Source organism: Macrobrachium nipponense, chromosome 5 (assembly GCF_015104395.2).
Source record: "Macrobrachium nipponense isolate FS-2020 chromosome 5, ASM1510439v2, whole genome shotgun sequence".
NCBI classification, from domain to species: Eukaryota; Metazoa; Arthropoda; class Malacostraca; order Decapoda; family Palaemonidae; genus Macrobrachium; species Macrobrachium nipponense.
In genome coordinates, this window is record NC_061107.1 from 129,793,326 (window position 1) to 129,865,414 (window position 72,089).

Consider the following 72,089-nt stretch of genomic DNA (forward strand, 5'->3'; position numbering starts at 1 on the left):
TGAAGTCGGCTTCACTCAGGAACTTGACTAAGAAGGCACTCTTTCTTATTGCACTAGCTTCTGCTAAGCGTGTCAGCGAATTGCACGCTATAGACAAAAGAGTCGGTTTCTCTCAAGGCAATGCTGTATTTTCGGTATCTTTGACCCTTTCTAGCCAAAAATGAGAATCCTTCTAATCCTTGGCCGAGGAGTTTTGTGGTAAGGAACTTATCTGATTTGGTTGGACATGAGGAGGAGAAAGGCTCTTATGTCCAGTCAGGGCTATTAAGCAGTATCTGTTTGCCACTAAGGGTATCAGAGGACAATCTTCTAAGCTCTGGACCTCGGTTCAAAATCCCTCTCGTCCTCTTTCTAAGAATGCTATATCGTTCTTTATTAGAGAGCTTATCAGGGAAGCTCACTCGCAGTCCGAGAACGACAATCTTTCCGTTCTGAGAGTTAAAGCTCACGAGGTTAGAGCAGTGGCAACTTCTTTAGCATTCAGAAGAATTTATCTTTAGCTTCGATTCTTCAGAGGACGTTCTGGAGATCGAATTCGGTTTTTTGCGAGTCATTATCTCAAAGAGATAAGAAACGGTTTCGAGAATTGTAAACGTTTAGGTCCGGTGGCGGTTTCTGGCATGGTGTTGGAGAAACGGCACAGGGGTCGTCACCTCTATGCTAACTTTTCACCTTGAATAGGTTGTCGAGTTCAAGGGAAGCTGGGGGTACTGAGTACCTGGATACTCACCAGTCTGTTAGGTCAGATTTTACAATGGTTGGGTATATATGTTTTTAAATCTGGTGTTGTGACAAATGTTTTGTATGATTGAATTTCTGGTCTTAGCCCAGCCCAGGGTCAGGGCAATCTTTGTTGTTTACTATCCTCCGTCAGTCAGCCTTGACTCGCTTGAACTACGGAAGGATTCCACTCCTGTAGAGGCTAACTTTGGGCAAATTCCAATTCCTCTACAATAGTAAGAAGAGCACCGACCAGAGGCAGTAACAGTCTGCTGTAGCTCTCTTACAAGGTAAGGTACAACAGACACCTTGAGTGTTTACTGGTATTGCAATAAATGTAACCATTTAAAAATACTAGTGGTCCACTGAATCCCACCTTCCCATAAATGTGTAATCAGCTCTATAATTGTTCGGTAAGACACTACAATAAAAATGAAATTTTCATTATTAAAATGAAGTTTTATTGTATACTTACCGAACAATTATGATTATACCCACCCTCCTCCCCTTAGGTGGACGGACCGGGCAGAAAGAATTGGATTCACCTGGGCAGTTGTACCTGGTTCTCCCGCGAGTGGAGGGAGATGACGTCATCACCACCAGTGTTGGCGACGCCGACGCGCTAAATTTGAATTTAGTATCCTGCCGCTCGTGGAAATCACGGCTCTATAATTGTTCGGTAAGTATACAATAAAACTTCATTTTAATAATGAAAATTTCATATTTCTGTACCTTCTTGCTGTTCCTTCCTGAATCTGTTCTGCTCATGTATTGGATACTGTTTGTGTCATTTATACTTCTAGTTTTTATTGTAGTGTCTTACCGAACAATTATACAGCCGTGATTTCCACGAGCGGCAGGATACTAAATTCAAATTTAGCGCGTAGGCGTCGCCAACACTGGTGGTGATGACGTCATCTCCCATCCACCGCGGGAGAACCAGGTACAACTGCCCAGGTGAATCCAATTCTTTTCCTGCCGGCGTCCGGTGAACATCGGTGGTCGGTGCGGTTGGATGACTTTGCTTCGCTTTTTTCTTGTGGATTTGATCTTCGGAATTGGTGAAGTACTCTTTTTTGGCGTTGTTGTTATTTTGCTTATTATTTAGGCGTTGCCATGTCGGATTCTAGTCTGTCGGGAGTTAGGTTTTGCATCTCAGGATGTAAAACTAGATTATCCAAGTTAGAGTATGATTCTCACACTAAATGTGTTAAGTGTAGGGGACAGGTTTGTTCAGCAGATCGAACATGTAACGAGTGTATTGGTTGGACTGATTCTCAATGGAAGTTTTTTAGTTCATACTCGGAGAAATTAAACAACTAAAGACAGAATTAGAAAAGCAGCGCTTAGGGAAAGTAGACTTAGCTCTGCTTCGTCTTGCGATGTATCTGTTCCTTCTGTTTCTCCTCAATTGTTATGTCTCCTTTAACACCTCCTATTCCTCTCCTAATCCCACTTCTCCGGCTTCCCGTGTAGTTCTTCCGACACCATTGCCAGTCCTGGAATCGAGGTTAGATCAGAAATTTTCGGTACTAGCGAATACGGTTTTGCAACTTGGTAATTCAGTTAAGACGTTTTGGAGAAAGCGGGCTTCAGGTAAGAGTGTAGTTGAGGGTGCGTCTTTCTGTCCTGACACGTCTCCTAGACAAAGGTCACTGTCCAGCTCCCCCGCACCGGGAGAAGACATACCGGAAGTCCAAGGGAGTCGATCGGGATTTGCCCACGACAGGCGCCTCTCTTGTTGAGCCTGTTGCGCCTCAACAGGGCTCGGTTAAGTGTTGGAAAGGTGTTGCGGTCAGACGCCTTTCGAATGATTCAAGCGATTTCGTCTCCGGTCGCGCGGCGCTCTTGCGAGATTCGCCCGTTTCGCGTCCCTTAAAGAGGCGTTCAGGCGCTGATTCTTCACCCCCTCCAGTCAAGCGGTATAAGGAGCCTGAGAGTAGGGTTGCGCCTCGGCCGTTAGCGGCTCGTTCGTCGCCTCAATCTGTGCCTTTTTCGGCTCCATCTACTAGTAGAGATTGTGGTTTTAGCGCTGTTGCTAGCAGTTCTAAGGGTGTTTCTTTAGGCGCTTTCTCGTCTGTTTCGCCTCGAATTTCGGCGGTTCGAGTCGAGGCGCAAGTAGTTTTTTCCGCCTCCTGCTGAACATTTAGGCTCTTCCAAGCCTACGTTAACTGTTTTTGATTCGTCTCTGGCGCCTTTGCGCAGCAGTTAGAGATGTTAACCAACTGGATGAATGAGTCCAAGGGTGGTTCGAAACCTTCAGATCCGGTTGTAGTTCCGTCTACTTCTTCGGCGGTATCGGAGAATGAAGAAGAAGTAGAGGAGGAGGATTCACATCACCTCTCGTGTTATTCACGTCTCCTTAGATTTCTTCTGGTGTCTTATCCAGATTATTTTGAGAAAGCGGCTCCGCGCTCGCCAACTTCGACTTTTTTGATGAGGAGGAAAACTTCAGACCCTCTCCTCCCAAAACTTGTTCTATCTAAAGCGGTTAGACATTCGTTGAAAGAGACGGAGAAATGGATGTCTAGGAAAAGAGACTTAGGGAAGGCTCTTTTTGCTTACCCTCCCTCTAAGTTGCTTCGTAAGAGGTATAGGTTTTATGTAACTGGGGAAGCTCCTTCTCTGGGAGTTTCTGCCTCCTCCCAGGGAGACTTCTCCAGTTTAATCGACTCCTCTAGAAGATCTGCTTTCGCCGCAGCGAAAGTTTTCTTTACAGCGCCTGAGTTGGACCACATTGTAAAGAATCAATTTAAACTTTTGGAAGTCTTTAGCTTCCTTGATTGGACTATTGGCGCTTTAGCGGCCAAGATCGAAGACTGTCCTTCTCTTTCTCAGGAGTTAGCGGAGGATTGGATTGGTGTTCTGTCCTGTGCGGACAAATCCATTAGGGATGGGTGTGATGAGTTAGCTTCGCTCATCGCCTTTGGTATCCTTAAGAAAAGGCAACTTTGGTGCTCTTTTGCTTCTAAAAGGGTTACTTCCCAACAGAAGTCTGCTCTCTTGTTTGCTCCTTTTGTGAAAGATAACCTCTTTCCAGACGATGTAGTGTTGTCAATTTCGTCTGCACTAGATAAGAAATCTACTTCGGATTTACTGGCACAGTCTACTAAGAGACCTAAAGCTCCTTTGGAGACTGTTCCTTCGGTTTCTCCTCTGGCCCAAGCGCCTTTTCGAGGGAGAAAACCCAAGCGCTTCTTTCGGCCGAAGTCGAATTTGCGACCTCAGTCTAAGGCCTCGGCCAAGGTTAACAAACCTTCCAAATGAAAGCTCGGTTCTTTATGCACCAGTGGGAGCCAGGCTGGCTCTGTTTTGGGAGGAATGGGAAAACAGAGGAGCAGAAGCCTGGGTAGTGCAAGTACTCAAGTTCGGCTATCGTATTCCTCTCGTTTCACTCACCTCCCTCTGCTCACCTGCTGCCAATTCCATTCCAGGCATACTCTCCGGGCTCAGACAAATTTCTGGCGCTAGCCGCAGAAGTGGAAGCGCTTGTTCTCAAAGAAGCGATAGAACAGATAGAGGGGGATTTTCCTCCAGGCTTTTACAATCGCCTTTTTGTAGTTCCCAAGTCATCAGGGGGCTGGAGGCCGGTTTTGGATGTGAGCGCCCTGAACTTGCATGTCCAGAAAACAAATTTCAATGGAGACCACTCGGTCGGTTTCTGGAGTCCATCAGACAGGGGGATTGGATGATCTCTCTGGACATGCAAGACGCTTATTTTCACATTCCGATACATCGCGAATCTCGGAAGTACCTGAGGTTCATGTTCGAAGGCAAGGTGTTTCAGTTTCGGGCGCTTTGCTTCAGACTAGCGACCGCTCCTCAAGTTTTCACCAGGGTTCTATCCCCGATAGGAAGCTGGCTGCACATATTAGGAGTAAGAATCTCCCTCTATCTGGACGATTGGCTTCTCCGGTCGGAATCAGAGAGTCGGTGCATGAAGGACCTTGGAACAACTCTGGATCTTGCCAGAAAGTTAGGAATTCTGGTCAACAAACAGAAGTCCCAGTTGGTTCCATCTCAGAGCATCCTTTATTTGGGGATGATTCTGAATGCTCAAGTTTTTCGGGCTTTTCTGTCCCCGAAGAGGGTTCAAGGCGTCTGGAGACAGTTCAGGAGTTCTTGGACAAAAAGGTAAGTTTCTGCAATCAGTGGATGAGGCTCCTGGGCAATGACGTCAGTGGAGAAATTTGTGACGTTGGGAAGACTGCACATGAGACCTCTGCAGTTTTTCCTGAGAGCCTCTTGGTGCAGGGGAAGACACAACCAGACTCGATACCTTTCCTGTCACAGATCAATAAAAGAGGATCTAAGGTGGTGGCTCTCTCGAGCAAGGTTGGAAGAAGGGTTAGATTTACGACCCATCCTCCCGAACCTACAGTTCTTTTACCCGACGCATCGGACACAGGTTGGGGAGCCCTGCTGGGGAAATCAACGGACTTCAGGAGCTTGGTCGGAGAAGGAGAAGAAGTTCCACATAAATGTAAAGGAACTTTTAGCATTTCCTGGGGCTCAGACAGTTTCGGAGCTTAGTAGAAGGTCGGGTAGTGGCAGTGCATTCCGACAACTCCACGGCTCTCTCGTACGTGCGGAAACACAGATCAGTCTTTCTCTCTATACGAAGTAGCCAAGGATCTCCTCCTGTGGTCAAACGAAGCGAAGGTTCAGCTAGTCCCCGAGATTTGTTCCGGGAAAGATGAACGTCTTGGCGACGAGTTAGTCGTCAACAGCAAGTGTTACCTCTGGAGTGGACTTTGGACAACAAGATTTGTCAGAAACTTTGGCGCCTTTGGGGACGACCGTCCATAGACCTGTTCGCGACATCAAGGAACAACCGTCCTCCTCTCTTTTGTTCTCCAGTTCCAGATCCTCTAGCTTGGTCGGTGGACGCAATGCTGTTGGATTGGTCGGGTCTGGAAGCTTATGCATTCCCTCCGTTCGTCTAATAGAGAGGTGCTGAACAAGTTCATGTCGCACAAGCCAATGTAACACTAACGTTAATCGCTCCCTTTTGGCCCAGGAAAGAGTGGTTCCCGGACCTTCTCCAGTTGTGAGTAGACTTCCCCAGACTTCTTCCTCCAGAGAAGTGGCTTCTCAAACAACCTCACTTCAAGAGGTTCCACCAAAACTTGTCCCGCTCTAGCTCTGACAGGATTCGACTGTCCGAATCTTGTCAGAGCGAAAGGGTTTTCAAGAAGAGATGCAGAGCTATCGCTCGTTGTAGGAGAGAGTCTTCTAACAAACTCTATCAAGGGAAGTGGAGAATCTCAGAGAGTGGTGTAGAAATGCTAAAGTCTCTACTTCTGCGACCTCTTTAACAGAAATAGCAGATTTTCTTCTATTTCTTAGGAACTCTAAGAAACTGGCTCCTTCGACGATCAGAGGATATAGAGCCATGCTCTCTTCAGTTTTTCGACATCGAGGTTTGGATATTTCCTCCAATTCAGATCTGTCGGACCTCATTAGGTCTTTCGAAACCACTAAGCTCCCGCAGGATACAGTGGCTTGGAACTTAGATGTGGTGCTTAAGTTCCTCATGGGGCCACCGTTTGAGCCTTTGAAGTCGGCTTCACTCAGGAACTTGACTAAGAAGGCACTTTTTTCTTATTGCACTAGCTTCTGCTAAGCGTTGTTAGCGAATTGCACGCTATAGACAAAAGAGTCGGTTTCTCTCAAGGCAATGCTATATTTTCAGTATCTTTGACCTTTCTAGCCAAAAATGAGAATCCTTCTAATCCTTGGCCGAGGAGTTTTGTGGTAAGGAACTTATCCGATTTGGTTGGACATGAGGAGGAGAAAAGGCTCTTATGTCCAGTCAGGGCTATTAAGCAGTATCTGTTTGCCACTAAGGGTATTAGAGGACAATCTTCTAAGCTCTGGACCTCGGTTCAAAATCCCTCTCGTCCTCTTTCTAAGAACGCTATATCGTTCTTTATTAGAGAGCTTATCAGGGAAGCTCACTCGCAGTCCGAGAACGACAATCTTCCGTTCTGAGAGTTAAAGCTCACGATGTTAGAGCAGTGGCAACTTCTTTAGCATTCAGAAAGAATTTATCTTTAGCTTCGATTCTTCAGAGCACGTTCTGGAGATCGAATTCGGTTTTTGCGAGTCATTATCTCAAGGAGATAGAAACGGTTTTCGAGAATTGTAAAACGTTAGGTCCGGTGGCGGTTTCTGGCATGGTGTTGGGAGAAACGGCACAGGGGTCGCACCTCTATGCTAACTTTTCACCTTGAATAGGTTGTCGAGTTCAAGGGAAGCTGGGGGTACTGAGTACCTGGGATACTCACCAGTCTGTTAGGTCAGATTTTACAATGGTTGGGTATATATGTTTTTAAATGTGGTGTTGTTGACAAATGTTTTGTATGATTGAATTTCTGGTCTTAGCCCAGGGCAAGGGCAATCTTTGTTGTTACTATCCTCCGTCAGTCAGCCTTGACTCGCTTGAACTACGGAAGGATTCCACTCCTGTAGAGGCTAACTTTGGTCAAATTCCAATTCCTCTACAATAGTAAGAAGAGCACCGACCAGAGGCAGTAACAGTCTGCTGTAGCTCTCTTACAAGGTAAGGTACAACAGACACCTGAGTGTTTATGGTATTGTAATAAATGTAACCATTTAGAAATACTAGTGGTCCACTGAATCCCACCTTCCCATAAATGTGTAATCAGCTGTATAATTGTTCGGTAAGACACTACAATAAAAATGAAATTTTCATTATTAAAATGAAGTTTTATTGTATACTTACCGAACAATTATGATTATACCCACCCTCCTCCCCTTAGGTGGATGGACGGGCAGAAAGAATTGGATTCACCTGGGCAGTTGTACCTGGTTCTCCCGCGAGTGGAGGGAGATGACGTCATCACCACCAGTGTTGGCGACGCCTACGCGCTAAATTTGAATTTAGTATCCTGCCGCTCGTGGAAATCACGGCTGTATAATTGTTCGGTAAGTATACAATAAAACTTCATTTTAATAATGAAAATTTCATTTTAATTATGTTATTTTCCTATGTTCACGGACACAGTTTAACTAATGTAGCACATACAGTGGGGCCCCCATATTCGTGTTCTCCGGATTCGTGGTTTTTTTTTTCTTTTTAGACCATATCTACCCATTATTCACGGGAAATTCGCCTATTCAAAGTATTTTTCAGTGAGAAATATCCAGAAATTCCTGTGTTTTTTTTATCAGTTTCATCATAAAATGCACTATTTTTGATAAAACTACAGGTACACAATCCTTGATCCGAAATCCCTAGGGCCAGATGTGTTTTGGTTTTTGAAATTTTTTGAACATTACTACTGTAATGAAAGCATTTTTGCCTTGTTTTTTTCCTGTTTTTTCATTATACTAGTTATTTTTTCATTACATATAGTTTATTTTTTATATAATATTAATATAGTACATACTGTTAAATGAATGTGAGATAATTAACATCATTAATAATAAACTAGTGGGACAAATATGACCATATGTTCACTAACATATTTTCAACAAAAGCATATTCGATAAAGCCCAAAAATACACACACTACATAGTAATTGAATGTTACTGGGATCGTGATTATTTGACTGATAATGGCACAAGTTACTCAATAATTTGCTTTATATAATTATTTGTTCCTACACAAAAAACAAACCCTCGGTCCTTTACATGAGGGAATTACTTTCGGCACAGTTGGAATTATGGCCGTTAAATTGTTGAACAAGGTGGTTAGGCAGTAACTACCTTGTGGCAGGCAGGTAGGCCTGCCTGTTAACACTTCACTTTTCTTTCAGCCGTCTTCCGATGAAGACATGTTTTTGTGAGCTCTTGCTGACTGGCCGTTGATCATTTTCCCAGTGGGATCTTTCATTTTTCATTTTTTTTAATAAATATGGGTATACTACGTACTGTGTCTGATATTAATAATTGATTGGATTTATTCATTAATATGCAAACCCACTTTCAAAGCACCTTTGAAACAGTGCCGTGGTGTAGATTTTTTTGGAGTTTGAAATGATCTGTTGGTCCATGGGCTGAATGAGAGGAATGGTATTAAGGGGCAAGAACTTGACCATAGTGAATTTAAATTCATCCAGTAACTGGTCTTCCAGGCCAGTAGGATGTGCAGGAGCATTGTCCATTACCAGGATGCACTTGAGGCCAATTGATTTTTGCAGGTATTTTTTCACACTTTGGCCAAACATTTCATTGATCCACTCAACAAAGGTTTGCCTTGTGACCCATGCCTTTCTATTAGTCTTCCACATCACAGGCAGTTTATTCTTGATCACATTGTTTTTCTTTAACACTTGGGGTTTCACAGTGATACACAGGTAGGGGCTTCACTTTAAAGTCCCCATTGGCGTTCCCCACAGACTAAGAGTGTTAGGCTATCCTTCATAGGCTTGTGCCCTGGCAATGAACTTTCCTCCTGCATGATGTAGGTCCGCTTTGGCATTTTTTTTTCCAAAACAGGCCTCTGTCTCATCACAATTGAAGACCTGTTGGGGAGGAATCCTTCAGCCTCAAGATACTCTTTGAATTCAACAAATTCTTCGGCACCGTGTTTATTGGAACTTGCAGCCTCCCCATGCCGTACGACGCTATGTATGCCTGTATGCTTTTTAAATTTTTCAAACCCAGCCTCTGCTGGCCTTGAAATCACTAAGAGCAGCACTTGTTGTTGACATTTTCTTACTAAAATCAGCATGTAACATCCTAGCTTTCTCACAAATTATTGCTTCAGACACACTATTCCCTCACTAATTGTTTTTCATTGATCCACACCAACAGCTTTTCAACATATTCCACTAGTTGCGATCTCTGTTTCAATAATGATGTGACCCTTTTCGCAACATCAACTGCCTTGATTTCATGTTTCTTTGCTAGGATAGAGCTGATTGTTGACATGTGTAGATCAGCTACACGTGCACCACTTTCATACTTCATTACAAGTACTTTTTTACTTCTATCATATTTCTGGTCTTTTTTACCAAAGGGCTGTCACTTGCAACTTTCTTTGGCCCCATGATGACTTTGTTGCAATGAATTTTAACAGCAAAATAGAACAAAACAAAACAAACACATGCTCTGATGCAGACTGCAAGTACAGTGATGCTTGTTCAGTGAGAAACAAGCCAGAATGGATCACGAGAGAATACGAGACACTGTGTGGGCGCTCGATATGGGGCCCGGTCACACCCCTGGCCTTGGATGGAACATTTCTGAGTGTATGAAAACTGAAGAAACGTACGATAACTGAGACAAAATTTAATGGAAAAAGTCTACGAAAACCAAAACGTACGAAAAGAGAGGCGTACAAACACCGAGGTTTGACTGTATGGTTAAATAATGTAATGTGAGACTTTGGATTGCAGTGCTATTTTTTCTACTTAATGAAACTTATATCAACAGCTAGTCAGGCTGCTGCACAGAGAGCTGGAGGAGGAGCTGCAGGAGCTAAACATTCAGCAACTAATCAGAAATTGGGTATGAGTCTAGAAGAAGCCAAACAGATAATTAATGTGGAAGAACTTCATCCAGAAAAGATACAAAAGAATTTTGACTATTTATTTTCTGTAAATGATCGAAAACAAGGCGGATCATTTTATATACAAAGTAAGGTGAGTGCTGAATAGAAAATTTTGTGGATTTGAATATAGTTTATTTTTTTCTCAGTGAGAGCCTTACAAAGACAAAAGAGCTAGTGCAATTATCAGTAAGTTGGATGTTGGTGTGAGTTCATAAACTTTAGGGATGGTTCAATTTCTGCCACTTTTCAATTCTGTGTTTGACATGTGCACCTCACATTTACTAAGTATCATGTTTTGTTAGTGATAATGTACTGAATCGTTATTTTAAGGGTATTTCTCATGATAGAATTTGCTATTAGCAATTAAAAACTGATGTGTTCATGAAACTTACCTGTCAGATATACGTATATATATAGCTGTATTTTCTGAAGTCCGACAGAATTTCAAAAACTTCCAGCACACGCAGTGGTCGGCCAGGTGGTTAGTACCCATTCCCGCCGCTGGGAGGCGGGTATCAGGAACCATTCCCATATTCTATTCATCATTTTTCTGTCGCCGGTGCTGGAAACACCTGTTTTTAGTACCTCCATCTTAGGATTTTGGAAACTTCATTGCCGCTAAGTATCTTAATTGTCTTTTGATTTATTTACTTGGATTTGTGGCTAGGCATACGCTATCTTAAATTGATTTGAATTTGCATAAGATATCTGAATCTAGTTAGGCTAGTTTCAGAGGGTGTTGTCTGCAAAGATAGGGTGTGGCTACCGAAAGCTTCGGTAGATCGCTCTGGTATGCACGAGGGGTATGGGTCTGCTTCTTTGTTGAGATTTGTCATGTAAGGAGTGTTGAGACTTTGTCTATTACCGTAAGGAAGACGTTATGATTCGGATGTATGCAATTAATCAGTAACAAAAGTCAGGGTAGTGGGAACCTGCTAACCTTCCTGTAGGAAAAAAAACTTTCATTTTGCCTAACCCTGTAGTATGGCCTACGGGCTATGAATATGTCTGCGAGAGGTGCTCGCTCTCCTTCATTGTTGTGAAGAGTGCTACTTCTGTAATTGTACCTCCTAACCCTGTAGTGTTGCCTTCGGGCCCTAAAACAGTGTCTGTAGAGGGTATTGCCCTTTCTCTAATACTCTTTCGATTCGTAACTTAGAATCGAAAGTGCTTGCTTTAGAGCAAAAGTGAAGTGGCTAAGTGCAGTACAGTGCCCCTTGTGTAGTGGAGGGTGCGTCAGATCGGCCTTATTTCGCCTCTAGGCCGGGATCTCTGCTTGACTCCCAGGAACAGGGAGAGAGCATGTCGAAAGCCGAAGGAGGGTTACGAGGAACCCCCACCGATCTGACGTGCCTTCGGCAGACCTGAAGATACTCCCAGGCTGCCAAAGTGCGTGCACGTGCACGAATCCTGAAGGATTGCTTCTCGTCCTCCGAAGCGTCCTCCCCGTGCAGGGGTTGGAGCTTTCGGAAGGACTCGCGCCCTCTAAATAGAAGCTTTATAGAAGAGGACGCTTCACGACCTCTCTCTCGTTATGAGTTTCAGTGAGAAGTAAGAAGGCGAACATCGCCTGATCACGTGTACGTCTTTCCACCGAGAAATACGAAAAAGATGTCATAGTAGCAGGACGCTTTTGAGAGCGGACGTCCGAGCTTTGTTACTGTGAGAATAAGAAGGCGTTCCCTCGCCCCTCGTGAGAGCGGACGTCCGAGCTTTGTTACTGTGAGAATAAGAAGGCGTTCCCTCGCCCCTCGTATTCTCACATGATCAACCCTTCTCCTGAGACTGCTTCGTGTAGTCGGATTTCTCTCCAAGATGTATCTTGCTCTTCCCTGAAGGCAGTTTCTCTCGCTTGTTTTGACGCCTGTCAGGAGCGTGACGCTTTTCTGCACGCTTCTTTTGACGCTCGGCTTGGGCGGAACGCTCGGATGGATGCCAGGCGCACGCGAGTGCACGCCAAGCGCGCACCAGTGGACGCCGAGCGTGCACGCCAGTGGACGCCGAGCGCACGCCAGGTGTGTCGCCTGGCTGAACGTTTCTGTTGAACTCTTCATGCTCTTGTTTATGATTTGGGCCTAAAGAATTTTTACCTCTACCTTCGGTGATACCTTCTACCTCACCTGCAAAGAATGTGAAGTAAGCAGTGCTTCGGAGGAAGCTTAAAGTGAACAGACAACTTCGTCTTCGAAACCCAGCAAGACCTCGGGTTTCGTGAATTCAAGAGGTCTCTCAATTTATATTGCTTTTCGCAAAGGTGGATGGAGTTAAGGAAAGCTCAAGGGAAGATCTCGTTTGCTCTACCGCAGTCAAGACTTTGCGATAAGGCAGTTACCGGTTATGTAAAAGCTCGACGTCCTCCACGTCATGATGCTCGAAAACGTTCAGTAGGATTCTTGCAAAGGCACTCATCAAGAGGACGCTCTTCAGGAAAGCGCAAAGACAGGACTTCCTTTGCCATACTGCCAATAAATTTAGTTTGCAAGCTTTTTAGTACATCTGAAGGGGCTTTTCAGATGATAGATTTTGTTAGTTCCTAGTTCGGGACTACGCTGCCGAAGTTGAACATCGGGGTCCTACCTGCCGTAAGCCCAGTCTCTTAACAGGGTTCTTGCCCCTTCCTCGATTGATACGTGAATCGGAAAATTAATATGCTCGACTTCCTGGATTACGTTTTGTCAATTCAGTGACTTTCCCCCATTGACAATATACTATCGTTTTGTCAAGTAAGTGGGTATCCCCTCATTGACAAATATCTCTTTGTCCCTTAAATGGGTTAGTTCTCATTGACAAACATCTCAATAACTTTATATTGCGTAAGCGGATGAGCTCTTATTGACAAGATTCGGAAGAGCTCTCATTCATCAATAGCAGACTCGTACAAGAAATAGACTTGTAGACTACGTCAATGAACGCTTTATGTCCAATAATATAAGAAGCTTGAACTGTCCGCTTCGATTCTCTAAGATTTGTTCATGAAACTTGCCAGTCAGATATATATGTAGCTGTATTTCCGAATTCAGCTATAGATATGTCTGCCAGGTAAGTATGAACAAACTTTATTGTATCATAACAATATCATATTTTGCCGTGCGTTATTTTACTACTGGTTGGTTCAAGTCATATACGCTTGCTGTAGTTACCTCTTCGGATGGCAACCAAGAGGTCTATTGTCTATTATTTTATGGACATTTAATCGTTACTCCCTGCAGCCTTCCAGAAGTTTCCGATTTATCTTTTACCGTTGTATGGTAGTGTTTTGACGACACAAACGCACCTATATATTTAGCGTTTTCTGTTTCGCTTAAATATACCAGCTTGAGAGTCTCTTTCTGCTCAAAAAATAACGGACCTATTTCTTCGTAGAATAGGTTAGCTGGCAACCCAGGCATAACGGTAAGAGACGACGAAAGTAAGCTGCTGTCACTGTCCTCCAGCTCCAGTCCAACCGAGCCAGTAGCAGCTCGTTCGCTGTCATGCGCGGAAGGTAACGTCTCTCTCTCCTGCAGGATTGACTGACTAACCGTATCTCTGTGCTGGCGGTTACGTCTCTCTCTCCTGCGGGATTGACTGACTAACTGTATCTCTGCCCTACAATCACGGACTTTAGCCTAAGATTGAGGGGATTTCTTACATGAATGAATAAACATTGCATTCGTTTTGCCTTACTATGTTCAACAGAGATATCTCTTACTTCTTTCGGTGCTCGTTACCGCACGGTATAGGACTACGAGTCTACCACAATATTGCACTATTATATGCTCTCCTGCTTAGGCAAAGCGCAGCCTTATTAGGGAAGTAAGCATACTCGGTGAGGGAATGGAAGAGTATGCTGGGGACCATTTCCTTCCTGAAGAAATTTGTTTCCCTGAATAGACTGCAATTCAGACCTCTACAGTTTTTTCCTACCGGAAAACTGAAATTGTATGCAAGATCTAGGAATGATTCGTGAAACCATCTCTCAGTGCGGTCAATGTATCACCTGAGGCGATAGAGGAGAAGGTGCCGGGAACAATCTGGAGAGGGTTTCAGATGTCCTGGAACATGATCTGAAAGAAGTGGAAGCAATTCGGTTGTCCCTCCAGTCCTCGAAACGAGTTTTTGGAACCAGTGGTCCAGATCAACTCGGATTTCCACAGCTCTCTCATATCTTAAGAAGTATCTTCTCTCGGTCCCTGTTCGAGTTTACGAGAAAGAGCGTATTATAACAACAGGCATAGAACGTAACGATTCTCTAGAGGTTCGTTACAGGATTGCAAAAGTCCGTACGAATCTTCTCGATCGACGGCAGCAACTACTGACTTCCGAGTGGAATCTTTGTTTAGAAGTATGTTGAGAGTTGTGGAGACTTTAAGGACGTCCTTTCATTCATCTCTTCGCTATGTTGAGGACGAAGAGGCTTCTTCTTCTCTGCTCCCTTATTCTCGATCTGGGAGCGGTAGCATTACACGCCATCCTATGGTATTGAACGGGGATGGATGTTTAGTCTCTTTTTCCCCTTTTTTCAAACGCTTAGGAAATGTGATAAGATGATTTATGACGTCACAGGGAGCGACAATGATGCTGATCGCCCCATGTTGGCCTTCAAGATCCTGGATTCACAGAGGTCACATCCTTCCTAGTTCACTTTCCAAGGACCTTTTCCGAGAGAGTCGGTCTACTCTAACACGAAAGGTACCTTTAACCTCTCCGCTCTGAGTACGTTCAGACTATCGAGATGTTGACGGGAATAAGATTACCGTCTTCCCTTTCCGTCTGAAGAATGGGATAAGCTGGCAGTCACAACTATTAAAGAATACGCAAATATGTTGTTGACGGCCTTTGGGCTCACGATCTTCGAGTTCTGTGGAATCTTGAAACTCGCTCACCATCTACTTTTTGTCTCACCTGTTTTCTCGGAGTCAGACACTCGTGCGAGATCAGGTGACATTTAGTAGCCCTGAGTTTCTTGTTGATGAAGTCGGTTGCGTTGATACACCCCCGATGATCGTGTAACATGAGACCAGGTTGGACTGTCAGGCATTCGTCCTTCGGGACTGAATCGCCTTTTTGCTCTGCGCTCCTTTCTTCTGGCACCAGAAGCTCGAGTCAGGAGTTGCTCATGAGTTGATTCGCTGACGACGTTGGGTTGAGTTGATACACCCCCAAGGTTTGCTTAGCTTGAATCGCCCATGCAGTCCAGACACTCATCCTTCAGCGAAGAATAGTGCATTATAGTCTTCAGGGTACAGCCTTGCTGTCCTTGATTCGTCTGACTGGTCACCTGGTCGGTCACCTGACTTTAGTACAGACGGACTGACTGTGCATGTCCAGATCGAAGCTTTCTATATGGAACTTAGACGCAGTCTGAAGTTCTTGATGTCAAAGCATTTCGAACCTCTCCTTTCGGTTAACTTATTGCACGTGACCAGAAAGACCTATTTTCTAACCACTCTAGATACGACAAAGAGAGTTAGTGAGGTATTAAGCCATCGTCAGAAGTTTTGGCTTTAGGGAACACAATGCGGTGTGTTCGCTAAACCTTCCGTTGTGGCCTAAGAATGGAAACCCGTCTAGTTCTTGGGCCAAGAGCTTGGAATCAAGGGATGGCACAAGTTATTGGGCAAGAGCCAGAGAGAGTCCTGTGCCCTGTCGGGTCTCTCAAGTTTTATCTACATAAAACTAAAGAAAGTTGAAGTCCTTCGGACAATCTGCAGTGTTCCGAAAAAGACCAGACTTGCCCATATCAAAGAACACCCTGGCTTTAGTGTTAAGGAGTTCTTTCAAAAAGGCTCCTTCATTGTGTTTGCACAAAGATTTGAAATCTGATCTGAATGCTCACGAGGTGAGGGCGCGGCCTCGGAAGCATTTCAACAGAGCATGGCACTCAGTAACATACTGAGTACCACGTTTTAGAGAAGCAACTCTGTGTTCGCTTCACACTTCCTGCGGGATGTGAAGACGGCATATGAGATCTGCTGCTCGCTAGGGCCATACGTGTCTGCAGACAGAATCTTGGGGGCAAGAAGTACCACTCATCCTATCCTGTAGAAAATGGTTAGGAAGAGCTCTTAATTTAGTTATTGAGTCGCCGCCAATGGCGACTTCTTAACTCTTAAGCCTTAGTTAAAACACCTTAACTTTGGCTAGGTTGGTCAGCTGGTGATATATATATATTTATTTATTTTACTTCTTAGCCCTCATGGTATGGTCAGTATGGTCTAGTCACATTGTGGTCACGCCCCCGTTGACAGATCATCTGGAGTGCACCAGCTATATAGTTCTCTACCTCGCTGGCAACTCTAGTAAAGCAGAAGCAGACTTGGGTGACAGTAATCACGAAGTCAGCTATGCTAACAGGTGGAACCAAGATGTAAATCATCTGCATGCATTTGTTTTCCAAAATCCTTCTATTCTGTCCCTTCCCACCTCCAACGGTGGGATTCAGCTATATATATATCTGACAGGTAAGTTTCATGAACAAAATGATATTGTTATGATACAATAAAGTTTGTTCATACTTACCTGGCAGATATATATAATCAAGTACCCACCCACCTCCCCTCAGGGGACAGTGGAAATAAAATTATGAATAGAAAATGGGAATGGTTCCTAATACCCGCCTCCCAGCGGCGGGAATGGGTACTAACCACCTGGCCGACCACTGCGTGTGCCGGAAGTTTTTGAAATTCTGTCGGACTTCAGAAAATACAGCTATATATATATCTGCCAAGTAAGTATGAACAAACTTTATTGTATCATAACAATATCATATTGTTGCATGGTAGTTTGGTATGTGTGAGAAAGCATAGCAAATAAAATAAAAGCTATAATAATTACAGGGAGCCAGTAGCTAAATTTCAACATATTCATGAACCATTAAAACTACAGTAATAAATTTGTTTTTACCATAAAGAGCTGAGTTAAATCCATATATGTAGTGACAAATTTTTACTTTTAGATAAATTAATGTAAAATGTACTTAAATTATTTTTTTAAGTGGCTTACCAAGTACGTAATTAGATAGCTATGGTTGCTATCTCATGCAGAAGCTTAAATTAAAAATTTGCGCCAGTGCTTCAATTGTTTAGTGAAGATGACTAGTCCTGCCCACTAATGGGAATACTAATAGGAATGACTTAGCAGACAACCCCATTATGTTTCTGACGTGCCCAGTGTAAACGTCGTGTGTTTGCAGCTGCTTTGTTCATTATTTGCCAGTTATTTAACCAGATTTTGGTGAAGTATTGTCTCTTATTTCAAGTAGCTTTCAGGGGCACTATTTTATTATTATTAAGATCTGATTCGAGTTCATAATTTTTTCGATACTTTAGCAAATTTTGTAATTTGCATAATGTGGGTGGTTGTGGTCCTTATCCCCTGCAATTACCAAAGACCCAAAAAGTGGACCTCCTGGATTCTTGGGGGAATGCATACCAGCCCTCTCTGTGAAAAAAAATTTGCAAATACTTAAAACCCCTATTTTGATAGTTCAAACACTAAAAACAAAACCTCTAAAAATGCTTATTCTTGAGTATTTTAATAGTTTTGTGACAAAAAGTGCATTTAGTTACGAAAATTATATGAAAATACAATAATTAGTTAATAGTTCTCAGTGAAACATACAGCAAATAGGTGAATTTTCTGTGAATAATGTGTATATGTATGTTCCATAGAGAAATTAACATCCTGGGTGTTTATTGTTTACCTTTTTGTACTGATGCACTTTTTAGTTATCCATCATTGGCTCTGCAGGGTTTTGCCACAGTAACCCTACCCTTCCCTCTGCTGAAAGGGGCATCACAGGTTAAAACACACACTTACTAAAGAGTCTTTAATGAGTGGGCTTATTTCCACTTTACCCACCTCATTTTTGAAATGTGGAAATCAGCTATGTAATGGAGAGGTAAAGTTCATTTTTGTACATGCAACTTCCCCGGCAGATATATACTTAGCTTATGTCTCTGACGTCCGACAGAAATTCGAATTTCGCGGCACACGCTGCAGGTAGGTCAGGTGATCTACCCCCTGGCCCGCTGGGTTGCAGGAATAGGAACCGTTCCCGTTCTAGAACCAGATTTTCTCTGTCGCGGTAGTGTCAACATATGTTGTTGCTACCTCCTGACTTGATTTTCGTTTTTCATCACCATCGATCTTCTGGGCTGTCTTTTGCAGGGAAGTACTGGGTCTTTGGTTCGGCATACGCTTTTATTAACTTTTTAATGAATTTGGCTTCGAAAATTTCGAAGAATATATGACGTGTAACTACCGAAATTTTCGGTAGACACTCACATAGTTTGCAAGAAAGGGAAATATAATATTTTATTCATTAATATGTGTAATAAGTGTTAGAATTGATTGAGGAAATATATGACTTCCTACTTAGGGAGTCAGTAAAGCATGTAACTAGATACGTTTCTTTAAAAGTTGTTTTTTAGAAACTCGTACTAACGAGCAATTAGAGTATTAACAGTACTAGTAGTGTTGCATCCTCATCACCTTCTTACTTCGCAGAAACTTCAAATTCATAATTGCAATTTGAAGACAAGGATTGTGGCTCAAAATGTGAGCTATTGAAAGGTAAGAAGTGATTACTAGTTCCCACCCCATTGCAGTGGAGGTGCGTCTGATCGGCTCTGTCTCGCTCCCAGGCCTAGACCTCTTTCAAGCTCCCAAGCCCAGGGGAGAAGGAATGTCGAAAGCCGTAAGGGTTCAGAGAATCCCACGGTCAGGCGTCCCCTCGGCAGGTTCTGTAGAGCGTCCCAGACTGCCAAGGATAGCCCATGAAAGGCATCCTTAAAAAAGTGCGTCTCTTCATCTTACATCCGAAAAGACGAAGAATGTATATGTTTTGATGATCTAGCGCGTTCTCCGAAAACTAAGAGAACACTGAGCAAGAGCCAGCCAGGAACTTAGGAAGCCGCGTTCCAGCAAGCTAGCGTGAGCCACGTTCCAACTGCCAGCAGCGAGCCGCGTTCCAGAAAACAGACTAGCGCGAGCCGCGTTCCTACACCAAACGCGAGCCGCGTTCTAGCAACTGAGCGCGAGCCGCGTTCTAGAAAATTTTTTCTTGGCGCAAGGCGCCTTCAAAGAGACGAAGCGCCAGCCTGGCGCAAATTGCAACAGAAAAACAGACGGCTAGAGCAAGGAGCCTTATAGTACAGTGGCAATCAGACGATCCTTCCATTGAACGTTTCCGCAAGAGGCTCTTTCTAAAAGGGGTCTAGTAGGCGCTCGGAACTATCAGGGCGCACGGGACCTTCACACAAGCGAACGTTCCAGGAGCGAGTCTCCTTTCTAGCGTGCGACATTCCAGGCGCGCGGAACTATCAGGCGCTAGGCGCAAGGAGCCAGGCGCCGAAATATTCCAAATCTTCTTAAGAGAGAGAGGTCAGTCGCGAGGCTCCTCTTGAGTAATGCGGACACACTCCTTCATTCATGCTCTTCCCTCGTTATGAAGAGGCAAGCGCTTTGGGAGTTTTCTTATAAGAATCTCATCGACGTTTGCGTATGATGGCGGATAGGAAATATCTACTTCCTTCCGTAAAACCCTACAGACGAACAGGAATTCTGTCTCTTCCGCGATTTATGAGGAAATCACGAAGATTTAAAGAGTTCCTGGATTAACTTCCTTCCTTAAGGAGATATATATGTAAGTCTTATCTCTTGACGATAGACTTTTTTTGTGTTCTCCTTACGACTGTCATTCGTAAGTATTTCTGGTTCCTCCCATCTCCTTGGATATCTTAGTAGAGTGGTTCTTCTTAACTAAAGGAGATGATTCAAACAGATAAGTTGAACAAAGATAACAAAACTTTATTACTGTAACTCCATACTAGGAGAATGCAGCTCGGTCGGAAAGACCGTATGTTTGTATGGTTGGCGTGGAACTGCATTCTAAGCATCGCGTCGATAGCGGAACATTAGCTATCTCAGCAATTCATATAAAAACTATACGTAGTGGCCGCCGGCTCGGAAGTTACAAGTTTCCGGCGTAGGTTAACAGGTCAACCGCTTCCCATGGAAGTTGTTGTGCAAAGTTATCATAAACATAAAATGTTGACAAAGCTCTGAGCTAGATCAGGCTACTGCAGACAGCGCATAGCGTAATCTAGGTCTGCTTTGGTCACGTAGAACCCTCCTTATGCCATGACCTCAGGTCATGGGTTTATATTTACAGATCTTGTAAACTTAATAAATGTATCTATTACATTAGGCTCGGACTGCTACCTATTCAAGCCTTGAATAACAAAAAAAATTACTTTAAACATTGTTCATAGGAGCGTGCTCGTAACATACGTCTAGGTTAAACATAATAAGTGATTAAATGCATAAAAAGGTTCTGTTACATACCCTTGTTGACATATTCATAAACAAAGATAAATGCATGGAAAATATGGATCCATGTTTGGTAATAATAATGATTAGGTACCCAAAAACAATAAAAAGGTAAAAATCGAAAGATTAACATGTATACATGATTAATATGATAACAGGTAACCTGATTAAGATAATGGTTACTAAATAAGGATTATAGCATGATCATGGATAATTGTTAAAGAGTACTTGACACTCTTTGTGATAGATAAATATAATTGTACAATGGTATAATAGTATAACTATGGAAATCTGCAGAAAAGCAATATATAGGGCTGATATATTTTATTAGGTGCCCGAAAAAATACCTTTAGGAATATATTAATGTAATATTGGGCTATAATGCTTTATTAGGCGCCCTGGAGATACTTAACTGTTCAAATGCAAAGGCGTGAGTCTTTCTTGTCCTACATTTTTGCAGCATACGGACGCTTTTCACACACACACAATTCCCAGACAATTCCCTAGGCACGAACTGAAGTGGCCAGGTTCAGGCGGCCCTAAACGCAAACGACTTGAGTTTAACGGGTACATCTAGACGGGCCAATACGTTCCCTTGGAGATCCTTCTGTTTACGCCTCAGCCTACGCCAAGCAAAGATGTTGACGGCGATAACCAATATGGCCGTCACGCTGAAACACGGCTAGCAGAATGTAGTAGCGAAGATTTTCGCCACCTGCATAAAGTCGGTGACGCGTGGGTCATCTCAGCCAGTTGCGGTCAAACGATGAGCCACTCGCGCGTTGTATGGGAGAGGTAGTGACGGGATGATTGTGGAAGGCCCACGTGTAGTTTGCGAAATACGCCTTCTCACGTATTATCGTGTTGACCCCTTTACTGACGGTGTAGTTTGTAGATGTCCCCGTACAACCATCGGCTGCTACGAAGATAGGGGCATGGGTGCGTTGGTACCGTCCGGACACACACGTCGAATCCGGCTTTATCATAACGGATCCAGGAAACCATTATTCATCCTGTAATTGAATTTATTACCGTAAAAGGGATAAAGTTTCCCCAGACAACCTTCGTTGTATGAGAGAGAGAGCCGTTTAGCACTATGCCTAACTCACATGAATCCGTTGTATAGGATAGAATTCAAAGAGTCAGCTGTACAAATTTTATTATTCATGGCTTCTGAACATGTGTGAGTTTATCTAAGTCCTTAATGACTGTAAAATGATTTCTTATCAGAAGAAATCAGTACAGTGCCCCGTTAAATTGGATATATTACTGGATTTGAGTTATTCGTCATGAAAGTAGGAAACGGTGCTATTTTGTATGATTGCCAAGCATCGGAAGAATCAAAAGGAATTGTGATCATAATTCTATAATTTTCAACGCTGACTGATATTAGGCTATAATAGAACTCTACTTTATGGGCGTCTAATAAAGGAATATAACCCTAGCTTCTCCCGTCCGTTTTCCAAAGTTAACGTCAGATCTTTAATAGGCATGAGGTGAGGAGATACACCCTTTGTTGCTAACGTAATTGCTTCTACGTAATCTTTTGACTTTTCAATAAAATGTGATATTTCACACGGATATGATCTATTTTCGAACTATAGTAAGCTAACGTAGCCAGCAAATGTGAACTTCCATGACCTGATCGATATTATTTGAATGTTCATTAACGATACTCATTATTTGATTGATCGAAGATAACTGGCTGCGAAGTTCAGATAAAGCCAATTCTGTTTTGTGTTGCAAAAACTCAATTCTTTTATTTTGATTATTTATCTTAAGGCGATTTGAGATTCCTAAGCCTAGATTTGCAACTGATCCTAGATGTTAGTCCGGCCAGAATAAGCGGGTTGCGGCGTTCAAGAGTATTGTGCGCACAGACCACATCAGCAGGTCACGAGCGAGTTCTTCTGCCTCGGCGGTTTTATTTTGTATGTCAATAAGACAACATTTCCGCGAGCTTAGTGTTTGAGCTAGCGAAATCTCTGAGTTAGCATGAAAATTACGTTCATGCTTTCCTTAAGGGAAATAGCAAACCTCATCAGTCACTCTTTAAGTTTAAGGACGTCATCTTCAGGCAAGAAAATCAGCATGCATATCTACTTCTGTAACAATATTGCTTGACACGATGAATACATCATCTATTCTCTCGATAATCGAGCCATGATTAAATTCTATTTCTTTCGTCCTAGCGCTCTTCCATACAACAAAGATGTCTGAATACACAATATCACTCCTAACAATAACAGATTCATTTTTGAAACCTGCCAATGAGTAAAACATATGTAATAACTCGCGTAAAAAGAATAGGTTTACATACAATATGATTAATAGTATATATATAAATTATTATACAAGTTTCATAAATACAACCATTGCCTTTCCCTCACTCCCATCTACCTTTCTTTAGATTCTGATATGTGCCAATGGGACTATTCTCACATCAGTGGGTTTGGATACATTTTGAACCCTAACTCTATTGGCCGTTAAATTTCTAAAAATGTTAAACGGGCCTTCAAACTTAGGTGTCAGTTTATAATTTAAACCTTTACGTACGTATACTTGTAGTATACCTCAATCGCCCACGGCATATGTTCTAGTTGGCTTAGCTATTTTTTATCATGATTTTTTTTCATTATTTATTTGTGCTTCTTCTAGATTCTACGTTAATTATATTATATCGACTTATGCTTGCATCCATAACATCCTTTAGAGGATTTGATAAATTAGTTGTAGGCTTTAAGATGTGGAAAAGGCATTCGGGCCGGGATACCGTACAGTGGCCTCGTGCGGTGTCATTTTAATAGACACATGATACGAGTGATTAAGTGTGCTTAGTACCGAGGTATGGCAATGTCCCAGTTGGGGTCTGCCCCCCCTAAGGTGGACCCTTAAAATGTTTAAAACCTTACGATTTGCCCTTTCCACTAGCCCATTAGACTCTGGGTGATAGGATCATGGTATTGATTTCTTTATACAAAGGAATTACGCACAAGGAGTTAAGGAAATGATTATTGAACTCCCCGCCCGAGTCTGAGATAATGATGTGTGGAAATTCCATGTTTTACAAATGTAGCACTCGTAAAACTTCCTAGCGCACTCGACCGCGGTTTTTTGTTTTTAAGAAACGCTATAAAGTTCGTATATATCGAGTCAAAGCGGTCTATAATTACTAGGAGGTGCTATTTCCTCTGTCCGACTCGTAAAATCCTGTTAATAAATCTAAAATGTACTCTTTCAAAGGGTTGATTGGCACGGGGTAAGCCCCTAGGCTGACAGGTGTCTTCGTGTGCCCTTTGTATTCTTGACAAGTGCGACAATTTGCTATGTGCTTTTTTATATCTGTAAGCATCGTATGCCAATAAAATAAGGATTTGGCTTTCTGTGACATCAAGGTATAACCCGGGTGTCCGTGCAGTGGATTTTCATGCAACCATGTTTTTTAAGACAGTGGGTATGAGTGAGATAGGCACCACCACCTGGTTGTTATTCAACTGCGGTGTGTTGCGGGTTTTCCTCGTCACGGATCTACAGGATATTGTCCTGTATGATATAATTCTGCTGCTTATAACTTTAGGTATTCCTTTTCCTTCGGATTTCCGTTTAACGCAATGATGATTTTTTCTATTTGCGGATCTTTTCTTTGTTCTGTCTGTAATAGTTCAGCACTCCAGCCCAGATCTTCCTGTTCAATATAGTTTTAACAATGGGCGTGGAGGTTGAGATATCTATTAATTCAGCTAATGGCTCGGTACAAGATGAAGAGGGGTTGCGTGCAATAATGCGTCAGCAACGATATTGCTTTCCCAGGTAAATAACCCGATCCTCGCGCCAAAGTCCTGAATGATCATGTGCACCGAGTTCGCTTGGGGCTGTGACTAAAGCCTTTAAAGAAGTTCGGTAGGGGCTTATGATCAGTGAGAACCTTGACGGGATACCGTATATTATGAATTTAAAGTGCACGAGTGAATTAACAATAGCGAGCCCTTCCTTGTCTATTACTGCGTATTTACTTTCGGAAGGTCTCAGTTTACGTGAATAAAAAGCTATAGGGAAAAAACTGTTTATCATATTGTTGAAGCAATACCCCACCTACTCCTAGGTCTGAGGCGTCTGTTGCTATGAAAAATTCCTTACCGAAGTCAGGAAATTTCAAGATAGGAGAACTACACAGTCATCTTTCAATTTATCGAACGCCTGTTGATGCATTTCAGACCATACGAAATCTACGCCCTTTTTTATAAGATCGGTTAAGGGAGCGGTCTATGATTGAGTAGTGGCGTGATGAGTGGCGATAGTAGCCGCTACATCCTAAAAAATTGCTGTATTCCCTTGACGGTTAGTAGGTATCGGAAAGTTACGGTAGCCGAGCCAAGTCCCCAGCACCTTATCATGGACGACTTTAAGACCTTCACTAGAAACCGTTGAAAACCTAGATAGACTAGTTTCTGTTTTAAAAAAATTCACACTTACTTATCTTTACCCTTAAATTATGCTGCCTTAATCTTTGTAGCACTAACTACTCCAATTTACGTAAATGTTCTTCTAATGTGTTGGAAAAGAGTTACGTATGGTCGTCCATGTAGGCATGTAGGATATCTCCTAACAAGTCTCCAAACACGATGTTTATCATACGAGTAACAAAAGTTATAGGAGCACAACGTAAACCAAAAGGCATACGCAAAAATTCATAAATGTCCCCTGGCTGTGCTGGAAGGCAGTGTATGGGATACTCTCTTGTTCAACGGAATCTGATGAAATCCTTTTAGTAAGTCGTAGGCTTGTGAAATATTTATTCTGAACTAGTAAGGATAGGATATCATACGGTACATGGTACTTGGGAATCTGTCATGGGATTGGTTTCTTCATTTAAACGACGAAAATCTACGCATATCCAGCCAAGTTCGATCTTTTTTCGGTACTACTATTCAACGGAAAATTATAAGGGCTTGTTTTGATTTCCTAATGACTCCTTCTTTTAACATTTGTTTTACCTACTTCCTCTGTTTATCTCATTCTGAAATTTCATAGGAAGTCGGTACGAAGGTACAAAATAAATTACTTTCTGTTTGTCCTTGAGCCTTATTTGATGCTCGATGACATACCGTTTTTCCTAAGGTTCCATCCGTAGTGGAAAAAACATCATGATATTTAGTTAAAAGATTCAAGAATTTCTGCTGAATTTCTTTTTCTTCTTGAATGTCCTTATTGATTTTGTTCTTTATAGATTGCAAAAGGGGTTCATCCGCAACTGATTGAGCGTGATTTATCTCAGCTACGGTAAGAATGCGATGTTTTATAAAACTTCGGCATCCAAGATATGTTGATTTTTGTGGATTACTAAAGTGGTATTCAAATGATTACAGACTTCGATGTTACATTGTTGTTGTGAGCCGACTGTATAAATGGCTTGTGTGACGGGATAATCCGTGTGTTTTCAGAGTTTCGGAAAGGATTAATGTTTCAGATCCTGGCAAGGTTCTCTTTACACGCACTAATATATTTTGAAGTTACGTTTAGGCTCGAGAGTTTGCGTGCAAGCTGATATTGGACGGGTGAGCGAGAGTTCTGTTGGGTTGCCTGTATTATTTCTTGGTTCATGAGACAGGTGATTGGTTTCCGTAATGTAAGTGACACTCTGTCTGTCTCTTTTATTATCTAAAACTGATTTTAGGGTATTAGAAGACCTAGATAAGTCCCTTTGATATACACGCGTGTTTTGCAGGTGCTAAGATAATATTTGAGTGCCCATAGACGGCGTATCCGATAATTACTGCGGGATACATATTAATGTTTTGTACAACGACAAGGTATCAGCAAACGTGCGCTTACCGACCTTGTACTGTACATGAGTTTACGCCCACAACATTTTTTTAATTCATTATTCCCTATGCCTGAGAGCCTTTATCGGACTTTTCTATAGGGAAATTTGAAAAGAGTAAATTGATGAGTCCTTAAATCCATGATATTACGTGGACTACCCAGAATCCAAAGAACAAAGTGAATGACTTATGGTCCAAATTTACTGCATGTAAGGTTTGGTCGCAACTCGTCTTGACTAATAATTGCATGTGAATTTGTTTGCAAATCTACGGGAAACCTGCACAGATTTTTTTGATTCGGCCGTGTGTTTCATAGGAAAATCAATTGCCTCACAATGATCTGATAAATGATTAAACTGATTATTGATACAAAAGATGTTGATATTGATAGACCCAACATCGCCCTCTCCCCCCTTGGAGTGAACTACGTGGTATTTGTTGTTTGTTTATCACACCTTGAAATAAAATTCGTTTGCCCAATTGCAAGTTCTGGCTAGACGGCCCAGGAACAGAGGTACCTGAAGCACGATTTGTTTGTTTCTGCTGGTTGTGCAGAATTTCCGTTTGTTTTGTTTCGTTCTTATAGTACTGAGGACCCTTCTTTTTATTTGCACTGGCAACTGGGTTGCGTGTTGTAGCATTCTGCTGTTGATCCTCGAGTAGCAACGGTTATATGAATGAGTTGAACATTGTGTATTGAACAAAAAACGCGTCCGACAGTCTGAAATCATGTGACCTGGTCGTTTTACAAGTTATAACAAAACCATCCCTGCAACTTGATTATTATTATGTACCACAATTTACTTGTTGTGGCTTGTTCTCATTTTTTGCAAAAAAACTTGAATGAGCGAAGGATCTAGGTCGGGTACAATTTAGACATGTGTTTTTTTTATTTGTTTCATACACATCTAATTCCGTACTGTCGGTGGGCTGCAATTTTTTATCAAAACACCGTACTAACGCTTCAGGCAACATTGCAGTGATAGACGTAAGGTAGATCAAACGGACCGGATAAAATCTTTCACTTTGATTTTATCACCCGCAACCCATCCGGAGTTACTTAAACTATCCCGATATTCATTTAGCCGGTTCGGCCAATTAGCGCCGCCCACCCGCTCGACAACATTAAGCTGAGTCATGGAAGGCTTGGTTAAGGATATTTCTCAATGCCAATACTACATCTAAAGCCTCTTCACCCCCTCCCCCATACACGGCACGTAATCTGATTTTAAACTCGTCCCATGTAAGCGCCTCTTGGAAACCCCCGAAACCCCCCTTAGATACGCACTTGCGTCACCTTTTGCAAAAGTCAGGAATGAAGCTCTTTGGCCCCTCCTGTAAGAATTGTACTGCTGGGTCTGTGATGCTTTTGCATTTAAATGAGCGTCTACAGATGAGAATCCATGCCTCAACATTTTGAGGCAGGAACCCATTGACCCGACCTTGAAAAGGGACAATCGCTGACCTCGCGCTAACGAGAGTCACCACATTGGGTTGCCAGTCGGAGTAGTTGCCATTTCGACTTTCACTTTTCTTATCACTTCTATTCCTTGCAATCCTATCAAAATATCTATAAGAGTACACTCGACCTCTACGTAAACGCATATGCAATGTACTGTAGAAGTGTGTTATAATAATAGAAAATATCCCCCAAAAAGATACAAAAAATACAGATAATATGATAAAATATTATACGGAGAATTCCTGCAAGAAACGATTAACAACAGCGAGAAGAGAAAAAAATTAGTCTGCGGGTGAGAACTCGTAGTTGAAGATTGATCCTGTAATGAAGGAAGATTAATATGGCGAACAACTCACCCCCAGAATACTGGATGATCGACTCCCGATGAACAACACTTCACTGAGGAAAAGACCTGAATAGATAAAAATGGTACTTAGCTCCAGATTATATTGCGAAGGATTGTTGACATGGGATGACGTCTCAGTTCCTGTCTAAGTCTCGCGTCGGAAGTCGTGATGACGTCACGGTGGTCTTCTCTCGGTGCACGATGCGTGGAGAAGTCCAAGATTGATGACGTCACAGCCTCCGTCCTTGCACCACTGCCTCTAGCTGTGCTCTCTGCGTCCTTGCTCGTGATCGGGTGATATTTCCTGTGTTTGTTTTCTTCTTTCCGTTGATGTTCGATGCTGCTCTCGTCCGGTGTAGATTCTCGAAGATAAGTGACAACAGTTGCTCAAACGTCTGGTGTTAATGCTTGTATTCTTCTCGATGAATGGACATATCGCGGTCTTCATAAACTGTTGCGTTGATTGAAGATCCCGCCGTTTCCTCTGTTTAGTTTGATGTTGAAGGTGGAAGTTAGTTCTTGTAGACCTTCGGTCGGCTGATATGGGTCTTGTTAATTATATTCTTCGTTATACGCTGCCACCACATTGTAAGTCTTATCTCTTGACGATAGACTTTTTTTGTGTTCTCCTTACGACTGTCTTCGTAAGTATTTCTGGTTCCTCCCATCTCCTTGGATATCTTTAGTAGAGTGGTTCTTCTTAACTAAAGGAGATGATTCAAACAGATAAGTTGAACAAAGATAACAACTTTATTCTGTAACTCCATACTAGGAGATGCAGCTCGGTCGGAAGACCGATATGTTTGATGGTTGGCGTGGAACTGCCATTCTAAAGCATCGCGTCGATAGCGGAACATTAGCTATCTCAGCAATTCATATAAAAACATACGTAGTCCGCCGGCTCGGAAGTTACAAGTTTCCGGCGTAGGTTAACAGGTCAACCGCTTCCCATGGAAGTTGTTGTGCAAAGTTATCATAAACATAAAATGTTGACAAAGCTCTGAGCTAGATCAGGCTACTGCAGACAGCGCATAGCGTAATCTAGGTCTGCTTTGGTCACGTAGAACCCTCCTTATGCCATGACCTCAGGTCATGGGTTTATATTTACAGATCTTGTAAACTTAATAAATGTATCTATTACATATACATACTCTTTCTATCATTCTATTAACGAAAAGAACGAAGACAGTAAAAATTTTTCCTTTATCTGCCTCGGCAGGGAAAGAAGGTAGTTGAGTATCTGCTGTATGAGAATACGATACGGCAAATCACACATACCGTAGTTACTTCTTTGTAGAGCAACTCAATTATCAGTATCCTTCCAGGAATTTCCTAGGAAGGACTACGCTTAAAGGGATTGTTAAGACAACACCTACTTAGCTTCTAGATTTATCGAAGTCTTGTTTCGCTTAAATATGCATTAATAAGAACTTCCTGAAGTTCGATAATTTTATAAGATTCCTTTATTTAATGGAGTAGCTGGCAACTCTGGAAGAGTAAGGCCAGACGGCTAACGGAGACTGCTATCGCGCCTTAGAGACCAACGCAGTAACATGTAGGTGTCGGTCATGAGTGGTTGGTTACATGCTCTCTCCTGCGGGATGGAATAACTAACGTGTCTCATCCCTACAATCGCGGTTTTAGCCTCGGATTGAGGGGATAGTTAAGCAAACATAAATAAAATATTGTCTGCCTTTTGCTAAGAAGCTTTCAATAAGAAAGATATTACAACCTTTCAATGCTGTTTACCGTAGGTAACATTATTAAAGGATTCTAACGCAGCGGAACTCTATATTATATGATGCTCTCATGCTTACGAAAGCATGGCTTATTAGAGTACATGCTTAGTGAGAGATGAATGTAGTAGAAGAGAATTCACTTTAAGTACTACGGTATGGTCAAGTCTTATGCGCATACCGATGTTAACTACAGAATTCCTAGTTATCCTTACAAAGGTTTCCTAGATTAATGCTGTTTACCACAATGTGACAGTATTATAAAGGAGTCTAATACGGCAGAGCACGAAATAATATTAATTCTCTCATCCTTTCGAGAAAACGCACACAACCTTTTAGAATCGGATATTGCTCAAAGAGAAGATGGGTGAGTCGGATGGGAAACATTCTCTTAGTGGCAGTTGTTGTTTCCCTGAATGGACTATACTACGTATATAAAAGTTTTTTCCTACTAAGAACAGGAATTAACACGTGAAGGATGTCGGGTACCATAAGGGCACAGATGTTCTGGCACATAACCATAAAAGAACTAGAAGGAAGCGCCAGCCTGGCGCAAAGCGTCAGAAGCGCCAGCCTGGCGCAAATTGCGCCAGAAGCGCCAGCCTGGCGCAATGCGCCAGAAGTACCATCCAAGATATTTTCTCGTTTTAGCGAGTTATTAACCTAAGAGTCCAGTAGTGGTTGGTTTGGTGTTTGCTTCTCACCTCGGTGGTCGCGGGTTCGATTCTCGGCCATTCCATTGAGGAGTGAGAGATGTGGATTTTTGGTGATAGAAGTTTCACTCTCGACGTGGTTCGGAAGTCACATAAAAACACCATACAAACAAACCAAACAAACCAGTAGCCTCTCGGAGGCTCGGTAACTGGCAAGATTCGTTCCCTGATTTCGTTACCCATTTAAACAAAATCGGAAATGGGGTCGCTTACAAGGAATGATGAAATGATTTTTTTTTTTTAATCACTTAGGCCATTCCACGACTCTCTCATATCGCAAAGAGCATCGAGAATCTCTTTTTTTTCGCCCCTGTTCGCGTTAACAAAAGAGAACCTATTTGGGAGACAGACGGAACGTAACGATCCTTAAAGGTTCGATGCAAGATTTTGCATGTCCGTGAGAACCTTCTCGATCGAAGATAATAACTGTTAACGTATGTCTAACATTTATTGAAAAGAGTTTTGAGAACAACCTGCGGAAAGTCTTCATAGATCTCTTCGCAAGGTAGAAGACGAACAGGCTTCCTATAGACTGCTTCCTTTCCTCGAAACCAAGAGAGGTAGCAATATAACAACATCTTTAATTTAAAGAAGGGGAATAAACTTTAGTCTTTTTTCCCCTTGTTATAAAATTCTTAACAGATATTAAGATAAATGGGCGTCAAAGGAAGAGAGGATGAATGCCTCATTTTGGCCTTAGAGAGGTTGGATTCACAGAAGTCACGTTCTTCTCACAGCATGTTTCGTAAGGCTTTTCCAAGAGTATCTGGATATTCTATCAGAATCTATTATAAATAGACCTGAAAAACCTCTCCACTCTGAGTCTTCCACGTGCAGACTGACCAGAAGTGGACATGAATGAGAGGATTTTTCAAGGTAAATGACAATAGTCATGGCTAAGACATAGAATTTCTGAGATCGTGCTAGATGGAATGGAGGAACTGTCCTCTTCCGATACCGCTGTGAACCACCCATAGTGAGGTTTTTTCTTCACTTTCAGAGGGAAGAATCAACCTATGTATATATCTGCTATCAAAGAACGCAGTAAAAGGCTATACTCTGTCTCTACAAGGCGGGGAATTAGAGATAACAGAGGATTAAGATCTTCGGGATCTATACGATACCGCAATACGACAAGAGTAGGATATCATGTACTTCGAATGGAATTTTTTTTTTTTGTGGCCACAGATCCATGTCCGACAAAATGGAACTGCTCCTCATCAAACTTCTTTGAGGAAGTTTATGAAGGAATTCTTTGTTTCTCTTAGCCCTAAACGACCAAGAAGACAAGTGAATTTTTTGTGCATTGGAATCTCGCATCAGATTCAATGGAGACTCGGCAATGGGTTCTGCCAGCATAGTATGTCTGGCAAAAGAACTAAATCCCTCTATTCCTGACGCAACGCTTTCAGATAGAAGTTTAGTTGCCCAGGCAGGGTACTTACATTTTCATCTACAGAAGAAGAGATGGTTTAAACGTTTGCCTACAGAGTCTTCGGGGTGCGATGAGGGCTCAAAATGCTTCCCAGAAGGTATTCAGAAGAATACAATAAGAGCTAGAAATCAGGGTTCCGCCCAATTTCAGCTCAGTCTCTCCTTCGACTTCCAGACTCCTTCCCTTCCTCCTCGGGCAAGGATAGGGAAGATTCTGCAACGAGGAACCTCATCAACATGTAAGAAGAGATCTCGTTAGCAAAAGAAGTGTTCACGAAGGATCCTCCTCGGAGGAAGACTCTTCTCTCTCGTATTGTTAGATATCCTGTCGTCTACTGTGTAGCTGACTAAAAATCACCTCCCCTTGCCAGGGGCCAAAAGCTCAAAGGGGCAAGAATTTCTTCCACCCTTCTCCAGTCTCCTGATAAAAACTATGTGGTTGTTCAGGACTCTCGGACAATGTAGCGCCAGCCAAGCGCCAAATGCCAATACAGGTGAAAAACGCCAGAGGCGGACAGTTCCAAGGAACTCGTCATCTTGGGCCGGATACTGAGAAGGAGCGGGCCTCCAACCTGGCGCAAATGCGCTAGAGGCGAACAAATCGGACAGATATAAGAGTGTCTGATGTGGACATCGCCAGACAGCCTAGAGACTCTTCCAAGCTCGAAGCTCCAGCAAGTGTGGAGGAGCCAAGCCAGGCGCCAGGCGCCAGCCAGGCTCTAGGAGCCAGCCAGGCTCTAGGAGCCAGCCAGGCTCTAGAAGCCAGCCAGGCTCTAGGAGCCAGCCAGGCTCTAGAAGCCAGCCAGGCGCCATCCAGGTGCCAGGCTCCTTCAAGGCTAGGCTCCAGTCAGGATTGAGGATCCATCCAGGCGCAAGGCTCCTTCCAGTAAAGAGAAACCTAAAGCTCTGTCATGTAAGAGGGCTAGTCCCCATTGATATGATACAGGTAAGGCTCTGCAATGTAAGTGGGTCAGCCCCCATTGGCACGATCCGAGAAGGCTCTGTTCTGTAAGCGGGCTAGCCCCCATTGACATGATCCAGAAGGGTTTGTCAGTCATAGGTCCCTACCTCGCTGAAACTCTTGAGGCATGCAGACTCATAGACAGTAATCATGAAGTCTTCTGCCAAGCTCCAGGCGCAAGGCGCCAGCCAGACGCAAGGCTCCAGCCAGGCGCGAGGCGCTAGCCAGGAGGGAGGAGCCAATCAGGCGCCAGCCAGGCGCGAGGCTCCAGCCAGGCTCTAGGCGCCATTCAGGCGCAAGGCTCCAGCCAGGCGCGAGGCGCTAGCCAGGCTCCAGGCTTCACCCAGAAGAGATCTATATCAAAGAATGCCCTGGCCTTCTTTGAGACAATGTGATGTCCTAAGCACTTGACAAGTGCATTGATGATTCCTTCAAACAGCTGAGAATTAAAAGCGCATGAAGTGCGAGCTTTTCTGTATTCTTGTTCTTTCCTTAACAATATGTCATAAGGACATATTAGCTGTCACATACGGGAGATGCAACTCTGTGTTTGACTTCCCATATCCGAAGGATGTCAAGATAACCTACGAGAGATCCTTCTCTCTTGGTTGATACGTGTCTGCGGATACATTGCTGGGATAGGGAGCCGATACTGATCCTTAACTAGTGAGTTAAATTTCAGTTAACGTCGTGTTTTTTCTTTGGGTTGTTTGAAAGGAGTTTGGGGATAACTCTTTTCAACTTAAGCAATAACCCTCGTGTTAGGATCAGGTGATCGGGATCGGTGTTGTGCTCCTTAATTATGCCACTAGGCATAGGCATATTGTCATGTAAGAGGCTCTGTCGAGTAAATGGATAAGACCCCATCGACAGACCCACAAGAACTCTTAGCCATAAGGTCACCATCCTAGCTGAGGCAGGCTTTGAGGGCGAAGCAGATTCCTAGGCATTAGCCATGGAATCTTCCGCCTGAACAAGTAGGAACCCAAGGGTTTATTTATTTATTACCTACAACGTATGTTAGTTTACCTGTCTATTCAGTAAATAGTTGTCTCTTACCCACCACCAAGGGTGTCAATCAGCTAAGTATATATCTGCCGGGGAAGTTGCATGTACAAAAATGATATTGTTAGAATACAATAAAGTTTTGTACATACTTACCCGGCAGATATATACGATGAATGGCCCACCCAGCCTCCCCTCAGGAGACAGGTGGAAGAGAAAATCTGGTTCTAGAACGGGAACGGTTCCTATTACCTAGCCACCCCACGGCGGCAGGGGGTAGATCACCTGACCTACCTGCAGCGTGTGCCGCGAAATTCGAATTTCTGTCGGACGTCAGAGACATAAGCTAAGTATATATCTGCCGGGTAAGTATGTACAAAACTTTATTGTATTCTAACAATATCATTTCAAAAATATAAATATCTAAGATTTATTTTTTAAATACTTACCTCTCCATTATATAAATTGCCCGCCCTACTTCCCCACTTTTAAAGTGATCAGAATACAGACTGACTGGCTACGAGTTTTGATAACTATCAGTCCCCTGGTGGTAGGGTTGGGGAAGTAGATGGATAGAAGACTGATATTCCTAGAAAACAAAGTATTCTTTTTTTTTTTTTAATCTATCAAACTAATGCTGGCATGGAAGTAAAAACTATATACAGTGGAACCCCCGTATTCGCGGGGGATGCGTACCAGACCCCCCCGTGAATAGTTAGAACCCGCGAATGTTTGGAACTCCTATAAAAATGCTAAAAACAGCCTATTTTGTTAGTTAAAACTCAAGAAAAACCCACTAACAATTTTTATACTTGGTTTTTTAATAGTTTTATCACATAAAGTACATTTTATGATAAAATTGCTAAAAAAAACCTGGAGTTTGTGGATGTTTCTCAGAAAAATACCACGAATAATGCGGGGAAACATTCCCGAGAGAAATCCGCTAATGTGTGAGTCCACGAATCCGGAGAATGCAAATATGGGGGGTCCACTGTAATGGAGAGATAAGTATTTGGAAAATAAATCTTAAATTTTATTTATATATTTAGCAGATCTTGGGAAGTCTTCATGTTGATTGCTCTTGGTTTTGACATAGCCCTGTTCTTGTGTCTCTATGTTTGCACAATTAACTCAGACTGCCACTGCATTTCATGAATTGTTGTAAATGGTTGTAGACCATAATAGGATCAGTGCAGGAGTTGGTTGATTTACAGTTGTTGGAAGTGTCAGAAGAACCAATTTTTAAAATACAGTAGTACACTATACCCCCAAACTTATGTGAGGTTAAGTTCCAGACCCCCCTACACAAGTGGAATTTTCGCGTAAGTTTGGCACGGTCTCTAAAAGTGCTAATAAATGCTTACTTCTAGAGTTAGAATACTAAATGTGACCCTAATCTTGTTCCCAAAATATTAAGCTAACTTTTAAAAGTCATTAAAGTTATTTGGGAAAAACTGTATCTCGAGAATATATATAATATTCTAAGGGCTCCACAAAAATAAAAAATGTTGCGAGTCCATGTATAATTTTTAAAACTTTACAAAAAGCTTTTGAACCCTTCCCTGGGTTCATCTTCAGTCCAATTGAACAGTTAGGTACACCAGGTACTGAGGTGAATTTAAAAAACAAACAAGTTGTTGAAGATTGTTGACACCAGTCGTTAGCTTGTTTATGGACCAGGTGATGAAGAAAGAAGGCAGTTAAATCCAACGAGGTGATTTCCTCTCCCCTATCATTCCTTCTGGCTGCAATTCTGTTGGATCTCCGCAATGGTTATTGCAACGTTGCAGGAAGTCCTTCATCCGAGGGCGTAGATTGGGCACCGTAATCAGACTCCCCTGAGGCAGCGGTAACAGCATCAGGAGAGGGAAAAACAGAGCCTGTCCTACAATTAAAATCTTTTAAAAACATATTAGTAATATTAAAATTAATAAATGGGTCTTCCTTTGAATGATTCTCCTAAACTTAGAGCAGCGCCCTCGACTGGTCGTCTAACATTTACATTGTTACTTTTAAAGATAATTTTAGCCTCGTTCCAGTTGGGTCTATGGCCATTATTGAATGCATGTGCCACTATTGCGCTGTTATGTGAATGTGTAGTTCATAAGCTCGCTTGTGTTTGCCCAAACATTAAAGTTATTGTAATTTCATTTAAAAGTTAGCATAATACATTACCCATAAAAAAGAAATAAATGGTAAAAATATAGGAGTGTGTAAAGATTACAGACAAACAACGTAGTTCTCTCTTCTTTTCCCTTTCTGACCAACCAATCTACTTTTAGAAGTCTTCTCAACTACTTTTAAGAAATTCTTTATTCTGTCTCTTTGTTTCTGAAATACCTTTTCTTGAACAAACTGCTTTTTATTTGGACTAATACAACAGTTACTTTTAGTTATGTGTGTGTTTTAGAACAGGCATTTACATTTCTAGAAGTTAAAGATAAAAATAGATCAATTAAAAATTATCTACATTATGCTAAATGTGTCAGCTGCATGCGGAAAGGCTAAACCAGTCAGTAGAATCCCCGTCTCTTCATGGTTGGAGGCTATCAAGTATCTCCTCTGAGCGAGAGGCTTCTCTCAGAGAACAGCAGGGCATATGTCCAGCAGTCTCAGAAAGTCGACCTTTGCAGTTTACCAAGGCAAATGGGCGATCTACTATGAATGGTGTCGTAAACAGGGTTTTTTTCCACTCACAACCTCTATTCAGCAAATAGCAGACTTTTTAACCTTCCTCAGAGATGAGAAACGTCTGTCCGTTTCTGCCATTAGAGGCTACAGGGCGGCCCTGAGTTTAGTGTTACACCTTAGAGGTATCGACATGTCCTCATCCTGGGAACTTTCCTTGCTAGTTAAGGGGTTTGAGCAATCGAGTTCTTCTATGGAGCCCAAGCCTCCAACATGGGATGTTTCCTTGGTTCTTAAGAGCTTCACTAAGGGTCCATATGAGCCTTTGCATTGCTCATATGACAGGAACTTGACGCTCAAGACATTTTTTCTCCTGGCCTTGGCATCTTTGAAGAGGGTAGGAGAGCTCTACGGTCTGAACTATGATGTGAAGCACACCAGGGGTTGGGGGTCGGTGTCCTTCGAATTTGTCCTGGAATTCGTGGCCAAGATCCAAAATCCCTCAGTGCACAATGATAGGTTCACTTCATTTTCCATTCCATCACTGAATGACTTTGTGGGTGGTGATGCTCAAGAGCTTATGTTGTGTCCTGTCCGGGCCATGAATTGCTATCTTAAGCCAGGCCGCCGCTGACTTTTTGTTAGCACAGGACGTACAAAGAAATAGGTGTCAAAGAATACTATCTCTTTTTGGATACGGGGAGCCATTAGACAGGCATACTTGACTCTTGATGATTCCTCCACCATGTCTGTGCAGGCTAGAGCGCATGATATTAGGGGTATTGGTCCCTCTCTGACTTTCAAAAAGAACTTGGTTGTACATAGAGTGCTGAGCACTGGTACTTGGTTACGCCAGTCCACGTTCACCTCTTTCTGTCTTAAGGATGTTGCCCACAGATCTATGGACACGTTTTCCCTGGGTCCTGTGGCGACTGCCTTGTCCCTCGAGGACTTGCTTCTGGACCCTTTTGTGTGCAAGATGAAGCTAACGAAAAGGATGGCCGCTAGAGGCGCTCGTGCTGGCGTTGGGAGCGCTAGTAGTAGTAGTCACTGGTATGGGCTGTGCATCAGCCCTCTCTAGCAGGGGGATTTTGTAGAAGGATGGATCTAAATGGTAAGAGACCCGTGGTAGTGGTCTCACTCGCCCCAGAAACCATACCGACACCTTTTATATAAGGTGAGCGAGTCAGAATACTCTGACATCCCATTTCAGTTTTTTCTTTGGTAATGTTACTAATATTTACCTCAGAAATATGTGCTAAAAGTATTATTTACCTTAGAAATATGTGCTAAAAGGATATTTCACTGGGCGACATGGGCCCTTGCCTAGAAATAGATTTTTCCTTCGTCAAAATCCCTTTTTTGTGATTAAACTATTTAAAAAACTAAGTATAAAAATTTTTAGTGGGTTTTAACTAACAAAATAGGCTGTTTTCAGCGTTTTTATAGGGGTTCCAACTATTCGTGGATTCTGACTATTCGCAAGGGGGTCTGGTATGCAACCCCTGTGAATACAAGGCGACCACTGTACATGATGTATATTAAAAGGGCAGGAGAAAGCTAGTATGTATATACAGTAGTACCTCAGGATACGAAATTAATCCATTGCGAAGCGGCCGTTGTAACCTGATTTTTTTGTATCTCGAACTACGTTTTACATGTAAATTGCCTAATTCGTTCCAAGCCCTACAAAAACACCACAGCAAATTTTATAATAAAGCTAAATTGGCCAATAAACAATGAAATACAACAATTTGGACCATTCAATACCTAACCTAACCTTTACTGTACCTGTAAATAAAGTGTATTAGGGTACAGGGTACAAGAAATACTGTAAGTACATGAAGCGATGTCCGGAAGTGGCAACAGAGGAGGAGGACAAATGGCAGAAAACATGAAAACTTAACTTTACGAAGCACAATAAAAAATGGCAGAAAACATTAACACTAAACTTTACGAAGCACTTAATTTTACGAAAACTTAAAATTAATTTTTTTTTTTTTTTTTTCAATTTCTTCCCCTTTCAATTTTCCATTTTTTCATATCACTTGGACCTTCCTGTTTGCTTACTACTAAAGGCCTCTTTAAAAAATAACTATCCAAGGAAAATTGCTTCTGCCTGCTTTTCAAAATGTTCCTGAGACGACTCGGGCAAACATCATCGAACTGTGCAAGCATACAACCTGTGTAAGCCTTTTCGGGGTGTCTCTTTTCTACAAATGATTGCACTTTATGAAAAGCAGCTAGAACATCCTTAATTTCTGCCATTGTCATAGGGTCCTCCTCCTCCTCCTCGCCGCTGCTAGAGAACTCTTCTTGAACGACGTTATGTTGCATGGCCTCCAACTCCTTCAGGTCATCTGTCGTAAGCTCCTCTTGGTGCTCCTCGAGAAGGTCATTGATGTCTTCCTTGTCGACGACCAGCCCCATGGACTTGCCGAGTGCAACAATCTCGTCAAGATCTGGTTGGGAAACAGTTTCAGGATTGTCAGCTGTTTATGAATCTGCATCAGCTTCGCCCACATTGAGTCTCTCGGAGGTCTCAGGCGGATACGGCATCAGGCCAGAGTTTCCTCCACGAAGAATTCAAGGTTCGCCTCGAAACCTCCTGCCAAGCTTGATCGATGAGTCGGATCCATGTCACGATATCGAAATGCTCCTTCCAAAATTCACGCAAGGTGAGGTTTGTGGTATTGGTGATGTTGAAACATCTCTTGAAAAGATGTTTTGTATACAGCTTCTTGAAGTTCGATATCACTTGTTGGTCCATGGGCTGGAGGAGAGGGGTGGTGTTAGGGGGAAGATAAAGAACCTTGATAAAAGAATACTTCACTAGGATATCTTCCTTGAGGCCAGGAGGGTGAGCAGGAGAGTTGTCCAACAACAGCAGACATTTCAGAGGGAGGCGCTTCTCTTCAAAGAATTTCTTCACTGTCGGGCCGAAACACAGATTTACCCATTCGGTGAACAAAAGTCTCATTATCTTGGCTTTCGCATTAGCCCTCCACATCACCAGAAGCTTCTCCTTTAGCACTTTGCAGACCTTGAAGGCTCGAGGAGTCTCGGAATGATAGACAAGTAGGCTCCGTGAAGAGTTCTTCTGCCGAAGGAAAGCTGTGTGACTAGCGGATCATGCATGTCTTCTCTCCCGTTAGGCCTAACAAACCTGGTTACAAGTGCTTGTCTGTTTATTTGTCCAGGACGTTCACTATGTAATTGTTTTCATATAAAAGGGATTTTGACGTAGGAAAAATCTATTTCTGGGCGAGGAAGCCGTGTCGCCCAGTGAAATATGTCTGTTTTAGCACTATTTCTAGTAAAATATTGCTATAATACCAGAGAACTGCTAAATTGGACATGTCAGAAGCCTCTGACTCGCTCACCTATATAAAAGGTGTCGGTTATAAAACTGGGCGAGTGTTAAACACTACCACAGCAACCCCGCCAATTAGCCTTTTCCTCATCAAAAGACCCTAAATACGGGGAGCCGACCCATAGGTCACACCTAGCTACCCGTTGAAGGCGGCTGTGACGTCATACTTTTCGATAGCCATTCCGTGTTCGCACGTTCGAATATTACTATTTGTTCTTTATTTTATTCTGGTTACGGATCGTCATCTACCTCTTCACCCAAGTTAAGTACTGGTTCCGCCTTTTTCAATATTTAGGGAGTGAATTTGCCTATCGTTTTGCCTTTATTTAGGAGTTTTATAGGGCGTCACTTTTAAATAGGGGGCGGGCGGCAAGTCGCCTTTACGGCTTACCCTTGAATTGTACCGATTTACGCTTGAATTGTACCGACTTCGAGTAGTCTTCCTCTCTGCTTGTAACATGTGATATTTCAGTACATGTATGTATGTATATATGTATATATATATATGTATATATATATATATATGTATGTATATATTTATTTATTTATTCTTGGGTGGCAGTTTTTAGTCGATCCGATTTCCATTTATGTTTTGTTTGTTTCATTATTTTTTCACGGTTTTTTTCAACGGGGTCTTCTTTCGAGCACGTTTCTTTGTTTCGTGCTTCGCCGTTTATCCACCGTCCTATTTCATTCAAGAATTTTCCCTTTTTTCTTTTCGTCAGCTTGCCGTTTCTTATCGTAATGACAGTTTCTGGAAAAGTTTAGGTTGAACGATTCTCTCTCTCTCTCTCTCTCTCTCTCTCTCTCTTTCTAAAATTTAAAATTTGATATGAAATTACAATTTATTAAAAAGAAATTATAAAAATTCAAAAATCAACATGAAATGACAGTTTCTTGAAAAGTTTAAATTGAATGATTCTCTCTCTCTCTCTCTCTCTCTCTCTCTCTCTCTCTCTCTCTCTCTCTCTCAAACACATCTGCTTCTCTGTAAATTAATTTTACTAGTCTTTTTCATCAAAACCTATTTCAACAATAGAAAAAAATAAATGATCAAATCTGCATGATGCGGATGATCAGAATACTCTTCGCAGATCTGAATAATACGTATGGTGATGATTATTCATACACACTGTACTATGACGTCACAAATGCGTGAGGCAGAGCCTTCTGTCTTAGCTAATGGCTGAGCAGGAAACCTTTCTCTCGCATTCCCCCTTGGAGGAATAATAGTTATTTTCCTCCAAGCATTCCACCCACCCCTTCTTTCAGATACCAGGAAACACCCCACATCTAAAATACTTGAAAAGACAATAGATTTAATACGTTTTGTGGCGCATGACTCTCAGAATTTGAACGGCTTCACAGATACAGAAAATCTATGAGAACTAGCGGCCGCATAAAAGGGGAATCACATAGTTTGGGACCGGACTGTACAGTGTTCCTCCTGTATTCCCAGTGGATAGGTACTAGAGCCCCTGTGAAAAATAGGGACCCCCTTTAAAAACGCTTAAGACTGCCTATTTTGTCAGGTAAAACTCGAGAAAAACCCACTAAAATGGTTTTTTAAGATTTATCTTAAGTGCATTATCTGATGAAATTTATTAGTGCATTATCTGATGAAATTTATTTTAAAAAAAGCAGGAATTGTTGGATATTTCTCATAGAAAAATATTGAGATAGGCAAATTTTCTGCAAATAATGGGGATATATCTTCCAGAGAGAAACCTGCAAATCCGGAGTCTGTGAATATAGGGGGTTCACTGTACTTTTTACTTGTGAACATTCATAGTCTTCATTATTTGTTCATAGGCAGTTCTCGGTTATTGGCGATCTGGTTTAATTACGCTTTTCTAGCGATGATGATAACTGAATTTTTGGCTCCTATATTTGCCAATCCCTGCTTATCGGCGCTGATGACTGGGGATCAGTGCTATTATCGCCAATTTTCGGCTATCAGTGATTTTTAGTTATCATGCCATCAGGAACGGAATCCTGCCAATAACCGGGGCCTGCCTATGTTCATCATGACTTTGGGTTTTTGAGTTTTCTAGTCCTATGCAGTGCTTACCTCTCCTGATTAGGGAGATGGCTTGGCACATGCATCAAAACACTTAACATTAAACATTTTTGAGAACGTAAATGATAATCTTTAGGAAATATTTGATAGAATCTTGAAATCTTAGATACTTTTTTTTGTTATTAATACAATATTTAGTCTATTTTTTTATATAAGTAACTATTTTAGAATGACACATCTTAAAAATTTTTAAGTGTTTTTACAAATTGTTAGAGTGAATGATCAAATATAGATATTTGGCTAATTCTCAGCTCTCCTCCTAGATTTGTGGAAGAGGAAGCTGTGAACGAAGATTTTGTACAGATACATGGCAGATAAGTCATAATCGATTCTGGCCTGAAATACCTACGATGGTAAACCCTTTCTTCAGAGTACCTGTTCGTCATTTTTCTTCTAATACTTTTAACTGGGACTCTGTTCTGTCAGAGTCAAGCAGAAAACAATGTGTAGATCGCTTGCAAAAAGCTGGAGCTCTAAGGAAGTTCCAGCGAGAATCAAAAAGATATGCTGCTGTTCTTATACCTTTGTGTCATTATGAGGGAGAATTGTCCCTCCTGTTTACAGTTCGATCTGCTACTCTGAGTAAACATGCTAGAGAGGTAGGTTTCCCAGGTGGGATGGCAGATCCTGATGAAGACCCAATAGACACTGCTTTAAGAGAAACAGAAGAAGAAATAGGTATTCCTGGAACTGATGTTGATATTTGGGGGGTTACACCTGTGGTTCCAGGAAGAGATAATCAGGGAATCAGGGGAGTTTTGGCATATATAGGCACTATTGATCAACAGAACTTGAAACTTTCAGAAAATGAAGTTGATTGTGTATTTGCAGTATCACTTCAAAATCTTTGTGATCCACAGAATGCAAAACAAACACAATTTAGGTCTAAGGAGATGAAAGGCGGGGGCTATGCCTTACCTGTTTTTATAGGCTGTAATCCACGAATTTGGGGTTTAACAGCAATAATAGTTCATATGACTCTTCGTGCTCTTCTTCCACGGGTGTATAAGAATAATCTCACTTATTTACCACCATTATTGAAATAGAAGATAAAAGAAATAGGTAGACATGTTCATATAATAAGATTGATCAACCTGGATGTGAATGTTCTTTCAATCTTTGTGTTGGTGCACGTTTTGGTCTTCTTTTGTGTGGTAATATTCTTACTAGGTTTTGATTCAGAGTTCATACCTGTATTTTGACTATGGTTTCAAACTTTGAGTTTGTTTTCAAAAATAAATACCTTTTCAAAGTTTAACCTCATAATAGAATATGGCACAGTGTTTCATATATAACTGCAATGACATTATGTACAGTATGAAAATAGAGTATATATGAGAAGCTGGTCTTCCAAAATGCTTCTGATAATTGCACAATGTTCTTATAATGTGGGCACTAGGTTCTGAATTACTGTACGCTAGTTTGTGTTGTATACCTAGTGTGAGTTAGACAATATTTTGTGTTTTCATTTTATCTTATTCTTCATTATTTATTTGATATGATTGTTTAATTAATTTGTAGAAATATAAGCTTTCAAGGAAAATTATTTCAAAATTTGCTTTTGGTCTGTACATTGTGAGGCATCCTCTTGTAGCATACATAATGTTAATAAGATTTTTAGTGACTGTTTCTTTAATAATAACAGTTCAGTTTCTATACCTTATCTGTGTATGGATTTTTTTTTGTACAGCTTGAAAGTATTTCAGTTATTGAAATTTTTAGTAAAAGGATAGTTAGAAATAGCTCAGGAGTTGGATAGCAATAAATTAACATCCATACAATAGCATGGACAAGAATATTTGGCATGTAGTAAAAATGTAAATTGAAGGATACAGCTGAATTTTTAGTCATGTTCTGTATCTTGTAAATTGTATAGTGTTATTTTTATTGTTTCCATCTGTATTCTTCTTGACAGATTTAGACTTGGAAGGTTTAGATTATTATTTTTAATCATTATCATCAAATACTATAACCAGGCCAGTGAGTTAACATTCTTAGCTTCTTCAGAGCTGGCATGAAGAGTTTTTTTTATTAATAGATTATATTCTTATAAAGTTAGGTAGTTTCATTTCAGGAATTCAGTGAAAAATTATTTGTTGACAAAATAAAAGCAAAATTGTTTTATTTTGTTTTATTTTTGTTTTTCTGTTCTAGAGTATGTTCCTTATTTGTATTTCTTATGAAGTTATTTAAATTTGCATTGATGATGTGTACAGTAAATTGGTGATGTGTACAGTAAAATTTTTTTACTGAATGTTATATGTACAGTTGTAATGGATCGGTTTATTGTTACTGTATATACAGTTGTATATTAGTCATTGATTGTAAATATAATCCATCATTGTATGTGTTATTTCATTATGCTGTGAAAAACACTTTAATTATTGCATCTTGAATCCTCAGGTTGTCCGAGCAAAAGAAAGATTAGATGCAGAGCTGGAAGATATTGCTGAAGCAGCAAAGAAAAAAGAAATTAACGATGATTCAAAAACTTGAATTTAACTAACTTACTTATTAGAAATCTGTATTAATTATGTTTTAAATCAAGAGATTCTCCTGTCAGTTAACCTAATCGAAAGTACTGGAGTACAGTGTTGTACTGACTAATGCAAATTTCACATAGATTTAAAATATTTTGTGTTTGTATAAACATGTATTCTAGCTTGTTCATAACAAATTGTAAATAAAATATAATTTTGTTATTGAGTATATATATTAATTCCATATTCTACTGCAATCTGACCTTGACTTGAGAGCGAACCAACGTATGAGTTTGCCAAGATACGAGCCAGTGCACAAGCAATTATTTGCTTTAAGGCACAAGCTGTGAGTCTGGGAGACACCGTGCAAGCATCTCATAGCATTTCTCACTTTGTCCCTGTATTTTGGAACATTTCTTTGTTTTCACCATGGGTCCTAAGAAATTGAGTGTTAAGACCAGTGCTGAGAGGAAGAAAAGGCTGATTACCTGGGATATAAAGCTTGAAATCATAGAAAAACATGATCAATATAAGCATGTTCTGGATTTGGTGAGGCAACATGACTGGACTACTTTTGCAGTCTGTACCATTTTAAAGGAGAAGGAATTGATAAAGCTATAACACCAGCCTAAAGCATTAAGATTATCTGCTCTGGACCTTTACCCATGAAGAGATAGAAAAGTTGTTGCTTGTGTGGTTGAATGAGAAGCATCTCGCAGGAAATACTGTGACGGAGAGTATCATCTGTGAGAAGACATGAGATATCCACTCGGATTTGATGCGGAAGGTGGTGTAAACATTGACGGATGAGCCATCAGAAGAGTCATTCAAAACCAGTCGGCGATATTTTGATAACTTTAAGAAGACTGACGTTCACTCCATTGTCAGGCATGATGAGGCAGCAAACTCCAATATGAAGGCAGCTGAGGAGTTTGTTAAAATTTTGCCTAACTGGTAGATAAATCATCCAACAGATCTTCAACTGTGATTAGACAGGGATCTTCTGGAAAAAGATGCCGAGGAGGAAATACTATATAATGGCAGAGGAGAAGAGCTTGCTGGCCACAAACATGAAGGATAGGCTAACCATTGCACTGTGTGTGAATGCGAGTGGTGACTGCAAAAGCCGCTAGTACTCTTATATCACTGGAAAAAACCCAGAGCTTCTAAGTTCCACAAGATAACCAAAGAAAATCTGCAGGTTATGTGGAGGGGAAACTCAAAGGTGTGGGTCACCAGGGAAATCTTCATCTAGTATGTAAATGTGGTTGTTCGTCCTACCACCAAGAATTACCCCACCACAAATAACTCATCCTTGACAATGCTCCTGCCCACCCACCAACTCTCATGACAACATCTACGAAGAATTCAGGTCTATCAAAGTCCTCGTGCTTCCACCCAACACCACCCCTATCCTGTAGCCCATGGACCAGCAGTTGGTTTTAAATTTCAAAAATTTCAAAAAGCCACGGCTTTGAAGATACGGAGGCCACAAACCTCACCCTTCAAGAGTTCTGGAAGGATCACTGCAGTATCATGACCTGCCTTAAAATTATCGACGTGACCTGGCAGGGTGTTAAAAGGATAACCTTGATCTTTATGGATGAAGTTGTGTCTGAACGGGACTTCAAAGTATTCAAACCTGAAGAGCTAGTGGTGGAGAATATTGTGTCCATCAGAAAGTCCATGGGCCTGGAAGTAGATGAAGACAATATTGATGACCTTGTCAAGCAGCACAATGAGGAACAGACAATGAAGGAACAGTGTACGGAGGCTTTACAGGTTTTGGAGGAGGAGGAAAAGGAGGAGCAACTTTCAGCAAAGGTTGTGAATGTGGGAAAAAGTTGTACTGTTTATTGAAAAGAAACATCAAAAATAAGTTGCAACATGTGTGTCGGAGCTTTTTTAATGACACTTGCAAAGCTCTCCTCTTTTTTTTTTTTTTTTTTTTTTTTTTTTTTTTTTTTTTTTTTTTTTTTTTTTTTTTTTTTTTTTTTTTTTTAAATAGGCAGAAACAAACCACCTTAGACAGGTTTTGAGTAAAACGCCCTGTACTTCAAAGTGAGGAAAGTATGGTGAAAAATTTAAAAGACTGAAGAATAAAAAGATTAAAAATACAAAAGCGCAATTAAGTTTAGTGGTAAAGTGTAGTGTACATGAAGGGACTAATTAAATTTATCAATGCAGCATTAAGTGTGTAGCAAGTAAGTCAAGTTAGCGATAGAGTGCGACATGAAGAACTTGGTGAAGAAGAGTAAAAATAGCCAAAAATTCAAAGAATATAAAAGTAGCAAGTAAGTTTGACAATGAAGTGTAGCATACTTAGTGTATAAGTTAAATTTAGCACTGTAGCATTTGTCTAGTGAGTAAGTTGAGCTAGTGATAGAGTACAACCTGAAGAAACCTCATCCACCAATTTCCTGCTTCCTGCTACTATCCCCCATACCCATTGAGACACTCACTAGTCTGCTTGTCTCGCTGCTTCACCTCTGCCAGTGACTTTGTGTGAACTTCAAGGTAAAGTACACCTGTGAGGACAAGAGAGAGAAGAGACAGGTAGCTGGGTACTGATGTTTATTACAGGCAAACATGGTTTATAAAGGAGGCTGCAGATGGATATGTAGTATCTGACCTGAACAGAAAATAAACCTGGTCTGGGCCAGCCGAATTTGTGTTTTCTTGCAGACATGTATACACGGATATCTCTGAGTACATTTGTTGTTTGTACATGAATTATATATCGGTGGAAAGGCCAGAGAATTCTACATAAGATGATGCACATTAGAATTTAGCATGTTGCTACAGTGGAATAAAAATAGCAAAAGGACATTGTCCTTACAAATACTCCCCCCCCCCAAGACATTTATTATGGAATAATGATGGGATGATAAGATCTTGGAGGCAGATGACAACCCTGTGTCCTTGCGATCACTTGTGGGGCATCGTTGAATGTAGAGTCCTTTGCCATTGCTGGCTGAAAGGATGCCTCCCCTGGCAGTTGCCTGGGGGCTTCTTCTGTCGACTGTGGCCAACCAGGACCGCTAAGGGAGCTGCATTGTGTGTGGTGGTGGCGTGGGACGGGCCAAGGGGACCCCCAGGTGCAGCGGCAGTGTAGGTTGGGCTGAGGAAGTCCCCAGGTGCGGCAGCGGCGTTGGGCGAGCAGAGCAGGACTGCAGGTGTGGCAGCGGCGTTGACGGCCGAGAAGACCCACAGGTAGTGTGGAGCAGCAGAGCAGGCCCATAGGTGCAACAGCGGTGTCAGCAGGCCGAGGAGGACTGTAGGCGGTGGTGGCGTCGGTTGGGCAGGCAAGTCCAAAGGCCGCGGCGTCAGGTGTGCTGCGCAGGCCTACAGGTGCGTCAGCAATGTCAGGAGGTTGCCTGAGGACTCGCAGGTGTGGCAGCATCATCAGGGGAGGAGCCGAAGAGGCCCGCAGGTGTGTCAGGTCGAGGAGGTATCTGGTGTCCCCCAGTCGAGGTAAATATGGATGTGTCTGGACCGCCACCTGATTCTGTGTTGGCTGACCAGCACCCAGTACCCATCCTCGTGACTTGTCTCACACACCAAAACGCGCAAGGGTGCCGTATTTAATGTGTTTATGGTGTTGGGTATGGTTGTTGAGAGTTGATAAACGCCAAAATGCACGAGGTGCCGTTTTTAGTCCATTAATAGTGTTGGGTTTGTACGCGGAGAGGAGCTTTCAGAGGCCTAACCTGTGGCACTGTAATGATTCCGAAAGGCTCTCTGAAGGTGAGCGGCCATAATGAGTCCGTTGAAGGCTGTGCCTTAACCGCTGTGTCACCGTCCAATCCGGGAGGTCACCATTTGTGAGGACAAAAGAGAGACAGGTAGCTGAGTACTGATATTTATTACAGGCAAACTTGGGTTATAAAGGAGGCTACGGAAGGATATGTAGTATCCGGCCCGAACAGAAGAAAAACGGGTCTGGCGAGCCAAATTTGTGTTTTCTTGCAGACATATATACATGGCTATGGGTACAATTGTTGTTCTTACATGAATTATATACCGGCAGAAAGGCTTGAGAATTCTACATAAGATAATGTACATTAGAATTTAGCATGTTGCTACAGTGGAATAAAAATAGAAAAAGGACATTGTCCTAACACACCTAATGAAACTGGTTTATTTCTTTACATTCACTTTTATGTAGTTATTTTTTATATCATATTTGTTAGTATATATGATGAAAATTTTTCCTATTTAAAAACACGTAGCAACAAAAATTGGTGTGCATTTTGTGGGCTGCTAATAGTATTTCCATTCATTTATTGGGGAAGTTCAATTAGATTTATGACCAAATTGAGTTAGAGCTCAGTCACTAAACGAATTAAGCTCATATTTCAAGGTACTACTGTACTCGGTGGTAGTTCTTCAGTTGGAGATACTACCAGTATTTACGAATGACGTGTGTCTTCTCATGTAGGTTTCTGATTTTTGTGAGTTTTTTGTTTTAAAGTGGACCCAAGGCTTTAGTGAATTACATCAACAGGAATGGCCTAAAATGCTTACCACCAGATAGAGAATCAGAAAAATAGGATAATTCAAGATTCATATCTATACATGATTAGTGTTAACCCTTAAACGCCGAAGCGGTAAAAATAAAAAAAAACCCAAATGCCGGAGCCGGTTTTGAGTGAGCGCGGAAGCGGAAAAAATAATTTTTTCAAAAAATCACAGCGCGCTTAGTTTTGAAGATTAAGAGTTCATTTTTGGCTCCTTTTTTTGTCATTGCCTGAAGTTTAGTATGCAATCCTCAGAAATGAAAAATAATATCATTATCATATGTAAATAATGCGATATATGGTAGCGAAAAAAAAATTCATACATAATTGTATTAAAATCACGCTGTGCAAAAAACGGTAAAGGTAACGAGTTTCTTTTTTTTCGTTGTATTGTACACTAAATTGCAATCATTTTGATATATAATACATTGTAAAACAATAAAAGCAACACCGGAAAAATATTATCACAAAATGATGTACGAATTCGTAAGGCGCGTACGTAAAAAAATGTTTTTTTCAAAAATTCACCGTAAATTTAAATATTGTTCTAGAGACTTCCAATTTGTTTCAAAATGAATAAAAATGATTGAATATTATGATACTGTAAGAGTTTTAGATTAGAATTGCAGATTTTGACCATTTCGGACGAGTTAAAGTTGACCGAATGTCGAAATTTTTATATACATATTTATTTATATGTACATATTTCGGAGATGGGAAAAGCTACAACATTCAATTATTTTTTATTGTATTCTTCATAAATTTGCGCACATTTTGATATATAAAACTTTATAAAACGGCTAATATGAAAAGGAGCAAATATTAGGATAATGCGATGTACACATTTCGGAGATTTTCGGCCGCGAAGCGTCGCGCGGAGGGAAGAAAAATATTTTTTTCAAAAATTCACCATAAATCACAATATTGTTCTAGAAACTTCGAATTTGTTTCAAAATTAAGATAAATGACTGGATATTACTAGGCCGTAAGAGTTATAGCTTACAATTACGTTTTTCGACCATTTCGGTTGCGTCAAAGTTGACCGTACGTAGTTTTTTTCCCAATCATCGTAATTTATATGCACATATTTCAGAAATGAGAAAAGCTAAAACATTCATTTATTTTTATTGTATTCTTCAGGAATTTGCGCACATTTTGATATATGAAACTATATCAAACGGCTAATATGGAAAGGAGCAAATATTAGGATAACGCGATGTACACATTTCGGAGATTTTCGGCCGCGAAGCGGCGCGCGGAGGGAAGAAAAATATTTTTTTCAAAAATTCACCATAAATCACAATATTGTTCTAGAGACTTCGAATTTGTTTCAAAATGAAGATAAATGACTTGATATTACTAGGCCGTAAGAGTTTTAGCTTACAATTCCGTTTTTTCGACCATTTCGGTTGCGTCAAAGTTGACCGTACGTAGTTTTTTTCCCAATCATCGTGATTTATATGCACATATTTCAGAAATGGGAAAATCTACAACATTCAATTATTTTTTATTGTATTCTTCAGGAATTTTCGCACATTCTGATATATGAAACTCTATAAAACGGCTAATATGGAAAGGAGCAAATATTAGGATAACGCGATGTACACATTTCGGAGTTTTTCGGCCGCAAAGCGGCGCGCGGAGGGAAGAAAAATATTTTTTCAAAAATTCACCATAAATCACAATATTGTTCTAGAGACTTCGAATTTGTTTCAAAATGAAGATAAATGACTGGATATTACTAGGCCGTAAGAGTTTTAGCTTACAATTCCGTTTTTCGACCATTTCGGTTGCGTCAAAGTTGACCATACGTAGTTTTTTTCCCAATCATCGTGATTTATATGCACATATTTCAGAAATGGGGAAAGCTACAACATTCAATTATTTTTTATTGTATTCTTCAGGAATTTGCACACATTTTGATATATGAAACTTTATAAAACGGCTAATATGGAAAGGAGCAAATATTAGGATAACGCGATGTACACATTTCGGATTTTTTCGGCCGCGAAGCGGCGCGTGGAGGGAAGAAAAATATTTTATTCAAAAATTCACCATAAATCACAATATTGTTCTAGAGACTTCGAATTTGTTTCAAAATTAAGATAAATGGCTGAAGATTACTAGACTGTTATGTATATTTTGCTTACCCAAAAATACCAACATAAAAAAAAATAAAGAAATATATATATATATATATATATATATATATATATATATATATATATATATAAATATATAAATGTATGTGTTTCTTTATTTATTACATTTTCCGATTCTGGTACGAATACATAAATAAAAGGAATGCAGGTGACACTTTTCTTTTTGCATACAATGAAATATCGTATTCATGCATAGATATGGAGATATAACAACTTGAAATAATAAATAAAAAAACAAATATAAAACAAATGCAGAATACTCACTCCTAATCCTGACTCTTCGTTCTATTCTTGTTTTCTCCCTCCTCCATTGAAGAGTCTTGCATTTTTTTCCTCTCGACATGACGAGGTACAGGTGGAGGAGGGAGACGCGCGCCCTTACGGTTGCTGGGATAGGGCGCGGTCCCGTGAGCCCTCCCCTGACCGCCTCTTAGTCGCACTCCAATAGAAGACCGCACTGTGGTATTTGTGGTCACACTCCCCGAACCTTCATAGAGCTATCTTGCAGGTGCAACAGAAGAACCGGGTGTCTCACCTTCTGCCATTCATATGGCACACCGGCACCGTTTCTGCCTGCGCCCTTCTAGGAGATCCAGTGTGTGATCCCCTGGCATCAGCCGACACGGAGGGTCCACTACCCGACGAGAAGGGGTGGTGCGGGCGGGGGCGGCGGAAGCAGGGGCGGCGGCAGCAGGGGCGGTGGCAGCAGGGGCGTCGGCAGCAGGGGCGTCAGCAGCAGGGGCGTCGGCAGCAGGGGCGTCGGCAGCAGTGGCGGCGGCAGCAGGGGCGTTGGCACCTCTATGACCGAAGTAGGCACTCCTTAGGTCTGCCCTTTCCTGTACGGGGAGATCTACAGTTCGGGGCAGGGGGGCAGTGATGGAAGGCCACTCATCGGGATCAAAGTTGATGAGGGCATTCCCGGCTACCTCTAGGAACTGTATGTGGGACAACCTCGGAAGATTGTCACCGCGGTACCCACAGTACAGTATGTAGGCATTTTGGAGGGCCAACTGAAGTATGTATTTGAGGAGCTTTTGTGTCCACCTCCTGGTTCTCCTGGTGAAGGGATAATACTGGATGAGCTGATCAAAGAGGTCAACTCCTCCCATGTGCCTCTTGTAGTGCCCAATGACGGTAGGGCGCTCTAAACGAAACTCCTCATACACAACTCGGCCCTGTCGACGTGTCTTCTTCCGCTGCACGATCTCCTCTTGGACAGGTTCATGGCTCGTCGGAATCATGGGGACGAGTCGGACACCCTTCCAACAGATGACAAAGACAGATCCCTTCTGCCGCCACTGTGTCTCTCCTCTTGCCAGATGTTGCGGATGGCTAGCGAACCTCTTGAGGGAATTCGGGTCCCCACGCACCAACCGAAGGGTACCACTGACGTGAACACCTGCTTCATACAGTTCCTGGGCCAGGGATACTGAGTTTTGATAATTATCCATAAACAGGTGGTATCCCTGGTTACGGAAACGATCCACAAGCCCGAAAACAGTGTCACGCAACGTGGAGAAGACCCCGGAATACACCGAAAAGTCCACGACGTAGCCAGTGTTGGCCTCGGTAATAAAAAAAAATTTCACGCCATATTTCTTCGGCTTCTTGGGGTTATACACTTTGATGCTTAGACGTCCTTTGTAAGGCATCATCCCCTCATCCAAAGAAAGGTTCTTTCCAGGAATCACGAGAGTTATACAGCATTGACGGATATAATCCAACACTGGGCACACTAAAATGAGGCGATCAGAGTTATTCCGGGTATGGCCCTTCGGTTGAAGGCGTTGAAATATCTGTCCAACGCCAGGAAAGTATCACGGGGCATAACGCGGGGCACATTGGGCGTACCTAAGAAAAAATTACGCCTCCAATATATCCTGACGTCGGAAGCAGGCAGCAATCCAAAAAAAACGAGGAGCCCCAAAAAATGCGCCATGTCAGGGAGGTTGCAACCCCGTCAATAATACGACAATGTCGTGCGCAATTCATCATGGCAGTACCTGGCGTAGTCCGCCGTCTCTGCTACCAGGTACTCCAGCAATTCCCGCGTAAGAAAAGCTGAACGAAACCCAGAGGAGTCAGGGGAACAGGTACGGTGAGGCCAGGATTTGCCGCGAATGGATGCATGGTAGGTGGTGTGGGGTCCTCTGTCCACCCATCCTCGCTTTCGGACAACCGAGATTCACCTTGGCTCGCTCGACTATCCGACCTTCTACGTGCCCATGCGCGCGCACGCGCACGAGCGCGGGTACGACTTCGAACACGAGACCCCCTCACTGGCCCATCTCCCTCACTCAAGCCTTCGCTTTCTGTATCATCATCATCGGCACGAAAACTTGAACCAAACTCATCATCCTCCCCCTCCTCAGATTCCCCCTCATACGCACTAAAACTACTGAATTCTAATTCACTTTCGGGATGTGACCCTCGAACGGACATTGGGGGCAAATATTCGTCGTCATCACTATCATCGGGAGTTATGTCCTCATCACTTGACGACCATCCGCCATCTAAGTGAGGACTTGCCACATGCTCTCGATCGAGCTCTGATAAATATTCGTCAATGTCCCTTGGTTGGAGCCCTCCCAAATTCCTACGAATGCCCCTAAGGATGGCCCGATGTTTCCTTGGGGTTACTAACGGCAAATGAGACACTTGAGAAGCACTTTCATCAACACGTGGTCGCACAGAACGGCATTGAGGAGCAAGGTCAGGTTGGGTGCTTGTTCCTTCCCCAGCATCCAGGTCCAAAACTCTCCTAACACATTCCCTTCCGACGGGTAAAACGCGCCTTTCGCGTTTCATACGACGTCCAGACATCTCTACAAACGTCCTGTAGCAACACAAATGTTCAAAGTCTCGCACAAGCTCAGAAAAACACGGTTCCGACGAAAGATCGCTCTCGAACGATGCGCCGCTGATGCTGGCTGGGGCGAGAAGAAAGCATTTCGTGCCTGCGCACTTGGGTCACGCTTCAAAACAAAACAACACCTTGATCTGTGAACTCCCAGCATCCCCCAAGGCGCGTGATTCAAAAGTTTTCGGTTGGTAGGCCTATAAGTATTTTTCCGCAAATTTTTAAAAAAACTTTTTTGAGTCGACGTATGGTACGTCCATTCGGCAATCGGGGGAGATTTTGACTCGACGTTTAATAGTCCATTCGGCGTTTAAGGGTTAATCACAAATCACATTTTCAGGGAAAAAGATGTTACAGTGCTAAGGACACAACCTAACCATACATTTCCTAATCTAACTTACCATGCGTGAACAGTGGGCTAAGACTAAACTGCTGTAAATCATAGAGCAAAATACAGTGATATATTCTAACCTTACTATCCATTATTACCTAAACCTAGTGTTAGGTCCTTAGCGGAGTAGGGGCTGTGTATACTTGGGTCCACCCACCTTAACCTTACCTAGCATGCCTTAAATCGTAGAAATTAAACACAAAATCATTTTGACCTAACCTTATTCAATCTTGTAACTGGCTAGGGACAAACCCCTCTCTAGCCCTTACCAATGCACAGCATAACCTGTATTTTAAGGTTGAGAGATACTATTTTAGAAGGCACACATTTTTTCTTGTCTTGCACATTAAACAGAGGATGGAACAATTTAGGAAAGTTCTTAATATTTCTAGGACCTCTTCATTGTCCACCCTTACAAAGGTGTCTTTTATGTAGCAGTGGTAATTGGGGAAGGCAGATCTTTTTAAAAACCATATTCTCGATCAGGATGGCAGTAAGCTCCAACTGTGTCAAGCGATGGCAAAATCTTGCTTGCATTGCAGATATGCAATATGATGAGTTAGCAGGAAGGGAGCTGGCATTTCTCATCTATGAGATCAATAACACCCTTAATCAAAAAGATACAAAAGTATTCATAGACATATTAGAAGGATATGATCCTTCAAACTGGAACAAATCAGCTGAAAATATCATGAAAATAATTGAAGGAGTTCCAAATAAAATTCAAGTGGTCAAATAAAATTCAAGTATTGATTGATTTACATCAATCAACACATTCCAACAAAGAACATTGTGAATATACTAATTGATGCAATAGGAAAAAGAATGACTAAAACATTCAAATTGTGTAAGGTTTGGTATAGCATAGTAAATCCACAAAACCTGATCAGGAAATGTTATGCATGCAACATACCCACGCATCCCCAATGCGCTGAAGTCCAGCAAAATATGAGTAAGGATACAAGAGTATTTTGCTCAACAGAGAATAGATATAATGAATATAAGTGAAACCTGGTATTCCCAAGAGACTGGTAATGATGACCAATTAAAGGGGTTCCAAACTTATAGATCAGATAGAAAATATAGGAATCAAGGAAGAACTGCGATATATGGGAAAGATATAAAAAAAGGATAAATATATGAGAAATATAGTAACTCAAAATGTGAACTAATAGTGGTAGAATTTGAATCTGAAAAATTAATAAACATAGTAATATATAGACCCCTTAATACTAAAGAGTTTGACACAATAATAGAAAAATTAGATGATATATGTAGAAATCACAAAGACTGGACTATTCTCCTATCCGGAGACTTTAACTTTCCTTTCGTAGATTGGAAAGAACGAATAGGAGATTGTGGTTGTATTTATACATATAAAAAAAGAGAGTAATAGTAGTGCAGAAGATAAGAGGCAATTCGAAAAGCTATTAGATATGCTACTAGAATACAACATTCAACAAATAAATCACCTGCCAACAAAAAAAGAAAATACTATAGACCTAGTATTTGTGAACGAGGTGAATTATGTTAAAGAAATAATAGTTAATAATGCGAGTATTTCAGACCATAATGTCAGAGATAAGCAAGAGATGAAAAAGTGGGAAGGATATGAAAAATACAATTTCTACAGTAAAAATATATAATGGTCAGAAATAAATGAAGAATTAAACAAAGATTGGAATAACATATTCGTAAGGGATGATATACAGGTAAATACAGATATATTATATAAAATATTAGAGAAAATAGTGGATAAATCTATACTGAAGAAGAAAAGTAAACTTCAGTCATGCATACCAAGAGACAGTAGGATCTTGTTCCAGAAAATCAGAAAGTGAAAAAAAGGTCTGGCAAAAGAAAAGAATGTATGGAATGTGATGGAACTAAAAAGTAAAATAGAAAATGCAGAACAAAAGATTACACAATCAAAAGAAAATGAAAAACGGGACTTGGAAGAAAAAACCCAAGTAAATATCAAGCAAAACCCCAAACTATTTTACTCGTATGCAAAAAAGATGAATAAAAGAAGAATAGAAATAGGCCCTCTAAGAATTGAAGGGAGATTAACGAATGAAAAAATGGAAATATGCAACATATTGGCAGAAAGATATAAGAGAGAATTTACCCCTAGAATTGATAATGAAGATAATGATACAGAAATACGGGATGAAAATAGTGAATATTTATCAGACATAGATATTAATGAAGCCGATATTGTGCAGGCTATTAATGAAATTAAAAATGGAGCAGCAGCTGGGCCTGATGGCGTCCTTGCTATTTTGTTAAAGAAAGTAGTTCATTCTATCGCAAAGCCTCTTGCAATATTATTAAGGCAAAGTGTAGATACGGGCAAGATTTATGATGAGCACAAATTATCATATATTACCCCTACTTTCAAAGGTGGATCAAGACTAGAGGCAAGTAATTATAGGCCTGTGAGTCTAACATCACATATTATGAAAGGGTAATGAAGAAAAATATTATGAAACATTTAATAAAAAATAATTTGTTTAATGTAGGACAACATGGTTTTGTACCCAGAAAAAGTACACAAACCCAACTGTTAGTCCACCGTGAGAACATATATAAAAATATGAACAACAGAAAAGAAACCGATGTGGTTTATCTAGACTTTGCAAAAGCTTTTGACATGGTAGACCATAATATATCAGCAAAGAAAATTAGAAAACATAATACAGTGGACAAAGTAGGAAGATGGATAAAACAGATTTTGACGTAAGAAAAATCTATTTTTGGGTGAGGTAGCTGTGTCGTCTTGATGAAAGGTTCCCTTAGGCAGCTTTCTAGAGTACAAATACTGCTTAATGTACCAGAGAAAAAAAGGGTCTGTGGAGTTCCAATATGGATATCGTGTATGTAACAGGGACGTATGCAAGCCTAGCTACGGCTATCTTACCCCGCATAGATTTAACCTTGTCTGCTAGGAAGGGGTAACAATTGATATTGGGGAGCTGTTACATTGCCTATGTCTCCCGATATCAGTGTGTGTAGCTAGCGACGGACCTACATCACTTCCTGTTAGCAGCCGGCTAGAGATCATTACCTATAACTGCCTCCTGTTATTTTGCTGCTTTTTCTCTGATTTTGGATCATGGCTTTGTTTTCCCCTCCTCCTTCTAAGAAGTTGAGTATTTTTAGAAGTTTAGAGAGTCAATTATGAGCCCTCATCCCCTTTAATGCTATTTAGCCAGAGTTTTTTCGGGACCGGTTTCAGCCTCGCGGCGGACTCCGGTCTCGCCACCTTACGAAGTTCATGATTATTTTTATATTTTATTTTATATATTTAATTATTTATTTATTTATTTAATTATTTATTTTTCGATAGGATATTTAGTATTTTCCTTGATGAAGATAGGAGTGCACTACAAAGAGACCCCCAAGAAAATATATGAATGGGCAAAGGTAAATAGGATGGTATTTAACTCTTATAAATTTGAATCAATAAATTATGGAGATAGAGAAGGAAAGCTATATGCATATAGGGGACCTAATAACGAGACAATCACTAATAAGGAAGCAGTTAAAGACCTTGGTGTGATGTTGAATAGGAACATGTTATGCAATGATCAAAAAGCAATTCTATTTGCAAAATGCAAAGCAAAAATGGGAATGTTGTTACAGCACTTCAAAATAAGAAAAGCTGAAAACATGATTATGCTTTATAAAACGTATGTACTTAGTCCACTTGAATATTGCAATATGATATGGTACCCACACTACCAAAAGGATATTGCACAAATAGAGAGTGTGTACAAAGGTCCTTTACAGCTGGAATAGAAGAAGTTAAGGATCTTGACTATGTACTGGGAAGGACTACAATTTTTAAGATTATATACTAGTCTAGAAAGAAGAGAATGCTACATGATAATTCAGGCATGGAAACAGATAGAAGGAATTGCCGAAAACATCATGGAGCTAAAAATATCAGAAAGAGCAAGCAGAGGTAGATTAATAGTGCCCAAAACTATATCAGGTAAACTAAGGAAAGCACACAGGACCTTAATCCACTACGCACCAGCATCGGAAATGCAGCGTCTATTCACTGCATTGCCAGCTCATCTGAGGAATATATCAGGAGTGAGCGTAGATGTGTTTAAGAATAAGCTCGACCAATATCCAAGCTGCATCCCAGACCATCCAAGATTGGAAGATGCAAAATATACCGGAAGATACATTAGCAATTTTCTGGTAGACATTAGAGGTGCCTCACACTGAGGGACCTGGGGCAACCCGACCAAGATGTAAGGTCTGTAAGGTTAGAAAGGTATCCCTAGGGGGAAAGCTAGAGATGCTCCTAGTGGGATATCTTCCCCAGGGAACCTTGACCCTTACCCCCGAGGTGAAGCCATTCACCGGTGGTCCTTCAGAGCCCGGCAAGAGCCCTGCTTCCCTCCTGAAAAGGCTGCCCTGAAGAAGGCCTCCTTGCTAGGAATTCCATGACTCCCTCTGAAAGTGAATCTCGTGGGGTGGGAGGTAGCCATCTCCTGAGACTGGTCTGCATTTTGTTAAATGTTGTAGCTGGCTAATTTTCATATGTATGCAGCATGAAGGACATTGGAATCATATTTCTAAATAGCTGGTCCTCTTTGAGGACTCCAGCTGTCAAAACAGGCTCCCGAGTTAGGAAGCTTTTATAACATCTCCCTTTTTTTATGCATTTTCTCATATGGTTCACATTCACAAGTTCACCTTATACAAAATGGAAAGAACCATATTTTAAGTTATAACACTTGCTTATTAGACAATGTTTATAAAACAATTATATTTTTTTTATACTTTTTGAATCTAGAGTTCATTTTCATTTTAGCTTAAAATTCTTCCATGATAAGCATTTTATCCAGACTTGCAGTAATTGGGAATTTATATTAGTCTCGTGGTTTTTCCTCTTTTTGACTTGAAAGTCCGTTTAGCCCCCAGTCTCAAGTAGTATATTTTCTTTTCATTTCGAAATTCATGGAGTACATACTTAAACTCTTGATTTTACATAGTTAACAAATAGCTGGGTATCATCAGGTTCACACTAAGGTCACACGTAACCATGGTCTAAAAAGATTCTAGACCGTGCACATAATTTTCTTGTCAGCCAGGTGGCGCATGGAGATGAGCCATTGCCAAACCAACATCAAGCAATTGGCCAATTCCATACTGGCAAGTTAATAATCACCTCACGGTCCTTCGGTAGCAAATAAATGTGACCTACATCCCCACATTAATCATTGATGGCTGCTATTGTGAGCAAGAGCCTGTGCTGGGATAGGGACAGCTTAATCTAAAAACTAACAACAAGCTCATTCCCACCTTTCACTGTGTCTTATTGCGACCGAATTTTAATACTTAGTAGTACACTCTAATTGTTTTTGCTTTACACTGTATATTGTATGAAGTAATCACGGTACCAGTATGTATCTGTAACTGTGATCAGCCATGAACTGCCAGTGTTTATTTGCAATATCAAAAAGATTGTTAATCACTTGTTACCCCTCTCTCTCTAACTTTAAATTAAAAGGAACATGAACATTAATAATGGAAAATTATCTTATTTTGCAATTCTCTTTTATTAACCTGCAAAAATGTTTACTAATAGTGCTGAAATGTGCAATTTTCACCATAACCGGGTCGATCTTTTAATAAGGAAAATGTTTAAAAAAAATTTTCCGGTCTTTATCATGCCTAGTGGTTCCAATACCAAATGCTCCCTAGTTTCAAGCACAACTTCGGCAAATCAAAATATTCCATCAAGAAGATGATTGCCGCAAGGTAAACTCCAATCCCCAAAATTAATAATGGCCCCTGAAAATGAACTATGGTGAGCGACTTGAGCTCATCTGCATCGTTCGATATGGTGATTGGAAACTTTGAATCAGTGTTTCCTTGTTGTAACTGATCCATCATCATTTCCAAGAGGTTTTTCTGTCGTCCCAGTCTCCTTGCATCTTCCAACCAGTCGTGAATCCACTTTTCATAGAATCCCCCCTGAAAAAGACCAAATCCATTACTACAAAGTGCATTTCTGCAAATCACTGTTCGAAGAAATTTTAAATGACATATTTGTCCACTTCTTGAATCATTTTATTTTTATTTACATGTGTTACATTAAAAGGAAGAAACTGCAATATTATAGCAAAAAAAACAAAAACTTGTCGCGAAAAATTAGCGCACGATTTTCCGAGACGTATTTCCCGCCCATCCACCCATTTCCCGCTTTTCGATGTAAGGCGAATTGCCACGTAACAACCTTGTTATTTAAAATGATTTACAAGCAGTTCGAAGGTTTCAAAAAACAAAAATATCTTTTAAAACAATTCATCTAACAATTAATCTTTGCTTTGGAGCACAAACTAAGCAATGCTATCGTTCACTAAGAGAACAGATTAATTGTTTGATGAATTGTTTTGAAAGATTTTTTGTTTTTAACTTTCGAACTGCTTGTAAATCATTTTAAATAACAAGGTTGTTACAGTAACTGACTTCCTTGTTTTTCATTGACCAATGTTTAACTAACACTAAATGCTTATTTTTATTTCTGTTTCTTTATGTTTGACTTTGAGTGTACTAAAAACTTTGTGAGTTAGGTAATAAACGGCTCTCGATAAGGGCCAGTGGAGGCCGGAATTGTTGAGCTAAAAGGAATCTCAGCTTCTCTTTTCCCTTCACGTATCTATCTTCGTGAAAAAAGGAAGACTAAAGCTCATATATGTATGTATGTGTGTCTGTGTCTTTGTATATATTATATAATATATTATATATATTAAATATATGTATATAAAGGTTTTTTTGCCATGAAGGAAAAAATGCCTCAGTAAAGGGTCCGAACAGGACCGAAAGTACTTGGCTATCTCGCTTTTTCATTTTTTCCTTAGTGGCAAAAAACCTTTATTTATACATAGCATCACGTTTTATATACTTCGTGATCAAGCTATTCATAATATAATATATATAATATATATATATATAATATATATATATATATATATATATAGATATATATATATATCTATTGTATGTATGTAGTATATATGTGTGTGAGTAAAAAACATTGATACTGGCAAACGAACCTGAAGGTATTCCTACCTCTTGAAGAGTTAAAATAACAGAGTCAAAATTCTGCTTGAAAGGCGCATCATGTGGTACTGGCCAAGCATAGACGCTAGCCATCACTCCCTCCCGACCGATGTAGAATAAGGAGGAGCCATCTGCTTTTGTATGGTGAAGAGCGATTTGATGCTGAAGAAACCGTAGGGAATCGATGTGAGGATATCTGGAAAAGATAAAACAGACTACAACCTTTTCTTTTCAGTCATTGTCATTTGCTCTTCACTAGGTCTTATCTATTCCTGTGAAGAATACATATGAGACCTGTAATTAACCCCGTATCCTCACAATCTGTTTCTCTACAACGACCGCTGGCTTCTTTTCAGAAAGGGATAGTATTAATTGTTATTCACTCCCCGTTGTACAGTATCATACAGCAGTAATATTTGTAAACTTTAAAGCGTAAAAGCTACATTTCTGTGATTTTTAGTTTCTGCACCGCAGTGAGGATAATCTCATCTCTGACTTTGTGCAGTGCCTGGTATTGAAGCAGGTGAAATTATTTCTTGGCGTCTTGTTGAAAGAACGGCTGGATTCGTTGAACCTGCGGACCTGATATCAAGACCTGGCTGTCCAAATGAAAATTTTCCGTAGGCGGTTAGTGCTGTTGTAGCAGTTTGATATGCACTCCCCAGTCATTATTATAAGTACAATATAGACTCCCCTTGAATTATTTGCACTACCCCAGTCGTTATTATACGTGTAATTCCCACCCCCCTCCCACCCGTTAATGCTATACAGTATTATGTACTCTGCATTCTATAGTTGCTTTCATACATAGGGTTTAGAACATAATTTTATACTTCTTTATGTGTTCTCCTTATCATCATGTTTACATGTATTGTTACTTTTATATACTGCTTAAGTGCATGTAGTTACTTATGGTTATCGACACAAAAGACCGCCAAAGATGTAAGTGTACATGCTTTTTACTATTCCTTATCTAACAGAGAACAATATAAAGTAAGAAAACTCATTTTACCATTGCCTTCCAAGTCGTAATCATACATTTTCCCATACTTGCAGCGTCTCTTCCACTCTCCCTCTGTTCGTTTGCTTTCTCCTTTCATACTACCCCCAATTTATTTATTCTTTTAACAGCGTTCAATGGCATTAGCTGCCCCAGTGCTTGCCCTAAAGTTTAAATTCCATAATCCAATTCAATCATAAGTTCTTAACAATCATTGGATATGAGCAAAAGGAATTTAAGGACAGATATACTAAGGAATTTTTCATGTATTTACAATACAGAAGTACAAAAACGATCGTTATAACACCTGTTGTATTCTTAAAACTACAAAATATAGAAGAAAAGCTTAGCATAGAGTTGAAATAAAAAAGAATAACACTGCTCGCTCATCATACAATGATCGTTATCAGTTTTGGTGTTGGTCGTTTTCCCCTTCTACCATTTGGTAATTTAGGAAATGGAGATAATTCTCCCGCTTCCAAACAATTCAAAAGATGTTCTCTCATTTCGCTATTATCATGAGAAGCCGTCGGATTTCCATCTTCACCCAAAAACTCTATTGCGTTCGCAATTGTATACACCCAGCAATGATAATCATTCGGTTGGCGGTCATAGGGTAGAATATGTACTTCAATGCAACCATTTTGGACAAGAGCGGAGTATCTACTTTTCAACTGCTTCTCTGGTGACTCAGAGAACCTTCCGGATGGCAAGATGTCTGCCACTTCTATCCTCATTCTCGTTGAAGAAAGCAAAATGTTCGGCAAGCGCGACGAAAAATAGCTTTTTTTTTCCTTTATCTGTGATGCAATCAGGATATGTATGTTTGTTAATAAACTCGTAAATATCTCCAAATGAATAATGCTCCCTTTTAGAGACTTTCATTATTTCCCCAATTAGTGATCCTGCAGAAAGAATGCAAACAATTGAAGAAACTTATATTTTACATTTCCGTCAACTAGTGTGATACAGTTGTCACAAAAATGAAACAAAAATTTCAGTGGCTAATGACATTGGTATACTTACAATTCACATAGAATCTAGGGGAGTGCTTAATGCACGTATAATATGGACTGGAGGAGTGCAAATTATATGTGGCACCGCCAGTGCAACTCACGCGGTGCACTATTGGCATTACTTAACGATCTTTGCAGCGTCCCTTGGCCCCTAGCTGTAACCTCTTTCCTTACTTTTACTTTTATGGAACCTCCAGTTCATATTCTCTTCCGTCATATTCTCCAACCTCTCATAACCATTGTTCCATAGTGCAACTGTGAGGTTCTCCTGTTACAACTTTCAAACCTTTTTACTCTCAATTTCCCTTTCAGCGCTGAATGACTTCATAGGTCCAAACGCTTGGCCTTAGGCCTAAATTTTATATTCCAATCCTTTAGGAAAATTAGATGCTCATATATGTAATGATTGCTTTCATTAGCATGACCGAAAATTGCAGTCATCATACGCATCTTGTGCATTTTTAGATTGCTCTATTCTCTATTCCAGTGATTTTCAGTTTGACCCATAAAGAAAATTCTCATGTAACCTTCACGGGATTTGATGTATATATCTGTTATTGTTGTCACGAGAGTATCATAGTTCTCAAACGGTACAATAAGTCATAAACTCATAAGTAAATGGAGAATATCTTTAGAATCATCAGTCTGATAGTGCACGCTGGTTTTTTGTTGTTTTTCCGATGTTATTAAAACAAGAGAACATACGGATATAAAGTGTACAAGATTTGTCAGTTTTTGTTGTATGTACGCTCTTGTCATTATCTTAGTGTCTACAGTAAGTATCTCTGGGCAATTTGAAGTGTTTGGTCTTTCCGTATTTACGAAAATAATGCCTTTGGCTATATTCACCTGTTCACTGGAAATATCACTGTACTTCTCCAAATTACGTAGACCTCTGGTCAATTTTACATTGCTTGCAGCAATACATTCTCTCTCTCTCTCTCTCTCTCTCTCTCTCTCTCTCTCTCTCTCTCTCTCTCTCTCTCTCTCTCTCTCTCTCTAGCGGATAGCTAGAATCCGAGAATAGTTGAAATCTTTTAAAACTCCCTATTTTGTTAGTTGAAACTTAAGGAAAACCCACTAAAAATGTTTATACCTGTTTTTTTTTAATAGTTGTATCACAAAAAGTGCAATTTTTTATGAAACTGATAAAAAAAATAGGAATTTGTGGAGATTTCCTGTTTAAAAATACCTGCGAATACACGAATTTGCAGCGAATAATCGGTGGATATGGTCCATAGAGAAATCCACGAATGTGTGAGTCCGCGAATGTCGAGAACGCGAATACGGGGGTCCTAATATATATGTATTTGTACCTCAATATTCATATTCCAGGTGAAATTACTACCCATTGTTGCATAGAAACTCACCTGTACTTGAGGGTCATTTGAAGACCTTCTTCAAAATCTGTTCCCACCTGCATCATATTTCCTAGGGCTCTTAATGACTCGATTTCAGATACCAGGAGACTGTCTCGGAAGGCGTGCCCAAAAGGAGGCATGGTCACCCTGTGAGAGTTTTTAAACCTTTGTAAAAATAAGCACTAACCCAAGAATATTATAACTTACAGTTATACGAAGAGTAATTAAACATCTTGGTATATTATCCGATAACTTGATGGGGTAAGCGTAATTCTGGAATTATTACCTTTAAATGAAACAGCCAGATTCTCGAAGATAACATGATATTAATTAACCAAATATGTTATTTGAAAGTTATACGAATGCTATTGTTATATGTATGTGCTTGAAAAAGAGTAGAAAGAACAAAAAAGACAAAGAAAATCAAAAGATGTCAGAAAGCACCTAAGAACACAAGGACTATAAACAGAGGAAATTAAAGTTTTATTTTCAAATGTTCAGATGCTAATTAACAATGGAACTCGTTTCTCAAATATTAAATAACAATAGAATTAGAAAATGTGCAAAACACAAAATCGTTGCTCTCGTGCCAACAGTGGTCATAGCAAATATAGAACTATTTTCTGGCTCCGAAAAGTTGATTCATGACCTTCCTAACTAGATTATACACAGATTTTAACAGGAACAAGAAAACTGGAACAATTCTGTGAAAAGGATCAAAGCGACAAATAAATGACTTCAAGCGTTTCTCTCTTATGGACGCAAAAGGAGTGTGCAAGGATAGTGACGATGGGTGCAGAGGATCCCGACTATACACATCATCCTAACCCCAAAGTCACGAGGCCTTTTCAGAATCCCGCCCATCATGATTGTCTTTACTGCTCAAAAAAAAAAAAAAAAAAAAAAAAAAACGGGGTCGGGGAGGAGTTTTCATGCACCTGATAGAAAAGTATGCTGTAAACATACTGAAATTCGTTTTTAAAAGCCTTCTCATAGTTCTTTCTTGAGTTCCTGAACATTTTCTTTATCTTTACTTGCGTAAAATGATTTTTTATCATTTATCTCAAGACTTGTTAAGACAGCACTAAAGAGAAAGAACACCCTTAGGGGTGTAATGCCATCAGTGCACCTCACGGGGTACACTGTCGACATTACTAAAGGTCCTTTGCAGCGTCCCTTCTGCCCCGAGCTGCAATCCATTTCATTCCTTTTACTGTAGACCTCATTTCATATTATAATTTATCTTTATTACTTTATTACTTCACTCGCTGTCCTGACAAAAGGAGATAATTATTACCTTAACATTCTGTTTATGTTTGGCATCACCTTCCAGTCATCGATGTAATGTTTCCACTGGAATTATCCGAAGTATTTATAAAATTAGAGTAAATACTGTTCTAAAGTGGCAAACACTGCGAGAGATTAGGATTCAGCCTTATAACATGCATACAGACTGATGCTTAAATTGCGCATACATCGCATCTTTATTGAAAATATATAAATACTAACACATGAAAAAAGTTCTTGTAAACTACATAAACCCTGCCAAATTCTAACCCAAAACTAAAACGAAAATCAAACTATTATTTTATCGTGACACGGGTTCTTTTCAACAGAAGGCGGACCTAGTAGAAGGTCAATTTGTATCATATGTGTGCGAGTTAATTATCAGTTTGAGTCTACCTTGTCGTGCAGGATTTGGACTTGATCCTATTAAAAGAGTTGCGATATCCTCACCTTTCAACATCCTTCACTAGTTCCTCCGGCGTCTCTGGTCTCGGAGGGTACCTTGGAGCCACGAGAAACGCCACGAGATTTCCTTTGTACACATTCCCAATAACAAAAGCAAAAATTAGCCAGAAGGTTAGCAGGATCTTCACGCTGGCCCTCACGAAACGTCGGTCGCTCAATCCTTGACCTAACAGTGTGCCAAAGACCCCTAAGACAATGAAACCAGGGCCGATTTTCATCATGGTTGACTCTGTCCTAGAAACTCTGATTAGCTGGAAAAGTAGGTATGCAGTGGATTAAAAGCTGTTCATGATTGGAAATTGGATTTTAATGTCTGTGCTATACACACACACACTTGCATATGGGGTTTTGTCAATTGTACACCCATGACTTTTGTGTACAAAAATATTGATCCAGAAATAACACCTAATATCAAATTTACTTTACCCTGGGAATAAGATACCCCCAAGGGCATTAATAATTGATAAGTTCATCTGACTGCCAGGATTTCAACCTTTTGAGTTAGATTCAATAAGCTTTTACTGCACAACAATCTCCTTTCCATACGAAATAAATGATAAAACTTCTCTCCAAGATATGTATACAAGAGGTTTACATGGGACACAAATTTACTTAAAATTCTTTGCATGATACTAATAGAATCACAGCCCCTAGCTTTCAAAAGCCATTTTCTACGATAAAGGCACATGTTTTAGACCTGTTCATTGCTTACCTTGATGTTATGGTGAAGTATTTCCAATTTCTGCGGTGAATTAATTGTTACATAATTTCGAGAAAAAATTTTCAATTGATTAAATATAATTTCATTGCTCTTACAAACACATAGAATAGAGAACAATATTTTCTGGTGAATTAATTATGTTACATAATTTCGAGGAAAAATTTTTCAATTGATTAAATATAATTTCATTGCTCTTACAAACACACACAGAATAGAGAACAATATTTTCTATATTGCAGTGGGGATACTTTCAACACCAATCTTATACAGTTTTCTCTTAGAAGTGAAAATCTTCACGCAGTGCCGATAAATTATTGTATTCAAAACAGCTGAATATCTAGATGTTACATCGGACCATACATTTCCCCACCCGAACGCTGGATATTTCAACCCCATTGCTGGAACCAGTTTTGGTTTCACGAGCTCTTTGTAAATCAGCTGCTTATTCCACCACATCTTCTAGAAGAATTTTAATGCCTAGGAACACTTTATACGAATCCACATTAAAGGTCGGAAAACCTATGTATGTTGAAGGCCTTTTTGTATATAGAATTCTGAACCATTCGCTTCATATAAAAACAGAATAGCACGAAACGATTGAATTCATTGTCACACATTTTAACAAAGGAAGACAATCAGAACTCAGCGATTTCTTATAAACATTAATTATTCCAATCACCCCTCCTTATATCAAGTTTTCTACTTTATTGGTTCATATCCATTATTTCATGACGGCCACATAACTATCTCTTTGAACATTTTCACCAACAGCGGATAACTGTGGGCGCAATCCCATACTTTTGAGCACAGTAAAAGAGTTATTTTTCTGAAAGAATTATTCTTCTTATCATGAACGTTCCAGTCCTTTGCATGTTCTCAACCACAAGATTCGAGATAATAGCTTCATCGTAACAATTCGAGGTGAAAACAGTCAAGTATCTTAACACAGCTCCTTAGTTGTTAGGCCATGCGGTAGGCCAGTTACTGTTGATGAAAACAACGCGAAGTCCACAACCACTCGTTTTCGTTTTCTCATGGTGTAACCCAGCACCGCAAGTCTTTTACAATTTGGCCAATAACATTTTGAATAGCAACGATACTGTTTTCAGCACGGTCAAATATATTGAAATCATCAGCAAACTATAAATGAAACACTTAATTATTGCTGGGTAGGATTGGAGGTGACATCAAATAGTGATAAAGGGCAAAATCACCTTAACTGATCCATCTACAGCGAAAGATTCACTTGTTAACAATCCAGTATCCAAAATTGTGCTTGAGATGCTCGTAAAACTTTGAATTTATTTAATGATTTTTTTTTTGTATTTCCGTTGCTGACATGATTTTAAAAACCATACTCTAACTATCATTTCAGTCATCTTGGAAGGCTACCTACTGATTCCGTTCACCAATCGTTTCAAAGATCCATTAGGAAGTCGGTTATGCCTAACTGCCTCAATTTCCCCTTATGTATGATTTTTTTTTCTTTTGGCTGATAGGTAAGATAGGTGAAAGAAGATTGAGGGCAGTTAGATAGCTAACCATAGTAGAGAATAGTTTAAAAAGTAAAGTATTAGCAAGAGTAATGTAAAGTGTGATTTAGCTGGTAATAGGTAAATGTAAAATTTTTTCTTACTGTGGCCTTAATATTAACATATTGCAATGATGATATTACACTATCTTAACATGGCGAATTGTAGAATTACATATTTTTAAAATATTTGTTTTTATAATAGTATACTAATTAGTTCTATGTAGATAAAGTTACAATTTTTCTTATTTTAACTTTGATATTAACTGTTATAATAATGATTTTGCAATATATTTACCTAGTAAATTCTACATCTTACGTTGTAGAATATGATGGTTGAGGTTCATCGCGATGAGTATTTGAAGATACTCTCTCCACCTTCTGCGGACTGTGACTCCAGACTTTGGTTGCCAGTCTGTATATTCTCTGATTAATTTGTTCTACGTTGTATTTTTTGTGTATTTGTTCTATATTCAGATCTTCATCTTCTTGATCGTTTCTCACTGAGGACCTTAGTATCTTATTTTGGAATTTTTGTAATGCACTTATATTGAAAGTCGATGCTAAACGCGTGGGTACTGGTGGATATTCCATTATTGGTCTTATTAGACTTTTATAGAAATGGATTTTAATATTTGTGTTCATATTCCTAAACCATTTTAGCAGAGCATTTTGTGTACTTGCTACTCTTATCCTTTCTCTTACTTGTCTTGATATTCCTCTTTGTACGAATTGCATTCAGTAAGTATTCTTGTGCTTGTAGTAAAATTCACTGGTTGTTGATCTAACATTATGTGTGCTGGTTTGTATGCATATACTGATACTAGTTGATTTATTCTTTCAGTTTGGTCCATTTTGTGCTAATTGTCTTTTCAAAGTTATGTCTCTTCTTCGTATACGTTTATCTGGGTGTATAACTACTTGGTTTATATCATCTGCAAAGCAGACATCAGTACAGTATGTTGGACTTGGGACAGATCCTCGTTGGACTCCGCTTAGTAACGGGAATGGATTTCCGACGTAATTTTGTGACTTGATTGCTGCTGTTCGATCTTTAATGAAGTTGCAATGTATTTTCTCAAAAATGCCTGGAAAGTTGAGATGTAATATTTTGTACTTTGTCAAATGCTTAGTTTTATTTCTGCATATTAGGTTGCATAGGTACTTTCTTATTTGTGATAGTGTAATTCTTTCATATATTGTTGCTACTGCAATTTGGATTCCGCTTCCTTTTCTAAATCCACATTGATTTTTATTCTGTAACTGATTACCTTCTAGGAACAACATTATTATGTTGTTGATTATTTTTTCCAATATTTTACGAGGTACTTCCAGTAATGACACAGTAAACCTAGCTGTGCTGTCACTGAAAAAGAAGCCAGAACGATGCCGATGACCTAGAATCGAGGAAAGATTTTGAAAAACCTCACGGGCCACTTCCCTCGGATACTAGGCAGTCTCGAAAATACGTCTTTGCTGGAGGCAGACTACTCAGATCTCAAAATTGATTTCCCTCTGATACGTCCGTAATCACCGAGCTGAGATTTATCATTCTCTCATGCTCTATATCACTGATCTTCACCACCTCAGCGTACTTTTCTGCTATACTCTGAAATGTTTCACTTGATGAAAGCTTAGCTACTCCGTTTTTGCCAATGTACTGCACACCAAAGCAACATCATATTTTATTTCCACAATGTTGAAAATTAAATCCCTCACTTCTGTTGCACAGGGGTATGAGAACACAAGCCCAATGGAGTCCTGTCTGCGCAGTGCACTTGGAAAATCGTCAACAAAGAAATTTGTGCTAGGTGGAGGAGAGGGTTTGCCGTCAGGTCACCAGCAACAGCTCCGAGGTAGAGCGACTCAGAGCTTACAGTTCTATCCGGTGAGTTTGCTAACTGTGTTTACTTAAACCATAAAATATGAGCACACCTAACGCTATCTGTTCACAAGTTACTCATATATTTCAAATATATGTGTAAATGCGCGTAATACTCCTTAAATGGAAGAAAATCGGCATGATATAAGCGCTCCAAAAACCGACGTGTGGGGGTGACGTGCTTACAGTGAATTAAATATTAAATGATATTTCTGGCTTGATTATTATGAACTTGCTTATACACACACTCACACATATATATGTACATAATATATATAATGTATGTATAGAACTTTCTCTTTTCCTTAACATCCCTATTCCTATTTAAAGGATGATAAAGAAATAGCATTACTGAAACAAGCACTTACAGCTATAAGGCTCCAAGCAACAACTGCAATCGTTGCGATGATGAGAACCCACACTTGATAGGTTAGGGGGTAGTAAAGACTCTGCCACTTGGGCTCAAGCGATGGTTTGACCATGACAAAGGCTAAGTTGGCATCGTTCTCATAATTCCAGGTAAAATCTGTATATTTTAATCTTGATGGCAGCATAAAATGGATTATGGGTGCCACCCATGATGAACGATTTGCCACACTCTGGAACACCTGAAAACAAGTACGTAATTAATTTAGAATTCTCCCTTTTTCCTTCTTTATAAAGCCTCCACAGGTTTACTTGCAACCTTCATATAACACTGTTTAAACTTATATTGGCTCTATGCGTTCTCTCTAGTATAACTAGCATTTTGTTTAAATGTTCAGATCATTGTAATTCACGGGAAATGATAAACAATCACAAGAAGTGTTTTTTATATAGTTTACGTGCGATTATGCCATATAATATATATATATATATATATATATATATATAGATATTAATTATATATATAATATATATATATATATATTGTGTGTGTGTGTGTATGTATGTGTAAAGGCGCATTTGGCTCTTCCAGGAAATGAAACCTACATTCCTAAACGATTGCCATCTATACCCATTATCGGGAGTGTGTAATTATACAGTCTTGGTGGAGATAGGGGTACATGAATTTTAACTTTCTTACATAAAATAAATTATTTTTATAATGTATTGCATCATTCTGTACCTTTCGTTCATATCAAACACAAATGTAAGCCAGCAATTTTACCAAATTTGCAGGCATTGTCACTGGGGTAAATTACCGTCAGAGAAGTGCACTTTACATCCT

General features: G+C 40.4%; 1 protein-coding gene across 1 annotated transcript; it reads left to right on the forward strand.

Annotated features, from left to right (window-relative positions):
- Positions 1-7,348: 7,348 nt before the first annotated feature.
- Positions 7,349-44,241, forward strand: LOC135215647 (mitochondrial coenzyme A diphosphatase NUDT8-like). Its single transcript, XM_064250568.1, has 2 exons — positions 7,349-10,334; positions 42,381-44,241. Exons 1-2 carry the CDS (start codon positions 10,107-10,109, stop codon positions 43,161-43,163), a joined length of 1,011 nt encoding a protein of 336 aa, XP_064106638.1. The 5' UTR covers positions 7,349-10,106; the 3' UTR covers positions 43,164-44,241.
- Positions 44,242-72,089: the final 27,848 nt, after the last annotated feature.

Coding starts and splice junctions, on each gene's coding strand:
- LOC135215647 (XM_064250568.1), top strand. CDS start 10,107: ATGAAACTTATATCAACAGCTAGTCAGGCTGCTGCACAGAGAGCTGGA. Junction 10,335..42,380: donor CATTTTATATACAAAGTAAG/GTGAGTGCTGAA, acceptor CTCTCCTCCTAG/ATTTGTGGAAGAGGAAGCTG.